This window comes from Manihot esculenta, chromosome 4, assembly GCF_001659605.2.
Source record: "Manihot esculenta cultivar AM560-2 chromosome 4, M.esculenta_v8, whole genome shotgun sequence".
Classification (NCBI taxonomy): domain Eukaryota; kingdom Viridiplantae; phylum Streptophyta; class Magnoliopsida; order Malpighiales; family Euphorbiaceae; genus Manihot; species Manihot esculenta.
In genome coordinates this window covers 14,295,560-14,354,461 of record NC_035164.2, presented here as the reverse complement: position 1 = coordinate 14,354,461, position 58,902 = coordinate 14,295,560, and the positions used below count along the sequence as shown (strand labels likewise).

The 58,902-nt window shown below is 30.3% G+C and overlaps 1 protein-coding gene and 2 pseudogenes across 1 annotated transcript; 2 read left to right on the top strand and 1 right to left on the bottom strand.

The window, feature by feature from the left end:
• The first annotated feature begins 130 nt into the window (after positions 1-130).
• LOC122723450 (uncharacterized mitochondrial protein AtMg00810-like) lies at positions 131-1,156 on the top strand. Its single transcript, XM_043955594.1, has one exon. It carries the CDS (start codon positions 131-133, stop codon positions 1,154-1,156), a length of 1,026 nt encoding a protein of 341 aa, XP_043811529.1.
• A 6,598-nt stretch (positions 1,157-7,754) lies between these two features.
• On the top strand, positions 7,755-9,948 carry LOC122723449 (annotated as a pseudogene).
• Positions 9,949-33,774: 23,826 nt separating this feature from the next.
• LOC122723448 lies at positions 33,775-35,780 on the bottom strand (annotated as a pseudogene).
• Positions 35,781-58,902: the final 23,122 nt, after the last annotated feature.

Genomic DNA, 58,902 nt, shown 5'->3' with positions numbered 1-58,902 from the left:
ACCCAATGGAGACGTAGAAAGGTATAAAGCCCGATTGGTAGCCAAAGGCTACAATCAAATAGAAGGGCTGGACTATAAAGATAGGTTTTCACCTGTAGCAAAGCTTACCACAGTGAGAATTCTCATCGTTATGGCCACCTCTAAACAGTGGCCAATATTCCAATTGGATATTAATAATGCCTTCCTTCATGGGTATCTAAATGAAGAGGTGTGCTTGACACCACCTCAGGGCTATCACAAAGCCCAACCAGGGCAAGTTTGCTTGCTTAAAAGGTCCTTATATGGGCTTAAACAAGCCTCCAGGCAATGGAACATTGAGTTTACTAATTTTCTCAAAAAATTAGGCTTTGTTCAATCTCCTCATGACTACTGCCTTTTTACACAACACACTGGCAATTTGATTCTGATTCTACTTGTGTATGTTGATGATGTCATTTTGACTGGAAACTCTATTGATGCTATTAATAAATGCAAGCTTGCATTAGACTCAAAGTTCACTATCAAAGATTTGGGACCTATGAAATACTTTTTGGGGCTGGAGATTGCTAGATCTTCTCAAGCAACTACTCTCAGCCAAACTAAATACATTTCGGATGTGTTAAAGGATGCTGGGATGTTTGACTGTAAACCAGTCTCCTATCCTCTACCTCAAGGGTTACATTTAACTCCTGATTCAGGAGAAATTCTTGATGAGCCTGACATGTACCGAAGGCTCATTGGGAGGCTTCTTTATATTAATCTTACAAGGCCTGATATATGTTATGTCGTGCAACACTTAAGTCAATTTATGAGCATGTCCCGAAAGCCTCATTGGGAGGCTGCTCTACATGTGCTTCGTTATCTCAAGGGCACCCTTTATCAGGGGCTTCATTACCCTGTGAGCAATGATTTATGCTTGAATTCCTATTGTGACTCTGATTGGGCTGCCTGTGCTTATTCAAGGAAGTCTCTATCCGGATATTGCATATACTTGGGTCCTTGCCTCATATATTGGAAGACGAAGAAACAAACCACTGTGTCTAAGTCTTCAGCTGAGGCTGAATATCGTGCAATGGCTAACACTATCTGTGAGTTGCTTTGGATTAGCTATGTTTTGCAGGATTTGCAGGTTGCCATTCAGCTGCCCATTCCACTGCATTGTGACAGCAAGGGCTAACCCAGTATTTCATGAGCGCACGAAGCATATTGAAATAGATTGCCATCTCGTCCGGGACCAACTCCAACAAGGCTTTATTCTATCTAGTCATCTCCCCACTCAAGAACAATTGGCAGACATCTTTACGAAAGCATTGCCTGCATCTCGCTATGACAGTCTTACTGGCAAGTTGAATTTACTGCCTTTACCAGCTTCAACTTGAGGAGGGGGTGTTGAAACTGCATCGTTTTAGTTATTGAGCGTGTATGCATATATTGGTTGAAACTGTGTCGTTTCTTTTATATTCTTTCCATTGTAATAGGGCTGCGATTGGCACAAGATGTGCACTTGTGATTATGCTACATAAGGAAGCAGGATGCTTCTGGACTCAGTCTGTAACGTCATTTTCTTTCTGAAATAAGATTTCAAAGTTTTTTTTCTCTCTCTCACATTTAATATACATTCATATAAATTTAAAGCACTGATTTACTAATTTTTTTTCTATTTTTATCCCAATAAATTCATTTATTGGTAAATATATAATATTTTTAAAAAATATATTTATAAAATACCAACTTAATTATAAATAATTATATAAATTTAAAATTTTAATTTTACCAATTTTGATACAACTTAAAATATTTTCGATCAGCATATATAAAGAAATTTCATCATTTTATTTTTAAAATTTTTATATTTTTTTATCACGTTAAATATCTATATATAATTTTCTTTAATATATATTCATATAAATTTAAAAAATTAATTTATTATATTAGTAATATATATTCATATAAATTTAAAGAACTAATTTATTATATTAATTAATCACATTAAATATCTCTATATCGGGGTTACTTCATAATGAACTCCTTTTCCTAAATATCAATTTATTTTTATTATTCTTTGCATCCCTATATAAAAACTACAAAATTTATGTAAATCAATAGATATAAAATCTCATTTAATAATTTATCATTAAGAAAATTATTTTTAAAAAAAATATTTTATAATACCAACCTAATTATAAACTATTAAAATATACAATAACAATTAATAATATGTGATATTTTGTTAATATTAAAATAAAAAATTTTATAAACTTAAAAACTTAATTTTAACAATTTCAACTCGACTTAAAATATTTTTTTATCAAGTTAAATATCTCTATATAATTTTTATTTAATATACATTCATATAAATTTAAATTGCTAATTTATTAGATTATATTCATTTTTATCTCTATAAATTATTTTATCAGACAAAATATATAATATTCTTTTAAAAATTATTTTTATAATATCAATCAAATTATAAACAATTACAATATACAATAACAATTAATAATATATGTTATTTTTCTAATATTACAATAAAAAATCATATAAACTTAAAAACCTAAATTTTAGCAATTTCAATCTCGACTTAAAATTTTTATATTTTTTATCACGTTAAATATCTCTATATGATTTTTATTTAATATACATTCATATAAATATAAAGCACTGATTTATTATTTTTTTTTTATTTTTATAAATTAATTTATCAGGTAAAATATATAATATTTTTTTAAAAAATATTTTTAAAATACCAACTTAATTATAAATAATTAAAATATACGAGAAAAATTAATAATATGTGATATTTTTCTAATATAATTAAAAAATTATATTAACTTAAAAAAACTAAATTTTAGGAATTTCATCCAAACTTTAAATATTTTTGATCTACATACTGAAATTTCAACATTTTTTTTAAATATTTTTATATTTTTTATAACAGTAAATATCTCTATATAATTTTTTTAGTCATATAAATTTAAAACACTTATTTATTAAATATTTTTATCCACTTCAATCCCTATAAATTAATTTATAAGTAAAATATATAATATTTTTTTAAAAAATATTTTATAATATCAACCTAATTATAAACAATTAAATTATACGATAACAATTAAAAATATGTGATATTTTTCTAATATTATAGTAAAAAAATTATATAAACTCATAAATCTAAATTTTAGCAATTTCAACTCGACTTAAAATATTTTCAATCATCATATATAAAGAAATTTTAGTCTTCTATTTTTAAAATTTTTATATTTTTTATCACGTTAAATATCTCTATATAATTTTTATTTAATATATATTCATAAAAATTTAAAGAACTAATTTATCATATTAATTTATCACGTTAAATATCTCTACATCGCCATTACTTCATAATCAACTCCTATCACTATATATCAATTTATTTTTGTCATTCTTTACATCCCTATATATACAAAATTTACATAAAATCAATAAATATAAAATCTCACTTAATTAAATATCACTAAAGAAATATATTTTAAAAAAATATTTTTATAATATCAACTTAATTTTAAACAATTAAATTATACAATAACAATTAAAAATTTGATATTTTTCTAATATTATAATAAAAAAATTATATAAACTCATAAACCTAAATTTAGCAATTTCAACCAGACTTACAATATTTTCAATCTGCATATATAAAGAAATTTCAGCATTTTATTTTTAAAATTTTTATTTTTTTATCACATTAAATATCTCTATATAATTTTTTTTCAAAGTGCATTCATATAAATTTAAATCACTTATTTATTATTTTTTTGCCCATTTTAATCTTTATAAATTAATTTATCAAGTAAAATATATAATATTATTTTAAAAGATATTTTTATAATACCAACCTAATTATTAATAATTAAATTACACGATAACAATTAAAAATATGCGATACTTTTCTAATATATTGCAATAAAAAATTATATAACCTTAAAAATCTAAATTTTAGCAATTTCAACCGTTCTTAAAATATTTTCAATCAATATATATAAAGAAAATTTCAGCCTTTTATTTTTAAAATTTTGATATTTTTATTACGTTAAATATGTTTATATAAATTTAAACAACTAATTTATTATATTAATTTATCACGTTAAATATCTCAACATAGCTATTGCTTCATAATTAACTTATTTTTGCTATTCTTTGCATCTCTATATAAAATTTTTAAAATTTACCTAAAATTAATAGATATAAAATCTCATTTAATTAAATATCACAAAGAAATTATTTCTTTTAAAAGATATTTTTACAATACTAACTTAATTATAAACCATTAAAATATACTATAACAATTAATAATATGTGATATTTTTCTAATATTGTAATAAAAAATTATATAAATTTTAAAACCTAATTTTAGCAATTTTAACCCGACTTAAAATATTTTCAATTAGCATATATAAAGAAATTTCAGTATTTTATTTTTAAAATTTTTATATTTTTTTATCACATTAAATATCTATATATAATTTTCTTTAATATATATTCATATAAATTTAAAGAACTAATTTATTATATTAATTTATCACATTAAATATTTCTATATCGCTATTGCTTAGTAATTAACTCCTTTTCTTATATATTAATTTATTTTTTATTCTTTGCATCCCTGTATAAAAACTACAAAATTTAAGTAAAATCAAAAGATATAAAATCTCATTTAATAATTTATATAAAAATATTTTTATAATATCAACTTAATTATAAACCATTAAAATATACGATGACAATTAATAATATGTGATATTTTTTTAATATTAAAATAAAAAATTATATAAATTTAAAAACTTAATTTTAACAATTTTAACCCGACTTAAAATATTTTCAATCAGCATATATAAAGAAATTTTTGTATTTTATTTTTAAAATTTCATAATTTTTTATCACATTAAATATCTTTATATAATTTTTATTTAATATACATTCATATAAATTTAAAACGCTAATTTTTTTCATTTTTATCTCTATAAATTATTTTATGAGACAAAATATATAATATTCTTTTAAAAATATTTTTATAATATTAACCAAATTATAAACAATTGTATATTTTAAAATATACAATGAAAATTAATAATATGTGTTATTTTTCTAATATTACAATAAAAAATCATATAAACTTACAAACCTAAATTTTAGCAATTTCAATCTCACCTTAAAATATTTTCAATTGTCATAGTAAAAAAATTTCAGAATTTTATTTTTAAAATTTTTATATTTTTTATTACCTCAATTATCTCTATATAATTTTTATTTAATATACATTCATATAAATTTAAACTACTGATTTATTAATTTTTTTTTCATTTTTATCCCTATAAATTAATTTATCAGGTAAAATTTATAATATTTTTTAAAAAATATTTCTAAAATACAAACTTAATTATAAATAATTAAAATATACGAGAAAACTTAATAATATATTATATTTTTCTAATATTATAACAAAAAAAATTATATTAACTTAAAAATCCAAATTTTAGCAATTTCATCCAAACTTAAAATATTTTTAATCTACATATGTAATGAAATTTAAATATTTTTTTAAATATTTTTATATTTTTTATAACATTAAATATCTCTATATAATTTTTTTATTTATATAAATTTAAAGCACTTGTTTATTAAATATTTTTATCCACTTCATTCCCCATAAATTAATTTATCAAATAAAATATATAATATTTTTTTCAAAATATTTTAATAATACCAACCTAATTATAAACAATTAAATTGTACGATAACCATTAAATATATGTGATATTTTTCTAATATTTTAATAAAAAATTATATAAACTTATAAACCTAAATTTTAGTAATTTCAATCCGACTTAAAATATTTTCAATCAGTATATATAAAGAAATTTTAGTCTTTTATTTTTAAAATTTATATATTTTTTATCAGGTTAAATATCTATATATATATATTATTTAATATATATTTATATAAATTTAAAGAACTAATTTATTATATTAATTTATCACGTTCAATATCTCTGCATCGTCATTACTTCATAACCAACTCCTATCACCGTATATCAATTTAATTTTGCTATTCTTTGCATCCCTATATAAAATTTACAAAATTTATATAAAATTAATAAATATAAAATCTCACTTAATTAAATATCAGTAAATAAATAATTTTAAAATACCAACCTAATAATAAACCATTAAAATATAGATAATAATTAATAATATGTAATATTTTCTAATATTATAATAAAAAATTATATAAACTTAATTTTAACAATTTTAACCCGACTCAAAACATTTTCAATCGGCATTGATAACCTCCAGATCTTTCCTAGCCCAGGAATAAGGTCGGGTCCAAAAGAAGGCCACAGGTCCAAAGCCCATCAGATCATACGTTCGAGAGGCGGCTCGAGTCTGGGCCGGCAACCCAGGATGATCCGGATCAGATATGAGCACAAGCCCCATAAGGGAGTAGGCCCAATCACTCACCAGCTCTACCCGCATGCTCTCTGGAGAGCATTAAATGGCCGTTACGCATGGAGCAGGTGCCTGACACGCCCGTATGTACGGGCCTGAGTGACAAGGACATGAAGCACTATATACTGGGGGTATTCTCTTGCAAGGGGGTATCTTCTTCTTCTTTTTCCTCTCCTGCCTGGACTCCATTTTTATATTCTCTGCAACTCTTGCCTGAATACGCTATTCTAATTCATGAAACCTGACTTGAACGTCGGAGGGTCTCCCCCGGGACATCCCCGGTAGACCCCTGACTGTCTCCCCTTATTTTGCAGGTCCTTTCATCAAATAGAACATGGAGACCCATTTGATAGACCCATCAGGGAGCCCAAAAAGGAATCAGATCCAGAAACCAGGGGACGAGGGAGAACCAAATCTATCAAATAGGGAGCCCAGGGAGATTCAGAGTTATCAAATGGCGCCGTCTGTGGGAACGAAAGAGATTTTACTATCTCTAAAGTTTCCAGATCCACCCATTGAGATCCACATAAGGTACGAAAGTTTGAGCGGATAACCCAGCCGAAAAGAAAGGTTCATTGTGATAAAGAATATTTTGATGGTCTTTCAGATAATTTATTTTAATATTTATTAGATTTTATTACGGCTGATTTTTCCTTTGAAGTCTGGTGAATATTTTCTGTAAAAGGAAATAAGGGTGAGTAATATATGTATTTGTTGAAATTCTGAGGTCGGCCGTATATATATATAAAAAAAAGAAAGAAAGAAAAGAAGAAGGCGAGAGAAAGAGAAGAGGAGTCCATGAGGAAAAAGGAGGTCGGTGGGGTTACGAGGCCGGCAGCAATAGGTTTTGGGGGTGGTGAAACCCCTTGTCGCGGAGCTCCACATGTACAACCTCACCAAAGTTACTGAATATCTCTTTTAAATGGCCTTCATGCACATTCCTGCTGAGTGAGCCAATGTGAAGAACAAGAGACTCACGAATGGGAGAAATCTTCCTTGGCGGAGAAGTTTTTCTAGATTGCAGGTGTGGAGAACGACCTCGTTTAGCCACTACAGCAGAACTCTTTCTTTGAGCAGTAGGGCTGCGGCTAACAGAGCTGAGGCTGCGAGAAGGGGAGGAGGATGAAGAGAACGATTTGGAATGAGATCGGGAGGACAAAGACTAGGTGCGTGAGCTGGAGCGAGAATCTAAACCAGAGTAAGAGCGTGACCATGACTTCGAGCGGGACCGGGACAACGAACCCGAGCCAGAATCGAAAGGCGGCGAACGGCCTCGCTTTGGCTTCACCATGGATACAAAGCCAACAACAGCGGACAAGAAACCCTGGGTAAACTCCTATGGTGAAATTGTGCGACAGAAAGAAGGGGTAAGAACCGGGTGAGTTTTATCTGTCCAGTGCTTCACAACTCAAGCTCGGGATGGAAATCGTGAAGTCGGATAGATGTACGCCTAAGGTTGAAGTCATGTTCGAGGTCGATCCTGCATTCCTAATCGGATGGCCAGACCGCCCTCAAGATTTGAATTAGCAAGTTGGTTGGTCAGAATAGCAAGACAGATAGGAGCTCGGCAAATCTGGCGACCACAGCATAAGATTACTCATTAAGGTCGGATCTGTGCTCAAGCTTAGATCTGTGATCGAGGTCGGAGCCGTGTTCGAGGTCGGGCTCACAGTTCAGGAAGAATAAAAATGATCGCCGCGTCCAGTTGTCGCTCTCTGTTGTGGTTCGCGTAATGCTAGAGGTTGGAGCCGTGTTTAGCAAAGCAGAAAGGAACTTGGCAAAATCCGACCGCCACAGTGATAGACTGCTCGTTGAGGTCGGACCCGTGCTCGAGCTGGGATGTGATCGAGGTAGGAGCCGTGTTTGTGATCGGGCTCACATTTCAGGTCGGATGAGGGTGATGTGATTCAGAGAGTTTTTCTCCTGGGTTGTCGGTTTGGTTCTTGAGTTTGGGATGTTGAGGAAGCTGATAACATTCGGACTCACATTTTAGGCGCGATGGCCCCGTTTCATCCTTGCAAATGACACCAAAACCAATAACATCAAGGAAGTCAACAGACAAGTGTGCAGACAGCCGATCTCTTTTGGTAGTTTGTACTAGTGTGACCCTTTCTGGAGGAAACACCTTTCAAGAATGGGTTAACTATACCATACAATGAGAGCACCCCTGACCCACATGATCTGAGTAATGCTAAGTTTAGTGCCCACCATCGTTCTGTTTTATTCCCTGAGATCCCAATCTTATGTACGTGTGTTGAAGCTCAGATCAACTGTTTATTCTGCGAGCTGCAGCTCTCGAATTGTTGTTATTTCTCATGCAGCTCTGATACAATGTTTTGATGTGGCGATACTGGAGAGAGAATATGCTATTCTTACAAATCCTATAGTCACTGGTTATCCTTGTGCAGGGGGTATAGTCTATGGTCTTCTTGCCGTTGGTTCCAGATGGCCGGCTTATAGTGGAAGTCCAATTGCAGTTTCCAATTCTGGGCGTGTAAACCCACAGCATCCAACACCTTCTGCAAGCTTTTCTGGTTTCAATTCAAATAGCAGTTTGGTTGCACGTTATGCAAAAGAATCAAGCAAGCAACTTGCCGCTGGAATTATGACACTAGGTAACATGGGATATAAGAAGTTGTCCAGATAACATGGGGATGGTTGTTGTCAGGGATATTGTCAGTAAATGTGTCATTGCCCAATTTAGAGCACACAAGTCCTATTTTGGTGTTATCCTAGTGGGACCCTTTTAATTATTGCCTCAGTTCACGGCCACAATATAAATGCTTTCAAATAATGCTTGGATTCATGGGAAGCACTGTCCCAATGATGACAGTAACTGGATTATGATAAGCTCCTCAAGGGGGACCAACCATTTATTTGCTATTAATCCCTTTGGAGGGTCGGTGGACTAGCCACACCAGTAAAAATAGTGGATTATGTGTAATGATGAGGTCATCTATTCGTTGGCTACCTAGCTTGGGCTCACAAATGCACGAACAGCAGGGCATTTGCGCACCTAGTCTCCCTGTTATTCTCTCTGTTATCAGCAGAATAAGGAATGGATCTAATTGCCGAAGGGATACAGTAACTGGTGCTACACTTATCATCATGAGCTCACACTCATCTGAAGTGCTGCTCGCCGCGTTTTAGATAATCATGCCAATTGATGTTGAAATAAGGTACACATAACTTGCCACGTGTCATTAGCATATTGGGAAAAATTTACAAGCCCTTAATTACTTATTTTAAATGCCCATGATATATATGCTCCAGGACCCAAATGGCATGCTTCGCATGTAAATAGTAAGACTAAATTTAATTAAAATATATCTCTATGAGTTTAGATATCCTAATAATTGCTCACATTGTATAGATTGAAAAATCATGGAGAAACTTACACATGCAAAAGTATTGTTCGTTGCATCTCTAAAATTGCATGAGTTAATACTTGCATGCATCTGAAAAATGAAACCAAGTGACATGTGCGGCATATTATTTATTGATGAATATTATTGAATTAACAACGAGCATCCTCGTTATATGTGCTCTGTGCAAGTTGTTATTTTGTAGAAAAATCCTGAATCTTTCAGAAGACCCTGAGACATAGAGACCTCAGAGGTACAAGGCTGGCGAATCTCAAAAGATCTCCCAAAACAAAAAACAACCGGCGGGGCCCCGAGGTCACCCTGGAGCAAAGAAGACCGGGATCCCCTAGAACTCCTGGGAAAACAAAACAAAAAATAGCCGGTGGGGCCCCGAGGTCACCCCGGAGCAAAGAAGACCGGGATCCCCTAGAACTCCCGGGAAAACAAAACAAAAAACAGCCGGCAGGGCCCCGAGGTCACCCCGGAACAAAAACGGCTAGGATCCCGTAAGATCACCTGGAGCAAAAACAGCCGGCGGGGCCCCGAGGTCACCCCGTAACAGAAACGGCCAGGATCCCGTAAGATCTCCTGGAGAAAAAACAGCCGGCATGGCCCCGAGGTCATCCCGGGAAAATAAAGAAGACCGGGATCCCCTAGAACTCCCAGGAAAACAAAGAAGACCGAGATCCCCTAGAACTCCCGGGAAAACAAAACAAAAACGGCCGGCGAAGATCTCTAAGATCTCTCGGAGCAACAAAGACCTCAGTGAGGTCCTGGCAAAAGAAGACCTCACTGAGACAAAAGAAGACCTCAGTGAGGTCCTGGCAAAAGAAGACCTCACTGAGCCATAGAAGACCTCAGTGAGGTCCTGGCAAAAGAAGACCTCACTGAGCCATAGAAGACCTCAATGAGGTCCTGGCAAAAGAAGTCCTCACTGAGGCAGAAGACCTCAGAAAACCTCACTGAGGCAGAAGACCTCAATGAGGCAGAAGACCTCACTGAGGCAGAAGACCTCAGAAGACCTCAATGGGGCAGAAGACCTCACTGAGGCAGAAGACCTCAATGAGGCAGAAGACTTCACTAAGGTAGAAGACCTCAATGAGGCAGAAGACCTCACTGAGGCAGAAGACCTCACTGAGGCAGAAGACCTCAATGAGGCAGAAGACCTCACTGAGGCAGAAGACCTCAATGAGGCAGAAGACTTCACTAAGGCAGAAGATCTCAATGAGGCAGAAGACCTCACTGAGGCAGAAGACCTCAATGCGGCAGAAGACCTCAATGAGGCAGAAGACCTCACTGAGGCAGAAGAACTCACTGAGGCAGAAGACCTCACTGAGGCAGAAGACCTCACTGAGAGGTAGAAGACCTCACTGAGGTAGAAGACCGGCGAAGATCTCAAAGATCTCCCGGAGCAAAAATGGCCGGAATCCCCAAGATCATCCGGTGCTACAAGCAAAAACAACTCATAAGAACATAGTTCTGATCTCACATAAAAGATTGGGGCACGAGACCATAAATGAAAAGCTAAACTCCGACCTCCCAAAGGAGCTCGAGTCATTAGGTAGCGAGACTTTAATCTCACACAACAGCCAAAAGTGTCAAAACACCATGACGATCTCAAGAAAATGAGCTCGGTACTTGTAAACACAATAGGCAGCCCGAATAAGGCTCAACAAGAGAGTAAGAAATTAAGTCCGACTTCACAAAAGAGCTCGGGGCATCAAAGTGAAGAAAGTGAAATTCCGAACTTCGGAGCTCGCGATATAGACACCATCACAGGCTATAGGCACAAAAGCCTAAGCGAAAAGCAAAGAACCGAGCTCCCAGCTCGGATGAACTCGCAATAGGAAAACACTCAAGTAGAATAAAGCTAAATACAGAAGAAATAACAGAGAACCAAGCTCCCTCTACGAAAAGGCCCACAAATGCAGGAACGCATAAAAGGATAAACGAAGGCGAAGGACCATGCTCACAACTCGGATTAACTCACAATAAACAGACGTTCAGCAAGAATAACCCAGGAAGAGGAAAACAACAAAAGAACGAGTACTCTATCCCAGTGGAGCTCACAGCTCAAACCACACCGACTACCAGAAGGTTATCTCAAGAGGAACAAGGTATTATATTCCTGAGCTCGCAACAATGACGAGATCGTGAGCCAAAAACAGAAATGCCCTCATGAGAATAAGAAAAACTCGCAAGTCAGAAGCTTAACCAGACTCTGAACTCTTAGCCCGGATCGGTTCGACCAATAACGACCCAGTAGAGCCGGCCTGGTCATTAGTGGAGCCTAAATATTTACCCTCTCACCAGTCATGGAATAACTGCTGAGGAGGTAAAGGGGCAATTGATAACCTCCAGATCTTTCCTAGCCCAGGAATAAGGTCGGGTCCAAAAGAAGGCCACAGGTCCAAAGCCCATCAGATCATACGTTCGAGAGGCGGCTCGAGTCTGGGCCGGCAACCCAGGATGATCCGGATCAGATATGAGCACAAGCCCCATAAGGGAGTAGGCCCAATCACTCACCAGCTCTACCCGCATGCTCTCTGGAGAGCATTAAATTTTTTAAAAAATATATTTTTTTACTATGTCTAATTAAGGGAGATTTTATATTTATTGATTTTAGGTAAATTTTGTAAATTTTATATAGGAATGCAAAGAATATCAAAAATAAATTGATATCGAGTGATAGGAGTTGATTATGAAGCAATGGTGATGCAGATATATTTAACGTGATAAATTAATATAATAAATTAGTTCTTTAAATTTATATGAATATATATTAAATAAAATATATAGAGAGATATTTAACGTGATAAAAATATTAAAAATTTAAAAATAAAAGGTTAAAATTTCTTAATATGTGCTGATTGAAAATATTTTATATCGGGTTGAAATTGCTAAAATTTAAGTTTATAAGTTTATATATATTTTTTATTACAATATTAGAAAAATATCACATATTTTTAATTGTTACCATATAATTTAATTGTTTATAATTAAATTGGTATTATAAAAATATTTTTTAAAAAAATATTATATATTTTGCTTGATAAATTAATTTATAGGGATTTGAAGTGGATAAAAATATTTAATAAGTAATTGCTTTAAATTTATATAAATAAAAAAATTATATAGAGATTATTAATGTTATAAAAAATATAAAAATATTATAAAAAAATGTTGAAATTTGGGATTGAAAATATTTTAAAATTGAATGAAATTGCTAAAATTTAGATTTTTAAGTTAATATATTTTTCTTTTATAATATTAAAAAATATCACATATAATTAATTCTTCTCGTATATTTTAATTGTTTATAATTATATTACATAATTATAAACCATTAAAATATACGATAATAATTAATAATATGTGATATTTTTTTAATATTAAAATAAAAAAATATCTAAACTTAAATTTAACAATTTTAACCGACTTAAAACATTTTCAATCAGCATATATAAAGAAATTTCAGTATTTTATTTTTAAAATTTTTATATTTTTTATTACGTCAATTATCTCTATATAATTTTTATTTAATATATATTCATATAAATTTAAATCACTGATTTATTAATTTTTTTCTATTTTTATCCCTATAAATTAATTTATCAGGTAAAATTTATAATATTTTTTTAAAAAATATTTCTAAAATATAAAATTAATTATAAATAATTAAAATATATGAGAAAACTTAATAATATGTGATATTTTTCTAATATTATAACAAAAAAATTTTATTAAATTAAAAATTTAAATTTTAGCAATTTCATCCAAATTTAAAATATTTTCGATGAATGAAATTTAAACATTTTCTTTATATTTTTATATTTTTTATAACATTAAATATCTCTATATAATTTTTTTACTTATATAAATTTAAAATACTTGTTTATTAAATATTTTTATCCACTTCATTCCTTATAAATTAATTTATCAAATAAAATATATAATATTTTTTTTAAAAAATATTTTAATAATACCAACCTAATTATAAACAATTAAATTGTACGATAACCATTAAAAATATGTGATATTTTTTTAATATTTTAATAAAAAAATTATATAAACTTATAAATCTAAATTTTAGTAATTTCAACTCGACTTAAAATATTTTCAATCAGCATATATAAAGAAATTTTAGCCTTTTATTTTTAAACTTTGTATATTTTTTATCACGTTAAATATCTCTATATATATTTTATTTAATATATATTCATATAAATTTAAAAAATTAATTTATTATATTAATTTATCACGTTCAATATCTCTGCATCGTCATTGCTTCATAATCAACTCCTATCACTGTATATATTTTTGCTATTCTTTGCATCCCTATGTAAAATTTATAAAATTTACCTTAAATCAATAAATATAAAATCTCACTTAATTAAATATCAGTAAAAAAATATATTTTAAAAAAATATTTTTAAAATACCAATCTAATTATAAACCATTAAAATATAGATAATAATTAATAATATGTGATATTTTTCTAATATTATATTAAAAAATTATATAAACTTAATTTTAACAATTTTAACACGACTCAAAACATTTTCAATCAGCATATATAAAGAAATTTCAGTATTTTATTTTTAAAATTTTCATATTTTTTATCACGCTAAATATCTATATAATTTTTAAAATTTTTTTTCAAAGTGCATTCATATAAATTTAAATCACTTATTTATTAAATTTTTTTATCCACTTTAATTTTTATAAATTAATTTATCAAGTAAAATATATAATGTTTTTTCAAAAAATATTTTTATAATACCAACCTAATTATAAATAATTAAATTGTACGATAACAATTAAAAATAATGTGATACTTTTCTAATATTGCAATAAAAAATTATATAAACTTAAAAATTTAAATTTTAGCAGTTTCAATCCGACTTAAAATATTTTCAATCAATATATATAAAGAAAATATATATAATATTTTCAATCCGATTTATTTTATCACGTTAAATATGTTTATATAAATTTAAAGAACTAATTTATTAAATTAATTTATCACTTTAAATATCTCAACATAGCTATCGTTTCATAATCAACTTATCTTTGCTATTCTTTACATCCCTATATAAAATTTACTAAATTTACCTAAAATCAATAGATATAAAATCTTATTTAATTAAATATCACTAAGAAATTATTTTTTTAAAAAAATATTTTTACAATACCAACCTAATTATAAACCATTAAATATACTATAACAATTAATAATATATGATATTTTTCTAATATTACAATAAAAAATTATATAAATTTGAAAACTTAATTTTAATAATTTTAACTCGACTTAAAACATTTTTAATGAGCATATATAAAGAAATTTCAGTATTTTATTATTAAAATTTTTCATATTTATTTATCGTGTTAAATATCTATATATAATTTTTATTTAATATACATTCATATAAATTTAAAATGTTAATTTATTTTTTTCATTTGTATCCCTATAAATTGTTTTATCAGGCAAAATTTATAATATTCTTTTAAAAAATATTTTTTATAATATCAAGCAAATTATAAACAATTAAAATACACAATAACAATTAATAATATATATTATTTTTCTAATATTATAATAAAAAATCATAAAAACTTAAAAATTTAAATTTTAAAAATTTCAATCTCGACTTAAAATATTTTCAATTGGCATAATAAAAAACTTTCTGAATTTTATTTTTAAAATTTTTATATTTTTTATTACGTTAATTATCTCTATATAATTTTTATTTAATATACATTCATATAAATTTAGACCACTAATTTATTAATTTTTTTCCATTTTTATCCCTATAAATTAATTTATCAGGTAAAATATATAATACTTTTTAAAAAAATATTTTTACGATACTAATTTAATTATAAACAATTAAAATATACGAGAAAAATTAATTATATGTAATATTTTTTTAATATTATAAAGAAAATTATATTAATTTAAAAATCTAAATTTTAGCAATTTCATCCAATTTTAAAATATTTTCAATCTACACATATAATGAAATTTCAACATTTTTTTAAATATTTTTATATTTTTTTATAACATTAAATATCTCTATAAAATTTTTTATTTATATAAATTTAAAGCACTTGTTTATTAAATATTTTTATCCACTTCAATCTCTATAAATTAATTTATCAAATAAAATATATAATATTTTTTTAAAAAAATATTTTAATAATACCAACCTAATTATAAACAATTAAATTATACAATAACAATTAAAAATATGTGATATTTTTCTAAAAGTTTAATAAAAAAGTTCTATAAACTTATAAACATAAATTTTAACAATTTTAACCCGACTTAAAACATTTTCAATCAATATATATAAAGAAAATTTCAGTATTTTATTTTTAAAATTTTTATATTTTTTTATCACGTTAAATATCTCTATATAATTTTTATTTAATATACATTTATATAAATTTAAAACGCTAATTTATTTTTTTTCATTTTCATTCTTATAAATTATTTTATCAAGCAAAATATATAATATTCTTTTAAAAAATATTTTTATAATATCAGTTAAATTATAAACAATTAAAATATATAATTTATAATATATGTTAATTTTTCTAATATTACAATAAAAAATCATATAAACTTAAAAACTTAATTTTAACAATTTTAATCCGACTTAAAATATTTTCAAATGGCATAATAAAAAAATTTCAGTATTTTATTTTTAAAATTTTCATATTTTTTATTTCCTTAAATATCTCTATATAATTTTTATTTAATATACATTCAAATAATTTTAAAACGCTAATTTATTTTATTTCATTTTTATCCCTATAAATTATTTTATCAGACAAAATATATAATATTTTTTAAAAAAATATTTCTAAAATATCAACTTAATTATAAATTATTAAAATATACATGAAAAATTAATAATATGTGATATTTCTCTAATATTACAACAAAAAAAATTATATTAACTTAAAAATCTAAATTTTAGCAATTTCATCCAAATTTAAAATATTTTCAATCTACATATGTAATGAAATTTCAACATTTTTTTAATTTTTTTATATTTTTTATAATATTAAATGTTTCTATATAATTTTTTTTAATAATACCAATCTAATTATAAACAATTAAATTGTATGATTACAATTAAAAATATGTGACATTTTTTTAATATTTTAATAAAAAATTATATAAACTTATAAATTTAAATTTTAGTAATTTCAACCCAGCTTAAAATATTTTCAATCAGCATACATATATAGAAATTTTAGCCTTTTATTTTTAAAATAATATGTGATATTTTTTAAATATTGCAATAAAAAAATTATAAAAACTTAAAAATCTAAATTTTAACAATATCAACCGACTTAAAATATTTTCAACCAATATATATAAAGAAATTTCATTAATTTATTTTTAAAATTTTTATATTTTTATCAAGTTAAATATTTATATATAAATTTTATTTAATATACATTTATATAAATTTAAAGCACTAATTTATTAATTTTTTCCATTTTTATTCCTATAAATTAATTTATCAGGCAAAATATATAATATTTTTTAAAACAATATTTTTACAATATCGATCTAATTCTAAACAATTAAAATATATAAGAACAATTAATAATATATAATATTTTTCTAATATTACAATAAGAAATTATATTAACGTAAAAATCTAAATTTTAGTAATTTTCAATCAGCAAATATTTTTTTATCACATTAAATATTTTTATATAATTTTTTTCAACGTATATCCATGTAAATTTAAAGAACTTATTTATTAAATTCTTTTATCCACTTTCATCCCTATAAATTAATTTATCAAGTAAAATATATAATAATTTTTTTAAAAAAAATATTTTTACCCCAACAACCTAATTATAAACAATTAAAATATACGATAACAATTAATAATATGTGATATTTCTTCTAATATTGCAATAAAATAATTACATAAACTTAAAACTATAAATTTTAGCAATTTCAACCTCAATTTAAAATATTTTCAATCAACATATATAAAAAAAATTTCAGCATCTTATTTTTAAAATTTTTATATTTTTTATCACGTTAAATATCTCAATATAACTTATTTCAACGTACATTCATATAAATTTAAAGTATTTATTTATTAATTTTTTTATCCACTTTGATCTCTATAAATTAATTTATCAGATAAATGGTATAATATTTTTTTTAAAAAAATATTTTTACAATACTAATTTAATTATAAATAATTAAAATATACGATAACTATTAATAATATGTGATATTTTTCTAATATTATAATAAAAATTATATAAACTTAAAAATATAAATTTGTAACTCTGAAATAAAATATTTTCAATTAAAATATATAAAGAAATTTCAACATTTTATTTTTAAAATTTTTTATATTTCTTATCACATTAAATAAAGAAATTTCAGTATTTTATTTTTAAAATTTTCATATTTGTTATCACATTAAATATCTCTATATAATTTTTATTTAATATATATTAATATAAGTTTAAAGCACTAATTTATTAATTTTTTTCATTTTTATTCTTATAAATGAATAAACAATTAAAAAATATTTTTTTAAAAAAATATTTTTACAATACCAACCTAATTATAAAGAATTAAAATATACAATAATAATTATTAATAGGTGATATTTTTCTCATATTTAAATAAAAAGATTACATTAACTTAAAAATCTAAATTTTAACAATTTAATCTAAACTTAAAATATTTTCAATAAGCGTATATAAAAAAATTTTCATATTTTTTATCACATTAAATATCTCTATATAATTTTATTCAATGTACTTTCATATTCATATAAATTTAAAGTATTTATTTTTTAATTTTTTTTACCCACTTCGATCTCTATAAATTATTTTATCAAGTAAAATATTTAATAATTTTTTTAAAAAATATTTTTATAATCTCAACCTAATTATAAACAATTAAAAGATACTATAATAATTAATAATATGTAATATTTTTCTAATATTACAATAAAAAAATTATATAAACTGAACGATCTAAATTTCAACAATTTCAACTCGACTTAAAATATTTTCAATTAGTATATATAGAAAAATTTAAACATTTTATTTTTAAAATTTTTATATTTTTTATCTTATTAAATATCTCTATATAATTTTTATTTAATATATATTAATATAAATTTAAAGTACTAATTTATTAAATTTTTTTAATTTTTATTCTTTAAATGAATAAATAATTAAAATATATATTTTTTTAAAAAATATTTTTACAATGCCAACCTAATTATAAACAATTAAAATATACTATAACAATTATTAATATGTGATATTTTTCTTATATCGCAATAAAAAGATTATATTAACTTAAAACTCTAAATTTTAGGAATTACATCCAAACTTAAAATATTTTCAATAAGCATATATAAAAAATTTTCAGCATTTTATTTTTCAAATTTTCATATTTTTTTATCACATTACATATATTTATATAATTTTTTTCAATCTACATTCATATAAATTTAAAATACTTATTTATTAAATTTTTTTTATCTACTTTCATCCCTATAAATTAATTTATCAAATAAAATATATAATAATTTTTTTAAAAAATATTTTTACAATACTAACCTAATTATAAACAATTAAAATATACGATAACAATTAAAAAAATATTTTTACAATACCAATCTAATTATAAATAATTAAAATATACGATAACAATTAATAATATGTGATATTTTTCTTCTATTGCAATAAAAGGATTATATTAACCTAAAAATCAAATTTTTAGCAATTTCATCCAAACATAAAAATATTTTCAATAAATATATATAAAAAATTTCAGTATTTTATTTTTAAAATTTTCATACTTTTTATCACATTAAATATTTCCATATAATTTTTTTCAATGTACATTCATATAAATTTAAATCACTTATTTATTAATTTTTTTATCCACTTCGATCCATATAAATTAATTTATAAAGTAAAATATATAATAATTTTTTTTAAAAATATTTATATATATATTGATTGAAAATATTGTAAGTCGGGTTAAAATTGCTAAAATTTAGATTTTTAAGTTTATATAATTTTTTTATTGCAATATTAGAAAAGTATCACATTACTTTTAATTGTTATCGTACAATTTAATTATTTATAATTAGGTTGGTATTATAAAAATATTTTTTTAAAAATATTATATATTTTACATGATAAATTAATTTATAAAAATTAAAGTGGATAAAAAAATCTAATAAATAAGTGATTTAAATTTATATGAATGCACTTTGAAAAAAAAAATTTCAAAAATTATATAGATATTTAACATGATAAAAAAATATGAAAATTTTAAAAATAAAATACTGAAATTTCTTTATATATGCCTGATAACTCTGAATCTCCCTGGACTCCCTATTTGATAGATCTGGTTCTCCCTCGTTCCCTGGTTTCTGGATCTGATTCCTTTTTGGGCTCCCTGATGGGTCTATCAAATGGGTCTTCATGTTCTATTTGATGAAAGGACCTGCAAAATAAGGGGAGACAGTCAGGGGTCTACCGGGGATGTCCCGGGGGAGACCCTCCGACGTTCAAGTCAGGTTTCATGAATTAGAAGAGCGTATTCAGGCAAGAGTTGCAGAGAATATAAAAATGGAGTCCAGGCAGGAGAGGAAAAAGAAGAAGAAGATACCCCTTGCAAGAGAAGACCCCCAGTATATAGTGCTTCCTGTCATTGTCACTCAGGCCCGTAGATACGGGCGTGTCAGGCACCTGCTCCATGCGTAACGGCCATTTAATGCTCTCCAGAGAGCATGCGGGTAGAGCTGGTGAGTGATTGGGCCTACTCCCTTATGGGGCTTGTGCTCATATCTGATCCGGATCATCCTGGGTTGCCAGCCCAGACTTGAGCCGCCTCTCGAACGTATGATCTGATGGGCTTTGGACCTGTGGCCTTCTTTTGGACCCGACCTTATTCCTGGGCTAGGAAAGATCTGGAGGTTATCAATTGCCCCTTTACCTCCTCAGCAGTTATTCCATGACTGGTGAGAGGGTAAATATTTAGGCTCCACTAATGACCAGGCCGGCTCTACTGGGTCGTTACTGGTCGAACCGATCTGGACTAAGAGTTCAGAGTCTGGTTAAGCTTCTGACTTGCGAGTTTTTCTTATTCTCATGAGGGCATTTCTGTTTTTGGCTCACGATCTCGTCATTGTTGCGAGCTCAGGAATATAATACCTTGTTCCTCTTGAGATAACCTTCTGGTAGTCGGTGTGGTTTGAGCTGTGAGCTCCACTGGGATAGAGTACTCGTTCTTTTGTTGTTTTCCTCTTCCTGGGTTATTCTTGTTGAACGTCTGTTTATTGTGAGTTAATCCGAGCTGTGAGCATGGTCCTTCGCCTTCGTTTATCCTTTTATGCGTTCCTGCATTTGTGGGCCTTTTCGTAGAGGGAGCTTGGTTCTCTGTTATTTCTTCTGTATTTAGCTTTATTCTACTTGAGTGTTTTCTTGTTGCGAGTTCATCCAAGCTGGGAGCTCGGTTCTTTGCTTTTCGCTTAGGCTTTTGTGCCTATAGCCTGTGATGGTGTCTATATCGCGAGCTCCGAAGTTCGGAATTTCACTTTCTTCACTTTGATGCCCTGAGCTCTTTTGTGAAGTCGGACTTAATTTATTACTCTCTTGTTGAGCCTTATTCGGGCTGCCTATTGTGTTTACCAGTACCGAGCTCATTTTCTTGAGATTGTCATGGTGTTTTGACACTTTTGGCTGTTGTGTGAGATTAAAGTCTCTCTACCTAATGACTCGAGCTCCTTTGGGAGGTCGGAGTTTAGCTTTTCATTTATGGTCCCGTGCCCCAATCTTTTATGTGAGATCAGAACTATGTTCTTATGAGTTATTTTTGCTTGTAGCACCGGATGATCTTGGGGATTCCGGCCATTTTTGCTCCAGGAGATCTTTGAGATCTTCACCGGTCTTCTACCTCAGTGAGGTCTTCTACCTCAGTGAGGTCTTCTACCTCTCAGTGAGGTCTTCTGCCTCAGTGAGGTCTTCTGCCTCAGTGAATTCTTCTGCCTCAGTGAGGTCTTCTGCCTCATTGAGGTCTTCTGCCGCATTGAGGTCTTCTGCCTCAGTGAGGTCTTCTGCCTCATTGAGGTCTTCTGCCTTAGTGAAGTCTTCTGCCTCATTGAGGTCTTCTGCCTCAGTGAGGTCTTCTGCCTCATTGAGGTCTTCTGCCTCATTGAGGTCTTCTGCCTCAGTGAGGTCTTCTGCCTCATTGAGGTCTTCTGCCTCATTGAGGTCTTCTGCCTCAGTGAGGTCTTCTGCCTCAGTGAGGTCTTCTGCCTCATTGAGGTCTTCTGCCTTAGTGAAGTCTTCTGCCTCAGTGAGGTCTTCTACCTCAGTGAGGTCTTCTGCCCCATTGAGGTCTTCTGAGGTCTTCTGCCTCAGTGAGGTCTTATGCCTCATTGAGGTCTTCTGCCTCAGTGAGGTCTTCTGCCTCAGTGAGGTCTTCTGCCTCAGTGAGGTCTTCTGCCTCAGTGAGGTCTTCTGCCTCATTGAGGTCTTCTGCCTTAGTGAAGTCTTCTGCCTCAGTGAGGTCTTCTACCTCAGTGAGGTCTTCTGCCCCATTGAGGTCTTCTGAGGTCTTCTGCCTCAGTGAGGTCTTATGCCTCATTGAGGTCTTCTGCCTCAGTGAGGTCTTCTGCCTCAGTGAGGTCTTCTGCCTCAGTGAGGTCTTCTGCCTCAGTGAGGTCTTCTGCCTCATTGAGGTCTTCTGCCTCAGTGAGGTCTTCTGCCTCAGTGAGGTCTTCTGCCTCAGTGAGGTCTTCTGCTTCAGTGAGGTCTTCTTTTGCCAGGACCTCATTGAGGTCTTCTATGGCTCAGTGAGGTCTTCTTTTGCCAGGACCTCACTGAGGTCTTCTATGGCTCAGTGAGGTCTTCTTTTGCCAGGACCTCACTGAGGTCTTCTTTTGTCTCAGTGAGGTCTTCTTTTGCCAGGACCTCACTGAGGTCTTCGTTGCTCCGAGAGATCTTGGAGATCTTCGCCGGCCGTTTTTGTTTTGTTTTCTCGGGAGTTCTAGGGGATCCCGGTTGTAACGACCCGAAAATCAGACCGCTACCGGCGCTAGGATCCAGATCGGCTTAAGGCTGCCGGGACCCGTAGCAAGCCTGACATGCAACCTGTAAACCTGTTTAATCCCATACATGATCAACAATCATACATAAAAATTTAAAACTTTTCTTTCATACATTCTATCATCCACCAAACTCAACCTGTGCATAAACATAATCATAAACTTGACCCCTCTGAGGGATCTCATCAATGCCCCCAATGGGTGGCATAACAAGAGTTGAGTTGGCTAAACATGGACATCAATAACATTAAGATCATGTTTCAAAAGGGATTACATTAAACTATGGTCAAGCACACTTATAATCTCAATATCATTACATTACATATCTATACATCATTTTACAATCTGTCATGTCCACTTTCTAACTATTACATACATAAACCTTCATTACTCTTCTTGACTTCTCTGTCTAACCGTACCTGCAAACCTGGGGAATTTGGGAGAGGGGTGAGCTACTAGAGCCCAGTGAGCAGAATAGTAAAGCATTTAAAACATATGATAAATGAAATGCATCACATCACAACTAATCATATCAAGGATGAACTTGTCACCACTTAGCCCTCTACATAATCCAATCATGCCAGGGGCGTAGTGCAGGCCACACCTGGTCTTTCTCTTATACATAACATAACATAACATACATAATCCATGATGCCGGGGGCGTAGTGCAGGCCACATCCGGTCTTTCTCTTACATAGTGCCAGGGGCGTAGTGCAGGCCACACCTGGACTTCCATATCATATCATCATGTCATAACATATGAGGGCTAATGGATCATTCAACATTCATCCACATCAACAACATATTATGCAATGCGACATATTCGTGATTTCTAATGCAAGCATCCTAGAATATCACATGGCATCCGTGATGCATGAACATGCTCAAAACTAATTTATTTATTTATTTAAAACCATAAGAGTCATTCCACTCACCTCTGGCTAGCTCTGACTCTGACTGAAGCAGCTGACTCACTGCTGAGGTCCTCGGTTCCTCGGGTCCAAACCTACACAGGTGGACTCAAATGAGGGACCAACATACTATAACATAACTCTAAAAACATCCCCCAAAAACCCCATAAAACATCTCAAAACATCCATGCAAGATCATGCAAAAGAAGGCTGGACAGGGCACTTTCGGCGGCAGGTTCGGCAGCCGAAAGTCCCTCCAGAGCCGAAAGTCAGGCAGGTTCGGCGGCACCTTCGGCGGCCGAAACTCCCAGACAGAGGCGAAACTCATGCATGTTCGGCGGCACTTTCGGCGGCCGAAACTGCCAGACAGAGACGAAAGTCTCCTTTCGGGGGCAAGCTTCGGCAGCCGAAGGCTGCCTCCACAAGAGGGTTCGGCGGCCGAAAGTCCCTTCGGCTGCCGAACCTGGTTTCTCCCAAAGGGCAGAAACTTGGTTCAAACATGCACAAACGCCTCAAACTCATACCATCATGCATTTAGCTCAACCAAAACATGCACACAAGCTCCTAGGGGTCTCAAACTAACTCAAACCCCAACTACAACACACATAAACAAGCATTTGCAAGCCACATTGTTCATGAACATACATTTATACCCATAAACATAACTTTAACCTAAACATGCATTCTACCCCCAAGAACTTCATAAAACTTACTTAAAACATAATATAAGCTAGAGATCGACTCTTACTTCTTGAAGATCGAGAGTAGAGGCGACCAAACTTGGGGTTGGGAGAGATTTGAGTTCTTGAACCTCAAAGCTCCAAAACTTTGCTCAAAAGCTCAAATCTTCAAAACAAAGTTAAAACAAGTGAAAAATTTGATGGATCTAGAGGAAAAGCATCAAAGATCGGTGAGGGGCGGCGGAGAGCTCACCTTGGCCGAAAATGGGGAAAAACTCGCCCGTTTTCGGCTAAGGGACCCTTTTATAGTGGCTGGCCAGGCCACGTTCGGGGGCCGAATGTGCCTCCGCATGCATGCCATGTTCGGCGGCCGAACTTGAGGTTCGGCGGCCGAACCTGGACTTCCCTCACTTATGCTTTCGGGGGCCTAAAGCACACCCGCAATGCATACATGTTCGGCGGCCAAACTTGAGGTTCGGCGGCCGAACCTGAGCTTTCCTCCAAGGTTGTTTTTATTCAAAAACTTATTTCCTTTTCATTCAAAATCATCAAAAACATTAAAACATCTCATGAAAACATGGTTTTCCCCTTCTAGAGGTCTCCGACATCCGAGATTCCACCGGACGGTAGGAATTCCGATACCGGAGTCTAGCCGGGTATTACATTCTCCCCCCCTTAAGAACATTCGTCCCCGAATGTTCCTCATCTAACACATAGCATGGCATACACATAACATACACATAAAACACATAGAACTCACAAGGGACAAACCTCAGAAAAGATAAGGGTATTGCTGGAGCATGGACTCCCGTGTCTCCCAGGTGCACTCTTCCATATTGTGGTGGTTCCATATGACTTTCACCATCGGGATTTCCTTGTTTCTTAGCTTTCTGATCTGGGTGTCTATGATCCGCATTGGCTGCTCAACATAGGTGAGATCCTCTTAGATCTCCACATCAGGCTCACTAAGAACCTTGCCCGGATCTGACACAAATTTTTTCAACATTGAAACATGGAAAACCGGATGGATTCTTGCCATTGAAGCAGGCAAATCTAGCTTGTACGACACATTCCCAATCTTCTGCAAGATTTCAAAGGGTCCGATGTATCGTGGGGCTAGTTTACCTTTCTTCCCAAAGCGAACCACTCCTTTCATTGGAGACACCTTGAGCAATACCAGATCCCCCTCCTGAAACTCTACCTGTCTTCTGCGGATGTCTGCATAACTCTTCTGTCTGCTTGCAGCAGTCTTGATTCTCTCTCTGATTATGGGTACCACCCTGCTGGTGATCTCTACAAGCTCAGGCCCTGCCAAGGCCTTTTCTCCAACTTCCTCCCAGCAAACAGGTGACCTGCACTTCCTCCCATATAAAGCTTCATATGGAGCCATCCCGATGCTAGCATGATGGCTGTTATTGTAGGCAAACTCCACCAAAGGTAGGTGCTGCCTCCAAGAACCGCCAAAGTCCAGCACACACATTCTAAGCATATCCTCGATAGTCTGGATGGTCCTTTCGGACTGTCCGTCCGTCTGGGGGTGGATGGCAGTACTGAAATCCAACCTAGTACCCATGGCATTCTGCAGACTCCGCCAAAACCTGGAGGTGAACTGGGGCCCTCTATCAGATACTATTGAAACAGGAACCCCATGCAGCCTGACGATCTCATCCACATATATCTGCGCCAACTTGTCCACAGAGTAGCCACTCCTGACAGGGATGAAGTGAGCAGATTTGGTGAGTCTGTCCACAATCACCCATATGGAGTCCACTCTGTTGGACGCTGCCGGTAACCCCACTACGAAGTCCATAGCTATATTCTCTCATTTCCACTCTGGAATAGGTAGCGGGTTAAGCATTCCAGCCGACTTCTGATGTTTCAGCTTCACCCTCTGACACACTTCGCAGGCTGACACGAACTGTGCCACTTCTTTCTTCATCGCTGGCCACCAATAAACTTTCTTCAAATCTTGATATATCTTGGTGGCTCCGGGGTGAACGCTGTATCTTGCATTATGAGCCTCCCTCATAATGTCTCCTTTTAGCCCTATGTCATCTGGTACACACAATCGACTCCCATAGCGGAGGATCCCCTTACTGTCAAATCTGAACTCACTGTCCTTGCCTGACTGAATAGTCCTGGCAATCTTCACTAACTCTGGGTCCTCATGCTGTTTCTGAGCCATTTGCTCCAGAAACACAGGTGTCACTCTCATCTGGGCCACTAAAGCACCGGTACCAGACAACTCTAACTGTAGACCTTCATCAATGAGCTTGTAAAACTCCTTCACCACTGGTCTCCTCTCTGCCGTGACGTGGGATAGACTGCCTAGTGACTTCCGGCTTAGGGCGTCTTCCATGACATTCGCCTTACCCGGATGATACTGAATCTTGCAATCATAGTCACTCAGCAGCTCCACCCATCTCCTCTGTCTCAAGTTCAAGTCTCTTTGACTCAGGATGTATTGCAGGCTCTTATGATCTGTAAAGATCTCACATTTTACCCCATAGAGGTAGTGCCTCCACATCTTGAGTGCAAAGATTACTGCTGCCATCTCAAGGTCATGTGTGGGGTAATTCAACTCGTGCTTCTTCAGCTGCATAGAAGCATAAGCAATCACCCTCTCATTCTGCATCAGCACACAACCCAGTCCCACATGGGACGCATCACAAAAGACTGTAAAGTCCTCATCACTAGATGGCAGAGCTAAAACTGGTGCTGAGGTCAACCTCTTCTTAAGCTCTTTGAAACTCTCTTCGCACTGGTCGGTCCACAGAAACTTCTGATTCTTCCTGGTTAGTCTGGTCAGAGGAGCTGCTATTTTCGAGAAGTCCTGAACGAACCTCCTGTAGTAACCTGCCAAACCCAAGAAACTCCTGATCTCCGTCACTGAAGTGGGTCTAGGCCAGTTAGCCACAGTTTTTGTCTTCTTGGGGTCCACCTCTATTCCATTCTCTGACACTACATGCCCCAAGAACGAAATGCTCCTTAGCCAGAACTCACACTTAGAGAACTTGGCATACAAGCCATGTTCCCTCAAGGTTTGCAAAACCAACCGCAGATGATGGGCATGCTCCTCTGCATTCCTGAAATACACCAAGATATCATCTATGAAGACAATAACAAAGTGATCCAGGTACTGACTAAACACTCTGCTCATGAGGTCCATGAATGCTGCAGGGGCGTTAGTTAACCCGAACGGCATTACAAGGAACTCAAAATGCCCATATCTGGTCCTGAAAGCCGTCTTTGGCACATCCTCATCTCTGATCCTCAACTGATGGTACCCATATCTCAGATCTATTTTGGAGAAACAACCCGCTCCTGCTAGCTGGTCGAATAGATCGTCGATCCTTGGCAAAGGGTACTTGTTCTTGGTAGTGACTTTGTTCAACTGTCTGTAGTCGATACAAAGTCTAAGGGATCCATCCTTCTTCCTGACAAACAAAACTGGAGCACCTCAGGGTGAGGTAATCGGTCGGATGAAGCCCTTGTCTACTAGCTCTTGCAACTGTTCTTTCAATTCCTTCAACTCGGCTGGAGCCATCCTGTAGGGAGGGATAGAGATCGGTCGGGTTCCAGGCATCAATTCTATCTCAAACTCTATCTCCCTAGCAGGTGGTAAACCTGGCAACTCGTCTGGGAAGACGTCTAGAAACTCTCTAACCACTGGCACCGAGGCGGGCTCTCTAACCTGACTGCTAAGCTCTCTCACATGAGCCAAATACCCCTGACATCCCCTCCTAAGCAACCTACGAGCCTGAAGAGCTGATATCAGACCTCTAGGTGTACCCCTCCTGTCTCCTCTGAAGACAACCTCTGACCCATCCTGACCTCTGAACCTGACTACCTTGTCTCTGCAGTCCAAGGTAGCACCATGGGTAGATAACCAGTCCATCCCTAGAATGACGTCAAAATCTGTCAAGTCTAGAACCACAAGGTCGGCGGACAAGCATCTTCCCTCAACAAACACAGGACTACACTGGCAGACTGACTCTGCCACTGATGGATCACACTTGGGTCCACTGACCCAGAGAGGACACTCTAACTCAGAGATCATCAACCTTAACCTCTGGACGGCTCTCGGTGTAACAAAAGAATGAGATGCACCAGGGTCCATCAAGGCATACACATCTGAACAACCAATGACTAAGTTACCTGCCACCACGGTGTTAGATGCGTCTGCCTCCTGCTGTGTCATCGTGAAGATCCGCGCTGGAGCTGATGGACCTTCACCTCTGAAACCCGCTGAAGAAGAGGCTGCCCCTCTCCCTCTACCTCTGCCACTGGCCTGAGTCATGGCTGGAGCTGCTGGCTGCGCTACACTACCTGAAGCTGTCTGCTGGGACTGTGCCATCGGGGCTGCTCTTGGACAATCTCGAGACATATGCCCGTCCTGACCACATCTGTAACAGGCCGTCGTCCCAAACCGACATACTCCTCTGTGTGGCTTACCACACCTTGCACAAACTGCATTATCCGCACCAGAGCTTGAGCCACTCCCTAGTCCCAAACTGGACTTAACCTTGTTTCAGAACTTGTTCTTCTTAGACTTCCTGGGACCTCTGTCCCACTTCTTGCTACCTGAGGTTGCTGCACTCATTGAAGAAGAGCCTGGGGTCTTAGAACCAGAAGGCTGTGCCACTGACTGTTTAACTGACCCTTGAACGATGGCACTGGCCTCCATTTTCCGAGCCATATCCACTATGGCATGGAAGCTCTCCCTATCTGCTAACTGGATCAAGGAGGAATATCTGGAGTGGAGTTTCATGATATACCTCCTTGACCTTTTCTGGTCTGAGTCAAGGCTTTGCCCTGCAAAAGGCAACAACTCCAAAAATCTGTCTGTGAACTCCTCTACACCCATCTCATCAGTCTACCTCAACTGCTCAAACTCTATCATCTTCAGCTCCCTTGAACTATCTGGGAAAGCCCATCCTGCAAACTCGTTTGCAAACTCTTCCCAAGACATGCTATCCACTTTCGGGTTCACATAATTCTTGAACCACTCTCGTGCCTTCTTGCACTTAAGTGTGAACCCAGCCATCTGAATGGCTCTACTATCATCAGCCCCAATCTCATCTGTGATCACCTTAACCCTCTCCAGATACACAAACGGGTCATCCCCTTTTTCATACTGGGGAGCACCCAACTTCATGTAGTCGGTCATCTTGACCTTGCTCCCACTGGCTGAGCTAGGTCTAGGAGGTTGGATAACTGGGGCTGCTGGTTCTGCTGGAGGAGGAGGAGGTGCAGCATCCCCTGGGGTAGGGTTTGCTGGATTTGGATAGTAAGGTGGAGGTGGATACATTGGGTACTGTGAATATGGTGGGTAGTAGGGTGGGTATGGCATCTGTGTGGGATAAGGGCTAAAGCTGTGGTAGTCCGATGTGCCTCCCATCGAATACCCAGGGTTTTGTGAGAAGGGTGGGTAGTGAGGTGGCTGAACAAATCCCGAGGCCTGAGTGCCTCCTTGGGATTCTCCCATTCCTTCTTCTGACATACTGACTCCCAGACTGCCATCCCTCCTCTGCTCTACATCCATATCATCCCCCATGTCCTCTGACGCTCCTCCCTGAACTGTTCCTCTGATTGATCTGCTTCTACCCAGATCCAAAGACCTTCTAGGGTCTCTCACTACTCTTTCTCTGCCAGACCTACTAGACATTGCCCTAGGCAATGCTGGAGGACGGGCGCTCGTGCCCTCATCCTCAGGTGGTACTCCAGTCAATCTTGCTGATCGACGAGTTCCTCTCATCCTGTTTTCTGAAAAACAGTGCACATCACATAAACATTAGCATCATATGGTTCATGTGGGCACACATGAACCCGCATCACACATCATAGCATATCATTCATATCATAGCATTTCACATCATCATGTAAGACAGGACTCCACATCCTATCCTAGTGGACATGACCTTTCCTACTGTGCTTGACCTTCTATAACATCTATGAGCCCGACACTCTAGGTCCGACCATATGAACCTAGGGCTCTGATACCATTCTGTAAAGACTCGAAAATCGGACCGCTACTGGCGCTAGGATCCAGATCGGCTTAAGGCCGCCGGGACCCTAGCAAGCCTGACATGCAACCTGTAAACCTGTTTAATCCCATACATGATCAACAATCATACATAAAAATTTAAAACTTTTCTTTCATACATTCTATCATCCACCAAACTCAACCTGTGCATAAACATAATCATAAACTTAACCCCTCTGAGGGATCTCATCAATGCCCCCAATGGGTGGCATAACAAGAGTTGAGTTGGCTAAACATGGACATCAATAACATTAAGATCATGTTTCAAAAGGGATTACATTAAACTATGGTCAAGCACACTTATAATCTCAATATCATTACATTACATATCTATACATCATTTTACAATCTGTCATGTCCACTTTCTAACTATTACATACATAAACCTTCATTACTCTTCTTGACTTCTCTGTCTAACCCGTACCTACAAACCTGGGGAATTTGGGAGAGGGGTGAGCTACTAGAGCCCAGTGAGCAGAATAGTAAAGCATTTAAAACATATGATAACATGAAATGCATCACATCACAACTAATCATATCAAGGATGAACTTGTCACCACTTAGCCCTCTACATAATCCAATCATGCCAGGGGCGTACTGCAGGCCACACCTGGTCTTTCTCTTATACATAACATAACATAACATACATAATCCATGATGCCGGGGGCGTAGTGCAGGCCACATCCGGTCTTTCTCTTACATAGTGCCAGGGGCGTAGTGCAGGCCACACCTGGACTTCCATATCATATCATCATGTCATAACATATGAGGGCTAATGGATCATTCAACATTCATCCACATCAACAACATATTATGCAATGCGACATATTCGTGATTTCTAATGCAAGCATCCTAGAATATCACATGGCATCCGTGATGCATGAATATGCTCAAAACTGATTTATTTATTTATTTAAAACCATAAGAGTCATTCCACTCACCTCTGGCTAGCTCTGACTCTGACTGAAGCAGCTGACTCACTGCTGAGGTCCTCGGTTCCTCGAGTCCAAACCTACACAGGTGGACTCAAATGAGGGACCAACATACTATAACATAACTCTAAAAACATCCCCCAAAAACCCCCTAAAACATCTCAAAACATCCATGCAAGATCATGCAAAAGAAGGCTGGACAGGGCACTTTCGGCGGCAGGTTCGGCGGCTGAAAGTCCCTCCAGAGCCGAAAGTCAGGCAGGTTCGGCGGCACCTTCGGCGGCCGAAACTCCCAGACAGAGGCGAAACTCATGCATGTTCGGCGGCACTTTCGGCGGCCGAAACTGACAGACAGAGACGAAAGTCTCCTTTCGGGGGCAAGCTTCGGCAGCCGAAGGCTGCCTCCACAAGAGGGTTCGGCGGCCGAAAGTCCCTTCGGCTACCGAACCTGGTTTCTCCCAAAGGGCAGAAACTTGGTTCAAACATGCACAAACGCCTCAAACTCATACCATCATGCATTTAGCTCAACCAAAACATGCACACAAGCTCCTAGAGGTCTCAAACTAACTCAAACCCCAACTACAACACACATAAACAAGCATTTGCAAGCCACATTGTTCATGAACATACATTTATACCCATAAACATAACTTTAACCTAAACATGCATTCTACCCCCAAGAACTTCATAAAACTTACTTAAAACATAATATAAGCTAGAGATCGACTCTTACTTCTTGAAGATCGAGAGTAGAGGCGACCAAACTTGGGGTTGGGAGAGATTTGAGTTCTTAAACCTCAAAGCTCCAAAACTTTGCTCAAAAGCTCAAATCTTCAAAACAAAGTTAAAACAAGTGAAAATTTTGAAGGATCTAGAGGAAAAGCATCAAAGATCGGTGAGGGGCGGCGGAGAGCTCACCTTGGCCGAAAATGGAGAAAAACTCGCCCGTTTTCGGCTAAGGGACCCTTTTATAGTGGCTGGCCAGGCCACGTTCGGGGGCCGAATGTGCCTCCGTATGCATGCCATGTTCGGCGGCCGAACTTGAGGTTCGGCGGCCGAACCTGGACTTCCCTAACTTATGCTTTCGGGGGCCTAAAGCACACCCGCAACGCATGCATGTTCGGCGGCCGAACTTGAGGTTCAGCGGCCGAACCTGAGCTTTCCTCCAAGGTTGTTTTTATTCAAAAACTTATTTCCTTTTCATTCAAAATCATCAAAAACATTAAAATATCTCATGAAAACATGGTTTTTCCCTTCTAGAGGTCTCCGACATCCGAGATTCCACCGGACAGTAGGAATTCCGGTACCGGACTCTAGCCGGGTATTACATCGGTCTTCTTTGTTTTCCTGAGAGTTCTAGGGGATCCCGGTCTTTTTTATTTTCCCGGGATAACCTCGGGGCCACGCCGGCTGTTTTTGCTCCAGGAGATCTTACGGGATCCTGGCCGTTTCTGTTCCGGGGTGACCTCGGGGCCCCGCCGGCTGTTTTTGCTCCAGGAGATCTTACGGGATCCTGGCCGTTTTTGTTCCGGGGTGACCTCGGGGCCCCGCCGGCTGTTTTTTGTTTTGTTTTCCCGGGAGTTCTAGGGGATCCCGGTCTTCTTTGCTCCGGGGTGATCTCGGGGCCCCGCCGGCTGTTTTTTGTTTTGTTTTCCCGGGAGTTCTAGGGGATCCCGGTCTTCTTTGCTCCGGGGTGACCTCGGGGCCCGCCGGCTGTTTTTTGTTTTGTTTTCCCGGGAGTTCTAGGGGATCCCGGTCTTCTTTGCTCCGGGGTGACCTCGGGGCCCCGCCGGCTGTTTTTTGTTTTGTTTTCCCGGGAGTTCTAGGGGATCACGGTCTTCTTTGCTCCGGGGTGACCTCGGGGCCCCGCCGGCTATTTTTTGTTTTGGGAGATCTTTTGAGATTCGCCAGCCTTGTACCTCTGAGGTCTCTATGTCTCAGGGTCTTCTGAAAGATTCAGGATTTTTCTGCAAAATAACAACTTGCACAGAGCACATATAACGAGGATGCTCGTTGTTAATTCAATAATATTCATCAATAAATAATATGCCGCACATGTCACTTGGTTTCATTTTTCAGATGCATGCAAGTATTAACTCATGCAATTTTAGAGATGCAACGAACAATACTTTTGCATGTGTAAGTTTCTCCATGATTTTTCTATCTATACAATGTGAGCAATTATTAGGATATCTAAACTCATAGAGATATATTTTAATTAAATTTAGTCTTACTATTTACATGCGAAGCATGCCATTTGGGTCCTGGAGCATATATATCATGGGCATTTAAAATAAGTAATTAAGGGCTTGTAAATTTTTCCCAATATGCTAATGACACGTGGCAAGTTATGTGTACCTTATTTCAACATCAATTGGCATGATTATCTAAAACGCGGCGAGCAGCACTTCAGATGAGTGTGAGCTCATGATGATAAGTGTAGCACCAGTTACTGTATCCCTTCGGCAATTAGATCCATTCCTTATTCTGCTGATAACAGAGAGAATAACAGGGAGACCAGGTGCGCAAATGCCCTGTTGTTCGTGCATTTGTGAGCCCAAGCTAGGTAGCCAACGAATAGATGACCTCATCATTACACATAATCCACTATTTTTACTGGTGTGGCTAGTCCACCGACCCTCCAAAGGGATTAATAGCAAATAAATGGTTGGTCCCCCTTGAGGAGCTTATCATAATCCAGTTACTGTCATCATTGGGACAGTGCTTCCCATGAATCCAAGCATTATTTGAAAGCATTTATATTGTGGCCGTGAACTGAGGCAATAATTAAAAGGGTCCCACTAGGATAACACCAAAATAGGACTTGTGTGCTCTAAATTGGGCAATGACACATTTACTGACAATATCCCTGACAACAACCATCCCCATGCTATCTGGACAACTTCTTATATTCCATGTTACCTAGTGTCATAATTCCAGCGGCAAGTTGCTTGCTTGATTCTTTTGCATAACGTGCAACCAAACTGCTATTTGAATTGAAACCAGAAAAGCTTGCAGAAGATGTTGGATGCTGTGGGTTTACACGCCCAGAATTGGAAACTGCAATTGGACTTCCACTATAAGCCGGCCATCTGGAACCAACGGCAAGAAGACCATAGACTATACCCCCTGCACAAGGATAACCAGTGACTATAGGATTTGTAAGAATAGCATATTCTCTCTCCAATATCGCCACATCAAAACATTCTATCAGAGCTGCATGAGAAATAGCAATAATTCGAGAGCTGCAGCTCGCAGAATAAACAGCTGATCTGAGCTTCAACACACGTACATAAGATTGGGATCTCAGGGAATAAAACAGAACGATGGTGGGCACTAAACTTAGCATTACTCAGATCATGGGGGTCAGGGGTGCTCTCATTGTATGGTATAGTTAACCCATTCTTGAAAGGTGTTTCCTCCAGAAAGGGTCACACTAGTACAAACTACCAAAAGAGATCGGCTGTCTGCACACTTGTCTGCTGACTTCCTTGATGTTATTGGTTTTGGTGTCATTTGCAAGGATGAAACGGGGCCATCGCGCCTAAAATGTGAGTCCGAATGTTATCAGCTTCCTCAACATCCCAAACTCAAGAACCAGACCGACAACCCAGGAGAAAAACTCTTTGAATCACATCACCCTCATCCGACCTGAAATGTGAGCCCGATCACAAACACGGCTCCGACCTCGATCACATCCCAGCTCGAGCACGGGTCCGACCTCAACGAGCAGTCTATCACTGTGGCGGTCGGATTTTGCCAAGTTCCTTTCTGCTTTGCTAAACACGGCTCCGACCTCTAGCATTACGCGAACCACAGCAGAGAGCGGCAACTGGACGCGACGATCATTTTTATTCGTCCTGAACTGTGAGCCTGACCTCGAACACGGCTCCGACCTCGATCACAGATCTAAGCTTGAGCACAGATCCGACCTTAATAAGTAATCTTATGCTGTGGTCGCCAGATTTGCCGAGCTCCTATCTGTCTTGCTATTCTGACCAACCAACTTGCTAATTCAAATCTTGAGGGTGGTCTGGCCATCCGATTAGGAATGCAGGATCGACCTCGAACATGACTTCTACCTCAGGCGTACATCTATCCGACTTCACGATTTCCATCCCGAGCTTGAGTTGTGAAGCACTGGACAGATAAAACTCACCCGATTCTTGCCCCTTCTTTCTGTCGCACAATTTCACCATAGGAGTTTACCCAGGGTTTCTTGTCCGCTGTTGTTGGCTTTGTATCCATGGTGAAGCCAAAGCGAGGCCGTTCGCCGCCTTTCGGTTCTGGCTCGGGTTCGTTGTCCCGGTCCCGCTCGAAGTCACGGTCACGCTCTTACTCTGGTTTAGATTCTCGCTCCAGCTCACGCTCCTAGTCTTTGTCCTCCCGATCTCGTTCCAAATTGTTCTCTTCATCCTCCTCCCCTTCTCGCAGCCTCAGCTCCGTTAGCCGCAGCTCCGTTAGCCGCAGCCCTACTGCTCAAAGAAAGAGTTCTGCTGTAGTGGCTAAACGAGGTCATTCTCCACACCTGCAATCTAGAAAAACTTCTCCACCAAGGAAGATTTCTCCCATTCGTGAGTCTCTTGTTCTTCACATTGGCTCACTCAGCAGGAATGTGCATGAAGGCCATTTAAAAGAGATATTCAGTAACTTTGGTGAGGTTGTACATGTGGAGCTCCGTGACAGGGGGTTTCACCACCCCCAAAACCTATTACTGCCGGCCTCATAACCCCACCGACCTCCTTTTTCCTCATGGACTCCTCTTCTCTTTCTCTCGCCTTCTTCTTTTCTTTCTTTCTTTATATATATATATATATATACGGCCGACCTCAGAATTTCAACAAATACATATATTACTCACCCTTATTTCCTTTTACAGAAAATATTCACCAGACTTCAAAGGAAAAATCAGCCGTAATAAAATCTAATAAATATTAAAATAAATTATCTGAAAGACCATCAAAATATTCTTTATCACAATGAACCTTTCTTTTCAGCTGGGTTATCCGCTCAAACTTTCGTACCTTATGTGGATCTCAATGGGTGGATCTGGAAACTTTAGAGATAGTAAAATCTCTTTCGTTCCCACAGACGGCGCCATTTGATAACTCTGAATCTCCCTGGGCTCCCTATTTGATAGATCTGGTTCTCCCTCGTCCCCTGGTTTCTGGATCTGATTCCTTTTTGGGCTCCCTGATGGGTCTATCAAATGGGTCTCCATGTTCTATTTGATGAAAGGACCTGCAAAATAAGGGGAGACAGTCAGGGGTCTACCGGGGATGTCCCGGGGGAGACCCTCCGACGTTCAAGTCAGGTTTCATGAATTAAAAGAGCGTATTCAGGCAAGAGTTGCAGAGAATATAAAAATGGAGTCCAGGCAGGAGAGGAAAAAGAAGAAGATACCCCCTTGCAAGAGAAGACCCCCAGTATATAGTGCTTCCTGTCCTTGTCACTCAGGCCCGTACATACGGGCGTGTCAGGCACCTGCTCCATGCGTAACGGCCATTTAATGCTCTCCAGAGAGCATGCGGGTAGAGCTGGTGAGTGATTGGGCCTACTCCCTTATGGGGCTTGTGCTCATATCTGATCCGGATCATCCTGGGTTGCCGGCCCAGACTCGAGCCGCCTCTCGAACGTATGATCTGATGGGCTTTGGACCTGTGGCCTTCTTTTGGACCCGACCTTATTCCTGGGCTAGGAAAGATCTGGAGGTTATCAATGCCGATTGAAAATGTTTTGAGTCGGGTTAAAATTGTTAAAATTAAGTTTATATAATTTTTTATTATAATATTAGAAAAATATTACATATTATTAATTATTATCTATATTTTAATGGTTTATTATTAGGTTGGTATTTTAAAATTATTTCTTTATTGATATTTAATTAAGTGAGATTTTATATTTATTAATTTTATATAAATTTTGTATTTTATATAGGGATGCAAAGAATAGCAAAAATAAATTGATATACGGTGATAGGAGTTGGTTATGAAGTAATGACGATGCAGAGATATTGAACGTGATAAATTAATATAATAAATTAGTTCTTTAAATTTATATGAATATATATTAAATAAAATATATAGAGAGATATTTAACGTGATAAAAAATATATAAATTTTAAAAATAAAAGACTAAAATTTCTTTATATATACTGATTGAAAATATTTTAAGTCGGATTGAAATTACTAAAATTTAGGTTTATAAGTTTATATAATTTTTTTATTAAAATATTAGAAAAATATCACATATATTTAATGGTTATCGTACAATTTAATTGTTTATAATTAGGTTGGTATTATTAAAATATTTTGAAAAAAATATTATATATTTTATTTGATAAATTAATTTATGGGGAATGAAGTGGATAAAAATATTTAATAAACAAGTGCTTTAAATTTATATAAATAAAAAAATTATATAGAGATATTTAATGTTATAAAAAATATAAAAATATTTAAAAAAATATTTAAATTTCATTACATATGTAGATTAAAAATATTTTAAGTTTGGATGAAATTGCTAAAATTTGGATTTTTAAGTTAATATAATTTTTTTTGTTATAATATTAGAAAAATATAATATATTATTAAGTTTTCTCGTATATTTTAATTATTTATAATTAAGTTTGTATTTTAGAAATATTTTTTAAAAAATATTATAAATTTTACCTGATAAATTAATTTATAGGGATAAAAATGAAAAAAAAAATTAATAAATCAGTAGTTTAAATTTATATGAATGTATATTAAATAAAAATTATATAGAGATAATTGAGGTAATAAAAAATATAAAAATTTTAAAAATAAAATTCTGAAATTTTTTTACTATGCCAATTGAAAATATTTTAAGGTGAGATTGAAATTGCTAAAATTTAGGTTTTTAAGTTTATATGATTTTTTATTGTAATATTAGAAAAATAACACATATTATTAATTTTCATTGTATATTTTAAAATATACAATTGTTTATAATTTGGTTGATATTATAAAAATATTTTTAAAAGAATATTATATATTTTGCCTCATAAAATAATTTATAGAGATAAAAATAAAAAAAATTAGCGTTTTAAATTTATATGAATGTATATTAAATAAAAATTATATAAAGATATTTAACGTGATAAAAAATTATGAAATTTTAAAAATAAAATACAAAAATTTATTTGTATATGCTGATTGAAAATATTTTAAGTCGGGTTAAAATTGTTAAAATTAAGTTTTTAAATTTATATAATTTTTTATTTTAATATTAAAAAAATATCACATATTATTAATTGTCATCGTATATTTTAATGGTTTATAATTAAGTTGATATTATAAAAATATTTTTATATAAATTATTAAATGAGATTTTATATCTATTGATTTTACTTAAATTTTGTAGTTTTTATACAGGGATGCAAAGAATAAAAAATAAATTGATATATAAGAAAAGGAGTTAATTACTAAGCAATGGCGATATAGAAATATTTAATGTGATAAATTAATATAATAAATTAGTTCTTTAAATTTATATGAATATATATTAAAGAAAATTATATATAGATATTTAATGTGATAAAAAAATATAAAAATTTTAAAAATAAAATGCTGAAATTTCTTTATATATGTTAATTGAAAATATTTTAAGTCGGGTTAAAATTGCTAAAATTAGGTTTTAAAATTTATATAATTTTTTATTATAATATTAGAAAAATATCACATATTATTAATTGTTATAGTATATTTTAATGGTTTATAATTAAGTTAGTATTGTAAAAATATCTTTTAAAAGAAATAATTTCTTAGTGATATTTAATTAAATGAGATTTTATATCTATTAATTTTAGGTAAATTTTAAAAATTTTATATAGAGATGCAAAGAATAGCAAAAATAAGTTAATTATGAAGCAATAGCTATGTTGAGATATTTAACGTGATAAATTAATATAATAAATTAGTTGTTTAAATTTATATAAACATATTTAACGTAATAAAAATATCAAAATTTTAAAAATAAAAGGCTGAAATTTTCTTTATATATATTGATTGAAAATATTTTAAAAACGGTTGAAATTGCTAAAATTTAGATTTTTAAGGTTATATAATTTTTTATTGCAATATATTAGAAAAGTATCGCATATTTTTAATTGTTATCGTGTAATTTAATTATTAATAATTAGGTTGGTATTATAAAAATATCTTTTAAAATAATATTATATATTTTACTTGATAAATTAATTTATAAAGATTAAAATGGGCAAAAAAATAATAAATAAGTGATTTAAATTTATATGAATGCACTTTGAAAAAAATTATATAGAGATATTTAATGTGATAAAAAAAATGAAAATTTTAAAAATAAAATGCTGAAATTTCTTTATATATGCAGATTGAAAATATTGTAAGTCTGGTTGAAATTGCTAAATTTAGGTTTATGAGTTTATATAATTTTTTTATTATAATATTAGAAAAATATCAAATTTTTAATTGTTATTGTATAATTTAATTGTTTAAAATTAAGTTGATATTATAAAAATATTTTTTTAAAATATATTTCTTTAGTGATATTTAATTAAGTGAGATTTTATATTTATTGATTTTATGTAAATTTTGTATATATAGGGATGTAAAGAATGACAAAAATAAATTGATATATAGTGATAGGAGTTGATTATGAAGTAATGGCGATGTAGAGATATTTAACGTGATAAATTAATATGATAAATTAGTTCTTTAAATTTTTATGAATATATATTAAATAAAAATTATATAGAGATATTTAACGTGATAAAAAAATATAAAAATTTTAAAAATAGAAGACTAAAATTTCTTTATATATGATGATTGAAAATATTTTAAGTCGAGTTGAAATTGCTAAAATTTAGATTTATGAGTTTATATAATTTTTTTACTATAATATTAGAAAAATATCACATATTTTTAATTGTTATCGTATAATTTAATTGTTTATAATTAGGTTGATATTATAAAAATATTTTTTTAAAAAAATATTATATATTTTACTTATAAATTAATTTATAGGGATTGAAGTGGATAAAAATATTTAATAAATAAGTGTTTTAAATTTATATGACTAAAAAAATTATATAGAGATATTTATTGTTATAAAAAATATAAAAATATTTAAAAAAAATGTTGAAATTTCAGTATGTAGATCAAAAATATTTAAAGTTTGAATGAAATTCCTAAAATTTAGTTTTTTTAAGTTAATATAATTTTTTTAATTATATTAGAAAAATATCACATATTATTAATTTTTCTCGTATATTTTAATTATTTATAATTAAGTTGGTATTTTAAAAATATTTTTAAAAAAATATTATATATTTTAGCTGATAAATTAATTTATAAAAATAAAAATGAAAAAAATTAATAAATCAGTGCTTTATATTTATATGAATGTATATTAAATAAAAATTATATAGAGATATTTAACGTGATAAAAAATATAAAAATTTTAAGTCGAGATGAAATTGCTAAAATTTAGGTTTTTAAGTTTATATGATTTTTTATTGTAATATTAGAAAAATAACATATATTATTAATTGTTATGGTATATTGTAATTGTTTATAATTTGATTGATATTATAAAAATAATTTTTAAAAGAATATTATATATTTTGTCTGATAAAATAATTTATAGAGATAAAAATGAATATAATCTAATAAATTAGCATTTTAAATTTATATGAATGTATATTAAATAATAATTATATAAAGATATTTAACTTGATAAAAAAATATTTTAAGTCGAGTTGAAATTGTTAAAATTAAGTTTTTAAGTTTATAAAATTTTTTATTTTAATATTAACAAAATATCACATATTATTAATTGTTATTGTATATTTTAATAGTTTATAATTAGGTTGGTATTATAAAAATATTTTTTTAAAAAATAATTTTCTTAATGATAAATTATTAAATGAGATTTTATATCTATTGATTTACATAAATTTTGTAGTTTTTATATAGGGATGCAAAGAATAATAAAAATAAATTGATATTTAGGAAAAGGAGTTAATTATGAAGTAACCGCGATATAGAGATATTTAATGTGATTAATTAATATAATAAATTAGTTCTTTAAATTTATATGAATATATATTACTAATATAATAAATTAATTTTTTAAATTTATATGAATATATATTAAAGAAAATTATATATAGATATTTAACGTGATAAAAAAATATAAAAATTTTAAAAATAAAATGATGAAATTTCTTTATATATGCTGATCGAAAATATTTTAAGTTGTATCAAAATTGGTAAAATTAAAATTTTAAATTTATATAATTATTTATAATTAAGTTCGTATTTTAGAAATATATCTTTTTTAAAATATTGTATATTTACCAATAAATGAATTTATAGGGATAAAAATAGAAAAAAAATTAGTAAATTAGTGCTTTAAATTTATATGAATGTATATTAAATGTGAGAGAGAGAGAAAAAAAACTTTGAAATCTTATTTCAGAAAGAAAATGACGTTACAGACTGAGTCCAGAAGCATCCTGCTTCCTTATGTAGCAGAATCACACGTGCACATCTTGTGCCAATCGCAGCCCTATTACAATGGAAAGAATATAAAAGAAACGACATAGTTTCAACCAATATATGCATACACGCTCAATAACTAAAACGATGCAGTTTCAACACCCCCTCCTCAAATTGAAGCTGGTAAAGGCAGTAAATTCAACTTGCCAGTAAGACTGTCATGGCGAGATGCAGGCAATGCTTTCGTAAAGATGTCTGTCAATTGTTCTTGAGTGGGGAGATGACTAGGTAGAATAAAGCCTTGTTGGAGTTGGTCCCGGACGAGATGGCAATCTATTTCAATATGCTTCGTGCGCTCATGAAATACTGGGTTAGCCCTTGCTGTCACAATGCAGTGGAATGGGCAGCTGAATGGCAACCTGCAAATCCTGCAAAACATAGCTAATCCAAAGCAACTCACAGACAGTGTTAGCCATTGCACGATATTCAGCCTCAGCTGAAGACTTAGAAACAGTGGTTTGTTTCTTCGTCTTCCAATATATGAGGCAAGGACCCAAGTATATGCAATATCCGGATAGAGACTTCCTTGAATAAGCACAGGCAGCCCAATCAGAGTCACAATAGGAATTCAAGCATAAATCATTGCTCACAGGGTAATGAAGCCCCTGATAAAGGGTGCCCTTGAGATAACGAAGCACATGTAGAGCAGCCTCCCAATGAGGCTTTCGGGACATGCTCATAAATTGACTTAAGTGTTGCACGGCATAACATATATCAGGCCTTGTAAGATTAATATAAAGAAGCCTCCCAATGAGCCTTCGGTACATGTCAGGCTCATCAAGAATTTCTCCTGAATCAGGAGTTAAATGTAACCCTTGAGGTAGAGGATAGGAGACTGGTTTACAGTCAAACATCCCAGCATCCTTTAACACATCCGAAATGTATTTAGTTTGGCTGAGAATAGTTGCTTGAGAAGATCTAGCAATCTCCAGCCCCAAAAAGTATTTCATAGGTCCCAAATCTTTGATAGTGAACTTTGAGTCTAATGCAAGCTTGCATTTATTAATAGCATCAATAGAGTTTCCAGTCAAAATGACATCATCAACATACACAAGTAGAATCAGAATCAAATTGCCAGTGTGTTGTGTAAAAAGGCAGTAGTCATGAGGAGATTAAACAAAGCCTAATTTTTTGAGAAAATTAGTAAACTCAATGTTCCATTGCCTGGAGGCTTGTTTAAGCCCATATAAGGACCTTTTAAGCAAGCAAACTTGCCATGGTTGGGCTTTGTGATAGCCCTGAGGTGGTGTCAAGCACACCTCTTCATTTAGATACCCATGAAGGAAGGCATTATTAATATCCAATTGGAATATTGGCCACTGTTTAGAGGTGGCCATAACGATGAGAATTCTCACTGTGGTAAGCTTTGCTACAGGTGAAAACCTATCTTTATAGTCCAACCCTTCTATTTGATTGTAGCCTTTGGCTACCAATCGGGCTTTATACCTTTCTACGTCTCCATTGGGTTTAAATTTAACTTTGTAAACCCATTTGCATCCTATTGCCTTTTTATTCTTAGGCAAAGTGGTGAGTGTCCAAGTATTATTGGTTTTCAAGGCCTGAAGCTCTTGCCTCATGGCCTCAATCCAATGAGCATCTCTGGATGCTTGAGAATATGTGCAAGGTTCATAAACCTTATTGACATTGCAAATATAAGACTTATGGGCTTAAACAAGCCTTAACGAGGATCATGACACGGGGAGGTAGTGACAATAAATAACAATACCAGGCTCTTCGAGTCTGGTAATTGGAATGAGTACAATCTAAATCCCTTAACGAGGATCCATTGGAGGGCAAGTCTGGTGCCAGCAGTCGCGGTAATTCCAGCTCCAATAGCGTATATTTAAGTTGTTGCAGTTAAAAAGCTCGTAGTTGGACCTTGGGTTGGGTCGACCGGTCCGCCTCGCGGTGTGCACTTGTCGGCTCGTCCCTTCTGCCGGCGATGCGCTCTTGGCCTTAACTGGCCGAGTCGTGCCTCCGGCGCTATTACTTTGAAGAAATTAGAGTGCTCAAAGCAAGCCTACGCTCTGATACCATGTGCAAGAGAGAGAGAAAAAAAAACTTTGAAATCTTATTTCAGAAAGAAAATGATGTTACAGACTGAGTCCAGAAGCATCCTGCTTCCTTATGTAGCAGACAATCACACGTGCACATCTTGTGCCAATCACAGCCCTATTACAATGGAAAGAACATAAAAGAAACGACACAGTTTCAATCAATATATGCATACACGCTCAATAACTAAAATGATGCAGTTTCAATATTAAATAAAAATTATATAGAGATAATTAAGGTAATAAAAAATATAAAAATTTTAAAAATAAAATTCTAAAATTTTTTTATTACGCCAATTGAAAATATTTTAAGTTAAGATTGAAATTGTTAAAATTAGGTTTTTAAATTTATATAATTTTTTATTGTAATATTAGAAAAATAACACATATTATTAATTGCTATAGTATATTTTAATTTTTTATAATTAAGTTGATATTATAAAAATATTTTTTAAAAGAATATTATATTTTTTGCCTGATAAAATAATTTATAGGGATAAAAATAAAAAAAATTAACGTTTTAAATTTATATAAATGTATATTAAATAAAAATTATATAAAGATATTTAATGTGATAAAAAATATGAAAATTTTAAAATTGAAATTTCTTTATATATGCTAATTGAAAATATTTTAAGTCAGGTTAAAATTGTTAAAATTAAGTTTTTAAGTTTATATAATTTTTTATTTTAATATTAAAAAATATCATATATTATTAATTGTTATAGTATATTTTAATGGTTTATAATTAAGTTGGTATTACAAAAATATTTTTAAAGAAAAAAAAATTTTTTAGTGATAAATTATTAAATGAAATTTTATATCTATTGATTTTACATAAATTTTATAGTTTTCATATAGGGATGGAAAGAATAGTAAAAATAAATTGATGTATAGAAAAAGGAGTTGATTACCAAGCAATGGCGATACATATATTTAATATGATAAATTAAAATAATAAATTAGTTCTTTAAATTTATATGAATATATATTATTAATATAATAAATTAATTTTTTAAATTTATATGAATATATATTAAAGAAAATTATATATAGATATTTAACGTGATAAAAAAATATAAAAATTTTAAAAATAAAATACTGAAATTTCTTTATATATGCTAATCGAAAATATTTTAAGTCGGGTTAAAATTGCTAAAATTAAGTTTTTAAATTTATATAATTTTTTATTGTAATATTAAAAAAATAAGACATATTATTAATTGTTATCGTATATTTTAATGGTTTATAATCAGGTTGGTATTGTAAAAATATTTTTTAAAAGAAATAATTTCTTAGTGATATTTAATTAAATAATATTTTATATCTATTGATTTTAGGTAAATTTAATAAATTTTATATAGGGATGCAAAGAATAGCAAAAAATAAGTTGATTATGAAGCAATAGCTATGTTGAGATATTTAAAGTGATAAATTAATATAATAAATTAGTTTTTTAAATTTATATAAATTATATTAAATAAAAATTATAAAACATATTTAGCATAATAAAAAAATATAAATTTAAAAACTTAATTTTAGCAATTTGAACTCGACTTAAAATATTTTCGATTAGCATGTATAAAGAAATTTCACCATTTTATTTTTAAAATTTTTATATTTTTTATCACGTTAAATATCTATATATAATTTTCTTTAATATATATTCAAATAAATTTAAAAAACTAATTTATTATATTAATAATATATATTCATATAAATTTAAAAAACTAATTTATTATATTAATTTATCACATTAAATATCTTTGTATCACCATTGCTTAGTAATCAACTCCTTTTTCTATATATCAATTTATTTTTACTATTTTTTGTATCTCTACATAAAAACTACGTAAAATCAATAGATATAAAATCTCATTTAATAATTTATCATTACGAAAATTTTTTTTTAAAAAAATATTTTTATAATACCAACTTAATTATAAACCATTAAAATATACGATAACAATTAATAATATATGATATTTTTTATTATTAAAATAAAAAATTATATAAACTTAAAAACTTAATTTTAACAATTTTAACCCAAACTTAAAATATTTTCAGCATATATAAAGAAATTTCATTATTTTATTTTTAAAATTTTTATATATTTTTATCACGTTAAATATCTTTATATAATTTTTATTTAATATACAATTTTATCAGGCAAAAAATATAATATTTTTTCTAATATTACAATAAAAAATTATAAACAATTAAAATATACTATAACAATTAATAATATGTGTTATTTTTTTAATATTATAATAAAAAATTATATAAATTTAAAAACTTAATTTTAACAATTTCAATCTCGACTTAAAATATTTTTAATTGGCGTAATAAAAAAAATTTCAGAATTTTGTTTTTCAAATTTTTATATTTTATATTACCTTAATTATCTCCATATAATTTCTATTTAATATATATTCATATAAATTTAAAGCACTGATTTACTAATTTTTTTCTATTTTTATCCTTATAAATTAATTTATTGATAAATATATAATATTTTTAAAAAAATTATTTCTAAAATATCAACTTAATTATAAATAATTATATAAATTATATAAATTTAAAAATTTAATTTTAGCAATTTTAACCCAACTTAAAATATTTTCGATCAGCATATATAAAGAAATTTCAGCATCTTTTTTTTAAATTTTTATATTTTTTTTATCACATTAAATACCTATATATAATTTTCTTTAATATATATTTATATAAATTTAAAGAACTAATTTATTATATTAGTAATATATATTCATATAAATTTAAAGAACTAATTAATTATATTAATTTATCACATTAAATATCTCTATATCGATGATACTTCATAATTAACTCATTTTCCTAAATATCAATTTATTTTTATTAATTTTTGCATCCCTATATGAAAACTACAAAATTTACGTAAAATCAATAGATATAAAATCTCATTTAATAATTTATCACTAAGAAAATTATTTTTTAAAAAAATATTTTTACTATACCAACCTAATTATAAACCATTAAAATATACGATAATAATTAATAATATGTGATATTTTTTAATATTAAAATAAAAAATTATATAAACTTAAAAACTTAATTTTAACAATTTCAACCCGACTTAAAACATTTTCAATCAGCATATATATAAAGAAATTTTAGTATTTTATTTTTAAAATTTTTATATTTTTTATCACGTGAAATATCTCTATACAATTTTTATTTAATATACTTTCATATAAATTTAAAACGCTAATTTATTAATTTTTTTACTTTTATCTCTATAAATTATTTTATGTGGCAAAATATATAATATTCTTTTAAAAAATATTTTTATAATATCAACCAAATTATAAATAATTAAAATATACAATAAAAATTAATAATATGTGTTATTTTTCTAATATTACAATAAAAAATTATATAAACTTAAAATCTAAATTTTAGCAATTTCAATCTAGATTTAAAATATTTATATTTTTTATCACGTTAAATATCTCTATATAATTTTTATTTAATATACATTTATATAAATATAAAGCATTGATTTTTTTTTCATTTTTATCCCAATAAATTAATTTATCAGGTAAAATATATAATATTTTTAAAAAAAAATATTTTTTAAATACCAACTTAATTATAAATAATTAAAGTATACGAGAAAAATTAATAATATATGATATTTTTCTAATATAACAAAAAATTTATATTACCATAAAAAAACTAAATTTTAGCAATTTTATCCAAATTTCAAATATTTTCAATCTACATACGTAATAAAATTTCAACAATTTTTTTAATATTTTTTATAATATTAAATATCTCGATATAATTTTTTTATTCATATAAATTTAAAGCACTTTATTAAATATTTTTATAATAACAAGCTAATTATAAACAATCAAATTATACGATAACAATTAAAAATATGTGATATTTTTCTAATATTGTAATAAAAAAATTATATAAACTCATAAACCTAAATTTTAGCAATTTCAATCCGACTTACAATATTTTCAATCAGCATATATAAAGAAATTTTAGTCCTCTATTTTTAAAATTTTTATATTTTTTATCACGTTAAATATCGGTATATAATTCTTATTTAATATTTTTTTATCACGTTAAATATCGGTATATAACTCGTATCACTATATATCAATTTTTTTTCTATTTTTTGCATTCCTATATATACAAAATTTGCATAAAATCAATAAATATAAAATCTCACTTAAATAAATATCACTAAAGAAATATATATTAAAATAATATTTTTAAATACCAACCTAGTTATAAACCATTAAAATATAAATAACAATTAATAATATGTGATATTTTTCTAATATTACAATAAATAATTATATAAACTTAAAAACCTAATTTTAACAATTTTAACCCGACTTAAAATATTTTCAATCAGTATATATAAAGGAATTTCAGCATTTTATTTTTAAAATTTTTATATTTTTTATCACGTTAAATATCTCTGTATAATTTTTTTCAAAGTGCATTTATATAAATTTAAATCACTTATTTATTAATTTTTTTATCCACTTTGATCTTTATAAATTAATTTATCAAAGTAAAATATATAATATTCTTAAAAAAATATTTTTATAATACCAACCTAATTATAAATAACTAAATTGTATGATAACAATTAAAAATAATGTTATACTTTTCTGATATTGCAATAAAAAACTATATAAACTTAAAAATTAAAATTTTAGCAATTTTAACTCGACTCAAAATATTTTTAATCAATATATATAAAAAAATTTCAGCCTTTTATTTTTAAAATTTTTATATTTTTTTATCACGTTAAATATGTTTATATAATTTTTATTTAATATATATTTATATAAATTTAAATAACTAATTTATTATATTAATTTATTACTTTAAATATCTCAACATAGCTATTGCTTCATAATCAATTTATTTTTGCTATTCTTTGCATTCCTATATAAAATTTACTAAATTTACCTAAAATCAATAGATATAAAATCTCATTTAATTAACTATCACTAAGGAATTATTTCTTTTAAAAAATATTTTTACAATACCAACCTAATTATAAACCATTAAAATATACTATAACAATTAATAATATGTGTTTTTTTCTAATATTACAATAAAAAAATTATATAATTTAAAAATCAAATTTTAGCAATTTTAACCCGACTTAAAATATTTTTGATTAGCCTATATAAAGAAATTTCAGCATTTTATTTTTAAAAATTTTATATTTTTTATTACGTTAAATATCTATATATAATTTTTATTTAATATACATTTATATAAATTTAAAGTACTAATTTATTAATTTTTTCCATTTTTATTCCCATAAATTAATTTATGGGGCAAAATATATAATATTTTTTAAAACAATATTTTTACAATATCAACCTAATTCTAAACAATTAAAATATATAAGAATAATTAATAATATGTGATATTTTTTTAATATTGCAATAAGAAATTATATTAACGTAAAAATCTAAATTTTAATAATTTTATTCAAATTCAAAATATTTTCCATGAGCATATATGTTTTTATCACATTAAATATTTTCATATAATAACTTATAAAATAAATTTAAATAACTTATTTATTAAATTCTTTTATCCACTTTCATCCCTATAAATTAATTTATCAAGTAAAATATATAATAATTTTTTTAAAAAAATATTTTTACCCCAACAACCTAATTATAAACAATTAAAATATACGATAACTATTAATAATATTTGTTATTCTTTTAATATTGCAATAAAATAATTATATAAACTTAAAAATATAAATTTTAGCAATTTTAACCCCAACTTAAAATATTAATATTTGTTAAATATTAATGTATATTAAATAAAAATGATATAAACTTAAAAACCTAAATTTGCAACTCTGAAATAAAATATTTTCAATCAAGGATATATAAAGAAATTTCAACATTTTATTTTTAAAATTTTTATATTTCTCATCACATTAAATAAAAAAATCTCAGTATTTTATTTTTAGAATTTTTATATTTCTTATCATATTAAATATCTCTATATAATTTTTATTTAATATACATTAATATAAGTTTAAAGCACTAATTTATTAATTTTTTTATTTTTATTCCTATAAATGAATAAATAATTAAAATATATATATTTTTAAAAAATATTTTTACAATACCAACCTAATTATAAAGAATTAAAATATACAATAATAATTATTAATAGATGATATTTTTCTCATATTTAAATAAAAAATTATATTAACTTAAAAATCTAAATTTTAACAATTTAATCTAAACTTAAAATATTATCAATAAATATATATAAAAAAATTTCAACATTTTATTTTTAAAATTTTTATATTTTTTTATCACATTAAATATCTCTATATAATTTTATTCAATGTACATTCATATTCATATAAATTTAAAGTATTTATTTTTTTATTCTTTTTTATCCACTTCGATCTCTATAAATTATTTTATTAAATAAAATATTTAATATTTTTTTAAAAAATATTTTTATAATCTCAACCTAATTATAAACAATTAAAATATACTGTAACAATTAATAATATGTAATATTTTTTTAATATTACAATAAAAAAATTATATAAACCGAACAATCTAAACTTCAACAATTTCAATCCGACTTAAAATATTTTCAATTAGTATATATAAAAAAATTTAAATATTTTATTTTTAAAATTTTTATAAATTTTTATCATATTAAATATCTCTATTTAATTTTTATTTAATATACATTGATATAAATTTAAAGTACTAATTTATTAAATTTTTTTAATTTTTATTCTTATAAAGGAATAAATAATTAAAAAATATATATTTTTTAAAAAAATATTTTTACAATGCCAACCTAATTATAAACAAAATATACTATAACAATTATTAATATGTGATATTTTTCTTATATTGCAATAAAAAGATTATATTAACTTAAAAATCTAAATTTTAGCAATTTCATCTAAACTTAAAATATTTTCAATACGCATATATAAAAAATTTTTAGTATTTTATTTTTAAAATTTTCATATTTTTTATCACATTAAATATGTTTATATAATTTTTTTCAACCTACATTCATATAAATTTAAAGTGCTTATTTATTAAATTTTTTTTATCTATTTTCATCCCTATAAATTAATTTATCAAGTAAAATATATAATAATTTTTTTAAAAAATACTTTTACAATACCAACCTAATTATAAATAATTAAAATATATGATAACAATTAATAATATGTAATATTTTTTTAATATTGCAATAAAAAAATTATATAAATATAAAAATATAAATTTTAACAATTTCAACCTGATCTAAAATATTTTCATATTTTTTTATCACATTAAATATGTTTATATAATTTTTTTTCAATCTACTTTCATATAAATTTAAAGTATTTATTTATTAATTTTTTTCTACTTTCATCTCTATAAATTTATTTATCAAGTAAAATATATAATAATTTTTTTAAAAAATATTTTTACAATACCAACCTAATTATAAACAATTAAAATATATGATAACAATTAATAATATGTGATATTTTTTTAATATTACAATAAAAAATATATAAACATAAAAATCTAAATTTTAGCAATTTCAACCTGATTTAAAATATTTTCAATCAGTATATATAAAAAAATTTCAGCATTTTATTTTTAAAAGTTTTATATTTTTTATCACATTAAATATCTCTATATAATTTTATTTAATATACATTAATATAAATTTAAAGTACTAATTTATTAATTTTTTTATTTTTATTCCTATAAATGAATAAACAATTAAAATATATAATATTTTTAAAAAAATATTTTTACAATACTAATCTAATTATAAACTATTAAAATATACAATAACAATTAATAATATGTGATATTTTTTTCATATTGCAATAAAAAGATTATATTAACTTAAATTTTAGCAATTTCATCTAAACTTAAAATATTTTCGATCAGAGATTTCAGCATTTTATTTTTCAAATTTTTATATTTTTTATCACATTAAATATACATTAGTATAAATTTAAAGCACTTATTTATTAAATTTTTTTATCCACTTTGATTCCTATAAATTAATTTATTATATAAAATATATAATAATTTTTTAAAAAAATTTTTACAATACCAATATAATTATAAATAATTAAAGTATACAATAACAATTAATAATATGTTATATTTTTTTAATATTGCAATAAAAAAATTATATTAACCTAAAAATTAAAATTTTTGCAATATCATCTAAATTTAAAATATTTTCAATCATCATATATAAAAAAATTTCAGCATTTTATTTTTAAAATTTTCACATTTTTTATCTTATGAAATATCTCTATAATTTTTATAACGTAGATCCATATAAATTAAAATTATTTATTTATTAAATTTCTTTTTACAAATATCTCTATAATTTTTGTAACGTACATCCATATAAATTTAAATTATTTATTTATTAAATTTCTTTTTACCCACTTCAATCTCTACAAAGTAATTTATAAACAAAATATATAATAATTTTTTAAAAAATTATTTTTATCGTACCAACCAAATTATAAACAATTAAAATATAAAATAACAATTAATAATATGTGATATATTTTTAATATTATAATAAAAAAATTATATAAACTTAAAAATTTAAATTTTAACAATTTCAACCTGAATTAACATATTTTTAATCGACATATATAAAAGAATTTTTTATTTTTTATTATGTTAAATATCTCTGGATAATTTTTATTTTATATACATTCATATAAATTTAAAGTACTAGTTTATTAAATTTTTTCCTTATCTCTATAAGTTAATTTATCAAGTAAAATATATAATAATTTTTTAAAAAATATTTTTTAATACCAATCTAATTATAAACAATTAAAATATATGATAATAATTAATAATATGTAATATTTTTTAATATTACAATAAAAAGATATATAAACCTAAAAATCTAAATTTTAGTAATTTTAATCAAATTTAAAATATTTTCGATCAGCATATATAAAGAAATTTTATCATTTTATTTTTAAAATTTTCATATTTTTTATCACATTAAATTTTTCTATATAATTTTTTTCAACATATATTCATACAAATTTAAAGCACTAATTTATTAAATATTTTCTTTTTTTTTATTCTTATAGATTAATTTATCAGGTAAAATATACTATTTTTTTTAAAAAATATTTTTACAATACTGACCTAATTATAAATAATTAAAATATACGATAACAATTAATAATATGTGATATTTTGTTAATATTACAATAAAAAAATTATATAAATTTAAAATTTTAAATTTTAGCAATTTCAACTCGACTCAAAATATTTTCAATATATAAAAAAATTTCAACATTTTATTTTTAAAATTTTCATTTTTTTATCACATTAAATATTTCTATATAATTTTTTTCAACGTACATTCATATAAATTTAAAGCATTTATTTTTTAATTTTTTTTATCCACTTCGATCTTATAAATTAATTTAACAAGTAAAATATATAATAATTTTTTAAAAAATATTTTTATAATATCAACCTAATTATAAACAATTAAAATATAATATAACAATTAATAATTTGTGATATTTTTCTAATATTACAATAAAAAAAATTATGTTAACCTAAAAATCTAAATTTTAGTAATTTCATCTTGTTGAACGATGGAATCCGTGAATGATTCAGTTGTTGTGTATTCTTCTATGAAAAGGAGGTTATATATAGATATATTTGCAACACAAAATTAGGAGAGAAAAAAGAAGGAATCCTATTCTAAGGAAACTAAATAAACCTGTACAGAAAATAATATATATCAGATCTGTTAGTTGTACAAATCCCTATGATTACATAATTTACTCCTAATTAGGCAGTTCATTCCAACACTCCCCCTCAAGTTGGAGCATGGATATCTATCATGCCCAACTTGTCAACCATATCATGGAATATCTTCCATGACACTACTTTTGTGAGTTTATCAACTAACTGGTCTTCTGACTTGACAAATGGGAACGGTATAATCTTCTGGTCTAGCTTTTCCTTGATAAAATGCCGATCGACTTCAACATGTTTGGTGCGATCGTGTTGTACGGGATTCTGTGCAATCTCAATTGCAGCCTTTTGTTCGTTTCAGAGTTGTTGAGGCATCCTGAGTAGAAATGTTGGTGTCTAGAACATTCTGAGTTGATTCTTTGGTCAATGGTGTTATCATGGGCAACTCTTCAGATGTTGGTGATTCTTTAGCAGACGTTGGTATTTGCAATTTTCCAGAAGGAACTAATAAATTTTCATCACATCTTTTAGGGAGACCTAGTTTACTATTATGCTGAAAACTTTCACTTACTTCCTCTAGTTCTAAGAAATCTGTCATATTTTCTTGTGGCACATTCTCTTCACTAAAACTCTTCCCGGAAGAGAAGGAAGTGTAACTCCCCAGAATAGTATGGTTCTGATTCAGAAAGGATACATCCTAGGTCACGTGTAACTGCCTTGGGTGGGTAACGTTAGCTATAGATTATGATTTGTTCTCCATATTTTATTGGACCTCTGTTGTGGCTGCTATCATAGGTGTTCCTGCAACCTTCTTCCTTGGTTTTTTTGTGAAGCCTTACCATTCAGGATAGCCTATGATTTTATAGCATCTTTGTTTTAAATGCCCTGTCTTGCCACAGTAACTACAGACCAAATTATTAGACTTGACACTTTGAGTTTTTGTTGAGCTAGATGATGGTCCTTGCTGAATTCGTTTGGCTACCATAACTGAGTTTTCAGGGATAGGTCGAGAACCTCCTATTAATTTTTTTTATGTATTATAATCACTTAGTTTGAGAATTATGTAAATTTTACCCTTTTTCATGATTTTTATCTATTATAATTGATTTAGTGGAACAAAATCATGTAAATTTTATTGTTTTCCTTGATTTTTATGTATCATAATCAAAGATAAGATCATATAACTATATCATTTTTTGTAATTTTTAGGTTGTTGATGTTAAAATTATAGATTATATTACAAATTATTAACTTTTCATTTAGTCCCTTATTTTTCTTATGTTAGAATAGTTTAATGTGGCAAAAATTTTTTATATGTAATATTTATAATTTTTTTTTGAAATGAAATAAAACTAAATAATTTTTTAGTTGGGATTAATGATAGCATACGTACGAGACTTGAGCATCTGAATCCATCACAAGTTGATTATTCAACCCAGTAATATTATTAATATCATTATTAAGAACTTCATGCAAGCCCATTTAAAATCAGTCATTGAAATAGTTGCTCTTACAACAAAATGAGCAGTCTGATTCGCTGATCTTTTCACCAACTTACTAGCCAATCGTGGCAAACTCAACATTAACAACCTACAATCATCAACTATCATACCAAAATAGGAGAAATCAAAGAATTAGTAGCCATCACATTGACAAGTATCTGACAATCTGATTCTATGATTGAAACATTGAACTGCTACCTCCCCAACCAACTCAAAGCCTCCCTAAAATAAACAGCAGATATCGAGTCCACCTGTATATCTCCAATCTTCGTCATTACCCATACCTGCCTAGAAAACTGACATTGCAACAACAAATAAACAGCAGTCTCATCATAACCAACATAGAATGGATATAGCAAAGGGACATTGACGTTTTTCTTTAACAAATTCGTGGCACAAGGGATCAAATCTAAACTAAAACGCCATGCAAAATATTTCACTTTGCTTGGGACGGTGGCTTTCCAAATCAAGGACCAAACATCACCAACCATAAGAGGAGCATTATTTAATGCTTGAATTGCAACCTTATATCCACTAGCAACTGTATATATTGTTTTCCTTTCATAAGACCAAACCCATTTATCTTGCTTCGAGTTTAAAGATAATGGAATTTGTTTAATTAAAAAAATTGACAATGATTCCTACATCCCACTTACCACAATCCGAAACTATAAAAGAGGACACCGTTAAATCCTCAAGTCCATTCACAACTGACAATGTAATCCATGGATTACTAGTATTAGGAAGCCAAGGATGATTCCAAACTAAAGTTGTCAAGCTATTATTAACTTGACACCGACAGCCCTGAACTAAAATATAGCGGGCACCCAAAATACTTCTCCATAAATAAGATAGATTAGGCTCCCAAAAAGTGAAATCTGGAAAATACCTTTCCTTTAACACAATAGCAGCAAGTGAAGATGGATTATCAAGAAGCCTCCATCCTTGCTTTGCAAGAAGTGCAAGGTTAAATTCATGTATTCTCCTGTACCCAAACCCCCTTGCTCCTTAGAATAATATAAACGGGTCTAGCTCTGCCATCTAATGCCCCATGCTGATCCTGACTAGCCCAATAAAATGAATTTATCATATTCTCTATTTTATGACAAACATCTAGTGGCAATAAAAACAGAGACATAAGATAATTTGGTACCGTTTGGGCAACCATCCAAATAAGATCATCCTTACCAGCCTTAGGGAGCAACTTTGTCTTCCATCCGTCCAATCGTTTTGCTACTTTATCAACGACAAAGCGAAAAACTCGATTTTTATTTTTTCCAATAATAGTGGGCATACCCAAATACACCTCATAAGACTAAACTTCTGAAACACCCAGCACCTAGAAAATAGAATTTTGATTTGCCGAATCAACATTAGTACTAAAACACACAACAATTTTGTTAAGTTAATACTCTACCCTGATGCTATCTCATAAATGGTTAAAATAGTCTTTAATCTAGTTGCTTCATCAACATTAGCATGTAGAAAGAATAAACTATCATATGCAAATAGTAAATGTGAGACTGTTAAACCAAACTTCGCCACCTTAATACTATGTAGCAGACCTTGACGCTCATATTTGGAAAGGAGAGCCATCAAACTCTGTGCACATACAATGAATAGTTATGGTGATAAAGGATCACCCTAGCGAAGACCACGAGAAGGGACAATTGGACCAAATTCTTCACTATCTTGGGCTATATAGTATGTTACTGAAGAAACCACTGATATAATCTTAGAAATCCAAATATCCATAAAATCCAATTTTAACAACATAACTTCTAAGAAAGCACACTCAACTCAATCGTATGCTTTAGAGATATTTGTCTTTAGAGACAAAAAAACTCGATCGTCCTTGTTTGTTCCTGTTTAACACATGAAAACACTCATGTGCAATAATAATATTGTCAGTTATAAGACGGTGAGGGATAAAAGCACTCTGATTCTCCGCAACAATAACATCCGGCAAAACAAGTTTCAGTCAATTTGCCATCATCTTATATACAATACGATCGACAACATTACATAGTGATATGGGGCATAAATCAGAGACAAACTCAGGAGTTTTCTTTTTTGGAATCAAAATAATGTTTGTCCGATTACCCCTTGGTAATGGACCCTCCAAATTCAAACAATTCAAGCAAGCATCAATTAAATCATTATAAATAAGATCCCAATGGGTTTGGAAAAAACATGGATTAAAACCATCTGGCCTTGGTGATTTCTCTAGATGCATAGAAAACAAAGTAAGGCGAACTTCCTCAGCTGTGTATGGTGCGAGAAGGAGCTCATTATGTTGTTCAGTAACAATTCGATCAACACAAGAAATCACTAGCGTCACATCTCCTCCATGAGCAGTAAATAGGTTCTTATAATAATCGACAATGACCTGTGGTAAACCATCAGACCAATCAACCCACGTACCAACTTCATTCTTTAAATGAGTAAATAGATTCTTCTTTTTTCGATGATTAGTCATAACATGGAAGTATTTTATATTGGCATCTCCATGGGCTAACCACTGTTGCTTCGCTCTCTGACTCCAATAGACTTCCTATTGTAATAGGAATTGAGCATAATGTTCTTCAACCTCCTTTAAATCAAGATGATTTGGATTCTTGCAATTTTGACGTAAAAGAGCTAAACGTCGTCTACAGTCTTCCAATCTATCTTTAAAATCTTTATGAAAGGAAGAGGCCCATTGTTGAAGTTTCTTACCACAATCCTCCATACGTCCAGCGATTGGAACTGGCATTGCAACCGCCCAGCTTTCCTTTATAACTTGCTTGCAATCAAGTTCACAACTCCATGCATTCTCATATCGAAAACGCTTGACTGCATAACGAGTCACAGTATTAGACAGTGAAAGAAATAAAGAGAGTGATCAGACTTAGTTGCTTCCATCACATATAAAATTGCTTGAGAAAACATATGTGACCATGCCATACTACCCACTGCCTTATCTAGCCTTTCACGAGTCATTTTGCCTTTCTGCCTATTTGTCCAGGTAAATTTAATACCAACATAATCAAGATCAAATAAACCACAAAATTGAAGAGCATTTCGAAAATCATTTAATAACCATTGTGGTTGAGAATTGCGACTTTCCTTTTCAGAGGCATAAAGTAAATCATTAAAGTCACCAAGAATAATCCATGGAAGTGTTGATTTATCAAGTAAAGAACACATGAGCTGCCAACTCTCTCTGCATCTATTCCATCCTGGATACCCGTAAAAACCAGAAAGCCTTCAACGACCAAAACCTTCAGCCTGTACCTCCAAATCAATGTCTCATTGAATAGCTTATCATCCGGACACTATCCACATCCCTCCAAAACATAGCAACTCCTTCATTAAGGCCCATTAAGTCAACGACAAAAGAACCCGTGAAATCTAATTTATTCCGAACCTTAAACACTTTGTCTTTCGTGATCATTGTTTCTATCAGAAAGACAAACTCA

Excerpts from the sequence above, each read along its gene's own strand:
- LOC122723450 (XM_043955594.1), top strand. The coding sequence starts at position 131 with ATGGCCACCTCTAAACAGTGGCCAATATTCCAATTGGATATTAATAAT.